Source organism: Phalangium opilio, unplaced genomic scaffold, assembly GCF_054372755.1.
Source record: "Phalangium opilio isolate 3A_F unplaced genomic scaffold, DU_Popi_V2 ptg000002l_1, whole genome shotgun sequence".
NCBI classification, from domain to species: Eukaryota; Metazoa; Arthropoda; class Arachnida; order Opiliones; family Phalangiidae; genus Phalangium; species Phalangium opilio.
Window position 1 is genome coordinate 14,726,355 of NW_028324144.1, and position 71,721 is coordinate 14,798,075.

General features: G+C 37.2%; 6 protein-coding genes across 6 annotated transcripts; 5 read left to right on the forward strand and 1 right to left on the reverse strand.

The window, feature by feature from the left end:
* Positions 1-17,535: 17,535 nt before the first annotated feature.
* Positions 17,536-18,135, forward strand: LOC149720133 (ATP-binding cassette sub-family C member 2-like). Its single transcript, XM_089865047.1, has 2 exons — positions 17,536-17,788; positions 17,881-18,135. Exons 1-2 carry the CDS (start codon positions 17,598-17,600, stop codon positions 18,059-18,061), a joined length of 372 nt encoding a protein of 123 aa, XP_089721173.1. The 5' UTR covers positions 17,536-17,597; the 3' UTR covers positions 18,062-18,135.
* Positions 18,136-18,948: 813 nt separating this feature from the next.
* LOC149720134 (ATP-binding cassette sub-family C member 1-like) lies at positions 18,949-24,538 on the forward strand. The gene is made up of 6 exons (XM_089864295.1): positions 18,949-18,962; positions 19,016-19,022; positions 19,076-19,082; positions 19,657-19,727; positions 23,108-23,877; positions 24,427-24,538. Exons 1-6 carry the CDS (start codon positions 18,949-18,951, stop codon positions 24,536-24,538), a joined length of 981 nt encoding a protein of 326 aa, XP_089720421.1.
* Positions 24,539-43,520: 18,982 nt separating this feature from the next.
* Positions 43,521-44,510, forward strand: LOC149720135 (uncharacterized). Its single transcript, XM_089864308.1, has one exon. It carries the CDS (start codon positions 43,521-43,523, stop codon positions 44,508-44,510), a length of 990 nt encoding a protein of 329 aa, XP_089720434.1.
* A 45-nt stretch (positions 44,511-44,555) lies between these two features.
* LOC149720136 (uncharacterized) lies at positions 44,556-45,697 on the forward strand. Its single transcript, XM_089864316.1, has 2 exons — positions 44,556-45,177; positions 45,261-45,697. The coding sequence occupies exons 1-2, from the start codon at positions 44,556-44,558 to the stop codon at positions 45,695-45,697; spliced, it is 1,059 nt and encodes a 352-aa protein (XP_089720442.1).
* A 4,577-nt stretch (positions 45,698-50,274) lies between these two features.
* On the reverse strand, positions 50,275-51,470 carry LOC149720137 (uncharacterized). The gene is made up of 3 exons (XM_089865049.1): positions 51,195-51,470; positions 50,965-51,136; positions 50,275-50,903 (listed from the first exon to the last, which is right to left on the reverse strand). Exons 1-3 carry the CDS (start codon positions 51,394-51,396, stop codon positions 50,468-50,470), a joined length of 810 nt encoding a protein of 269 aa, XP_089721175.1. The 5' UTR covers positions 51,397-51,470; the 3' UTR covers positions 50,275-50,467.
* A 14,351-nt stretch (positions 51,471-65,821) lies between these two features.
* On the forward strand, positions 65,822-66,450 carry LOC149720138 (uncharacterized). The gene is made up of 4 exons (XM_089865050.1): positions 65,822-65,935; positions 66,000-66,128; positions 66,197-66,226; positions 66,303-66,450. Exons 1-4 carry the CDS (start codon positions 65,892-65,894, stop codon positions 66,448-66,450), a joined length of 351 nt encoding a protein of 116 aa, XP_089721176.1. The 5' UTR covers positions 65,822-65,891.
* The last annotated feature ends 5,271 nt before the right edge of the window (positions 66,451-71,721 follow it).

Genomic DNA, 71,721 nt, shown 5'->3' on the forward strand with positions numbered 1-71,721 from the left:
GCTAGCGTACATATAAGTTGCAAATATGTGACAAGTCAACTGAAGCGAGGCATTCTTCATTACACCAATAAGTAAACTTTTATTGGACACGCTGTATTTACCTTAACTAAAACGTTTTGGTTGTTTATTACAAAACAATGGGAAACGTAACTTTTCGAAATATCTTTACATTTATACATTGCAGCTATACAGTACTGCATATTGTTTTAATATGTCTAAAAACGCTCCACGAAGTAATCAAATAATTTTGACCAGCAATATAATAAATAATATATGAAATCCCATTTATCCCCTTAAATTCGAAGCGAAAACCTTTCAAGCAATCGGTTTATGTTCGCATTGTTCATAGAAGCAAGTTAGGAACTGTGTTGAAGACCCAAATAATGTGTCCTATAGCCAATAAGCGGAAGCATTTTTTGTTCCCCCTTTTTATCCAAAAAGTAGAACCATGACTTCGTTTTTGACCTATTGACTGAAATGAACTTAACAATAGTTATTTTGTCACAAAATCCAAGAAATATTCCATAATTTTTAGGATGACCCAACATAATGCAACCCATTCTAAATAATTGAACTGCTATCTACTTTATTACGTTGCGTGAAACTTTGATATTAATTTGAAAAAGAAAACTGATAATGTTTTGTGTTGAATAGGAATCCGCAAAGATCTTTTGTGTAAAACCCTAATCACCGTGAATATTAATAAGTGAATACAAAAGGGACTAGCTGTTACCCGCGGCGTCGCTCGCGTGTAATAAGAACTTCCATCAAAATATATAATATTTAATCAAAATTCACTTGTAGTGCTTACTGTTCACACTACGCACACCGTCGGGTGTGTGAATTCCGTCGGTTTTTATCGTGCTTTAAGGTATGGCGTCGCTAGATAGTTTAATTTCATTGGCTAAGACACCGTCTTAAAGCCGAACATGACGTAAAAAAAAGAACACATGTTACGCCCAGCCGAACGGAACTTCCGTCGAGCTCGACATCAAAACAATTCGGTCAAACCCCTTTCTGCCGGATTTCCGTCGTGATTTCGGTCGAGTTGGAATCTAACTTAAGGCCGGCCCGTTAACGTACGTGTACCAATTTTATAGTGCATTGTAAGGGGTTCGATGAAAAGTGGCTGCCAGTGGCGTAACGACGTTTGCTGGGCCCGCCCGCAGCCCGTCAATAAGGGCCCCTTCTTATGTGTCGAGCTTTCAAAAAGTATGAAAGCATCACGAACGTTACTACATTTCCCTTTCATAATTTATAGCAATGCGCCTTATCGCCGCTCTCGATCAAGATTTCTCGCGCATACTATACTGCAATTCATGCTCTCAACTCTTTTAGGGAATTTTTAATACAAGAAATAGGATTCTCTTCGCTAAATTATAGCATTATATAGGACCAGATTAATCAAATTATAGGATTATACAGGACCAGATTAATAAATTATAGGATTATACAGGCACATATTAATCAAATTTAAGGATTATACAGGACCAGATTAATCAAAGTAAAGGATTATACAGGACCAGATTAATCAAATTAAAGGATTATACAGGACCAGATTAATCAAATTAAAGGATAATACAAGTCCAGATTAATGATATTATAGGAATATACAGGACCAGATTAATCAAATTATAGTATTATACAGGACCAGATTAATCAAATTACAGGATTATGCAGGACCAGATTTATCAAATTATAGGATTACACAGGACCAGATTAATCAAATTATAAGATTATACAGGACCAGATTAATCAAATTATACGATTATACAGGACCAGTTTAATCAAATTATAGGATAATACATGACCAGATTAATGATATTATAGGATAATACATGACCAGATTAATGATATTATAGGAATATACAAGACCAGATTAATCAAATTATAGTGTTATGCAGGACCAGATTAATCAAATTATAGGATTATGCAGGACCAGTTTAATCGAATTATAAGATTATACAGGACCAGATTAATAAAAGTATATGATTATACAGGACGAGATTAATCAAATTAAAGCATTATACAGGACAAGATTAGTGAAATTATAGGATTAAACAGGACTCATAAATGATTAGATTTAGAGTGTGCATAATTTTATTTTATTGAGAAGGTAAGACTCTTTAAAGAAGCGTTATATCGCACCTAGATCTAAACAAATACTGAAGGGCTCACACAGACATAGATTTAGATTTGCTTGAAACAGTGACTATTAATCAAATGAAATTGTAAGCAAAAAGAGACTTAAAAGTGTGACACTCTTTTAGGTAAACTTTAAATACAAGTAATAAGTAATATAAGGGGAATGGATTGGTTCTTCAATTCTGTTACTCAATTGTCTAGGGAATATTTACGGTAGGAAAAGTGTCAGCATTTAAGATACACAAAAGTCATAGAACTGGCAATAATCAATTTTAATTCAACACTTAAAAGAAACTAACTAACTTAACATAAAAATCATTACTTGAAACTATAGCTAAACATAAACACAAATGAAATACTTATTAAACCTAAACATAAACACAAATTAACTACTTCGCTAACTAAACATAAGAATCATATTACTGTGGGTTGGCTGGTAGCCATTAATTAATTTAATTTAGTACGGTACCGTATTTGTGGAGTCCGTTAGTTTTCGATGTCGTAACGGCGGCATTCGATCACTTCCATTAGCACACATTCGCGCACGTTTTCACGGTCCGCTTCTTCATTGCCGGGAACATCGGCTTGACCGTAAGGGTACCCGCTTTTTAAAATTAGTCTCTGAGTTTTGGCATGGTCGCGTGCTCCAAGAGTCGACTCTCTTCAGCTATAATTCTCGTACGGACTTATACACACACTTCTCTCCTTTGTTTGTCACCAAGGAGCTGGTCGTCGTTCACCTCTTTGCCGAAGAGGGTAGGGACGAATCGTTCACCTTTTTGGGTAGAGCCCATGGAAAGTTTTCTTGATATTGGGCTTTCAACCCTTGGAAAGTTTTAAGGATGTTGAACCCTCGGCTTTACTTTGCACGTGTTTCAAAGATTGTCGAAGGGAACCAGCGCATTGGGAAAACCAGCCATTGTAATTTATACATGCATTTTATTCGTAACCAAGACCTTTTGTTAGCCTATCCAAAAATATCTATTTTAAAGTTTAAAGGGATATTGAACGTACACTAAATTTAAAGGGGTACTGAACATATTGTTATAACAGTGACTGATAATGACTATATCAAGCTATTTTAAAGGGTCAGGTAGGAAGAGATGTTTTCAGAGATGACAGATTTTCAAAACTCTTTTTAATACTTGAACATATTTTAAAGGTATGTGCTACACAGAAAAAAAGTGTTTAGGTTTGCAACATCTGAACATGTTATAAAGTTAAACATTGTGTGAGGTAATATTTATTTCTTCAATGTTGATGTCTAATTACATCTTTGTTTCTCTATAAGGATCCTTAAAATGTGTTCCAAATAGAAACACTTCTTATTTTATCACGTTTAAGAGGTAAACACAGAATAATCTTAACACTAAGCTAATCATCAACGCTTACCAGGTGTTATTTAACGTAACATGTTTTTAATACGTTGGTATATAGCTTAAATTTTTTTAAATCTTTATTTTAAGAAGAATTATAATATTTTAGAAAAACAACTAAAAAGTGGAGGTATATTTTACCACAAGGTGAATAATCTAACACCTTGTGGCTATATTCATAATGTAAGTCACAATGGCTTTCATTTTATATTGAGAAAAGGACTTCCTTTACCCAAATTTTGAGCAAAATATATGTTTAAAGTGATGGTTCGACATGAAGAATAAATAAGCTTTCTTGGCTTTAATAATAGAACAACATTTCCAACAGGTCGGCTAGATTTGTTTAAATAGGTATATTCCCATTGCGCAGAATTCCATTAGACCGAATCCCACCAAAGTTTCTAATGAATTTAGCCCAACCGCGGGTGTTGGTATTTACAATTCAAACGACGCTATTTGTCGAATTAAGCGACCTCAAAAGTGCTAGCGTTTTCAATACATTCGTGCTGCCTTGGAAACGCCAATATTTGACAACTATGCAACAAGATGATAATAAAAAACGACCTCGGTAAGTTTTCAATACCGTGTCTTCTAAATACTGTATATAATATAACAGTATACAGAAAAAGTGAAAATTGGACTTAGGTTAAGCATTAAACAAAAACAATTTCGTCCAATAAAACTTTTTGTTCAAAACCAGGTTAGGTTAGTAATATTTTATAAGTCATTTAACATTGTTACGCCTTTTCCAAAATATTGATGTTTATCTTCATTGACTTCTCAAATAATATGCCTTTCCAAAAAGTTACTGTTCGGTTAGGTTTGGTTAGGACGTCTCTTCCTCTTTGGGGCGGTTATACACTTCAAGTACAGTAAAACGGCTGGCTTAAAGTATTTTCATAATGAATATAACATAAAAAAATAAATCAATATTAGCAATTGATGTTATTATTTCATATATTGCTGATTTATTACTATTTCGTTCAAGAATAATAATTTAGAAAATGTTTGGATCTAGTGTTCATTTTACGTAGGCCGTGAATTGTTTTAAGTTAATTTAATTTAAATTCGATCGGGAAAACCCGAAGTGAGGGTTTTCGGTGCAATCGTATTGTCCCATTCTACAGCATCGTAAATCCTCCGAAGTGAGAGTTTTTCAGTCGAATGGGGTTGGTTCGGTTGAATGGAACTCGGCACAATGTTACTAAAGTGTTTAAATTAAGCTAAGTTGAAGTTCAACGGATATTGTGTTTTCCCACGAGGAGCGGCACGGGTTTTTCGGAAAACAATGTATCTTATTTCGCAGCAATTATTTCAACCTATGTATTTAAAGCGACGCAGGTCGTAACACCATTCAAAATATTTCAAGATAAACCTGCAAATATCTTTAAAACTAAGCTTATAAACCCTTAAACATGATAGGAAGCTAAGCTTATAAACCTTTAGTCATGTTTAAAACCTAAACATATAATCCTGAAAACATGTTATACAACTAGGCATATAATCGTGTAAACACGTCTTGTTACTAAGCATTATAGCACAATAACATGACATATACCACCTTAAACATGTTTAAATACTAGATATGACAAGCGATCAACACATTTTGAACCTAAACATAAGGTGTTGCAAACCTAAACACCATTCTTATTTAAACATTAGTGTTTTTACACATGATAAAATATCTGTTGCATTTTCGTGTTTAGGCAAGTGTTTAGATTCTAAACACTTTTTTTTCTGTGTAAAATTCTCTTCAATCTGTGGGCTTAGATATTTAAATGAATGGTCAGAGGCGAAATTCAATTGTGCTATTTTGAGTTCAGCTCAGAATGCATAGTAATTGTCATCATTTCATATAAATACTTTGCGTTTAAATTCAATTATGTGAGAATTGAAGATAAAAAATTCCTTATAATAATATAATAATAATAAATTTATTTCCCATTTGAACATGGTGGCAGCCAAGTAAAGGAGAAACTCCCAATACAAGCTTGGCTACCAGTACAATCACAAAGACAAACATTATATTAAGTTATAAATTGAACTAAACAGTAATCAGCGAAATAAATCATTCGTCGCGTGAAAAAATATAGATATATATATACAGATAAAAAAGAAATAATTTAGCAAACATAGTTATAATAGATTATAGATATAATCAAACAATTAGAAACCTAACTGATTAAATAACTATAATTTGAACATTTAAAGGGGTAGATCTAAAATACCCCAAGAGCTCATGTTTAAAACTGGAAACCGACACAGACGTTTTAACACTCTCCGGCATACTATTCCACAGACGAGCTGCACGGTAAAAAAAGAGTTGTGCAAGGCATCACATCGTTCACCCATAATCACAAATGTTAAGACTTCATGCCGTTCGTTAATCGTCATATAATTTAGCAACGGTAGATTATACGCACAATTAATAGTTCTATAAAGGAATAGTAAACTTGAAATATCTCTAAGTTGATACATAGGTAGCAACTGCAAAGTGTTAAGACGGTCTGAGTAAGAAACCCTAGTCCTGGTATTGTACATTGGAATATCATAGTAACTCTGGCCAACTATAAAAGATGTAAAATATCTTAAAACTCTTTCAATACATGCAATGTCCTTTTTCAAATACGGCGCCCAAACCTCGCATGCGTACTGCAAGACTGGCGTGACTAAAGCTTTGAAAGTTATAACAGACGCCTTGGATTTACCAAAAGTTCTCATAATTAGTCCTGAGAGACGGCGAGATTTGGCGCAAATGGTGTTTATATGATAGTTAAACTTCAAGTCACTAGAAATGAACACGCCTAAGATTTTAGTGACTTGTACACGAGCTAAGATATCTTTCCTTATTTTATAGTCATAACTAAATGGATTTTTGCGCCTGCTTATTTCCATATAAGAACATTTCTGAGCATTAAGACGTAGGTGATTGACAGTACCCCATTCAATTATTGCATCTACATCCTTCTGTAATTCTAAGGCTTGGGGTAAATCATTCACAGGACGGGATAAATACGAATCGTCCGCATATTGCCACATCACTGTCCCCGAGCTAATTTTCGCCGAAAGGTCATAAAGATATAAATTAAAGAGTAGGGGTCCCAGCACGGAGCCCTGAGGAACACCAGACGTGACTGGTAGGTAACCAGAGGGCTGCCCCTGAAACAAGACTCTTTGCGAGCGAAGCGAGGTCCGCGATTTTTTAATCTCACCATTCTGATCAAATGAGATATCACTAATTCTTGCGTTTAAAACGTCATACAGCGGGGATCATAAATTATTTCTTTTGGAATCACTAAATTATAGGACTTTATTGGACGATTTGTGAAATTGTAGGGCACTTTATAAAATATGGGACAATCAGTCTTTAAGGAAAATTTCGAAAGGGCCCCCAAAAGCCATGGGCCCGCCCGCAGTTGCGGGCTCTGCTCCCCTGTAGTTACGCCACTGGTGGCTGCAATTACGTACTTTGAGCCACTTAATCTCTAGAACGAACTAAAGCAACAAGACGTGTACTGCCTGCAAATATAGTACTCATTTTATTTTTTCAAAGTGCGTTTTTTTTTCTAGTATTTTAAATAAAGAACTTGGGAAATTGCACCTTAAAACGTCCAAAGGAAATGTGTCGCTCCAAGAAGAGGCTAAACTCATGACTAAAGAGACTCTCAAAGAAGGCAATGTATGTATTTTTTGATTTCTTTAGAAATTTCCCATTTTCAAAATATTTGCTTTCGTTTTGGTTTCTGCTTTTCAAGATATCTTTTTCAGCATATAAAAAATATTTCAAAGCTTTTGAAAGAATATGGTGTTTAATCTGTGTAATAATAGTCAGCGGATATCCGATCTTTACTTTGGCGTCTGTGTATTGGTTGGCACTGTGGTGCGAGGACACGAAAGAAGACTTTAAAGCCAATCCTTATTTAGAGACAACCCGTATAGCAGTCTTAGTCGCTTTTGGTCTTAGCCAAGCCACTGCGTCATTTGTGGGCGTAATCATTACCTTTTCGTGCTGTCTACGAGCGGCAAAGTGTTTGCACGAGAAAATGCTAGTCACCGTATGTCGTTCTCCCATGTTGTTCTTCGACACGACCCCAGTTGGAAGGCTACTCAATCGCTTCTCTCAGGACATTGACACTCTCGACCAGCAATTACCATCAGCCTTAAGAAGAACCGTTATGTTATTGATAACTTTAGTACTTTTCACATAGACTAATGCAATTGTTTTACCGATATTCGTCATTCCCTTCATAACTGTTTTTGCTGGATACATATTGCTTCAGGTAGGATATGTATTTCTGTCTCTTGTTTAGAGAAATTTTTCAGTATTATGTCAACCTTTAATTTGAAGTTGTTATATACAAAGAAATCTTTTTGAGAGCGATATGGATTGCCTTTTTGTAGGGCTTAGCATAAAAAAAAGACAACATTATTAAATATGAAGGGTTGCGAAGATAAAATTAATCTAAGAGTCTATGCGTGCAACTTAAGCACAAAAATCCCTTCATTAAATAGGGCTGTTTTTCATAGAACTATAATAAAATGTTAGTACTTCTGAATGTGCGTTTGGGGGGAGGAACCAGCTGGCATATATGCCTCCCTCACTATGATATTTTAATACTACCGAAAGCCCTTAAGTTGGGGCTTTGAAGAAATTTTTTGCATTTGTTTGGGGGTCTCTACAGCCGCGTTTACACAATAGATTTTGAAACCGTTTTCAAGCCTTTTGGATAGGTTGGAATGTAAAATTTCGTTTTCAGTCATTGAGATCATTCAAACGGTTCAGAGTGAGGTGAAAGCTCATTAGTCAATGAAATTAATAGTTTTGTCTTCTAATAGAAAACAAGAGTTATGACCGCGCATTTAGAACGCCATAGTTCTAGGTCTTCCATTTCTCTGGGCTTATTCCCTGCTTTGTTTCTATATGACGAGAAAACGGTGTAGTAAACCTAGTTGTGAAATGTGAATATACCCTTTTAAAACGATATAACCCAGTCATCTGCCTTTTTTAATATCTTGTTTGGCCCATCCTCCTTTTACCCCAGACATCACTTGAGAAACTGCCCCAATTATCCCTTCAATGAGGGGTACGACTTCCTGGTGAAACTTATAATTCATGACATTCCAACTCGAAATATTCTTAAACCAAATGATAAAAAATGTAATAATGTCCTCTCCTGAAAAACAAATTCACGTATTACAAGAAGGGATTAAGAAAACGAAGCCTTATCAATCCGGAGAACTTATGTGAGCACAACAAAGCTTAAAAAGACCCTAAAAATTCGCGCAACTGCACAGCATAAAACCAACTTACACGAAAAATAGTCCCTATTAAACACCACTTTACCTTTCTCACGTTGTTTGCTACTATGAGAATTCTGGGAAACTATTTCTATAAAACCATTATATGCTTAATTAAAGGAAAGTTCTAGAAATTAACGAATGAATCAGATAGGTCAGCTCATCAGCGATTCCGTGAAACCGATAGTTCATGAAAACTTTAATCGAAAAGACTCTCTTAGGTGCTATAACCAAAAGCAGATTAGGCTTTACACATAAGTACGTAAGTCCAACTTTAACATAGTTTTCGCCAAGGGTTTTATTATATTCCCGAAGTTAAATCTAAGCAAACGAATAAAAAACCTTTTAACCAATCATAAGCCTCTAACCGTAGATAACCTCTTTAATGCCAGACCAATCGGCGACGGCTCCAGTACTATTTTTTGCATCGGACCTCGAGTCGACCTAACCAAGAAGCTCGTAAGGCAAATTTGCGGCATTGTTCGCTAGTCGTTATAAAATATTCAACGTTTTATAGCTCAAGTTTCGAAAATTTTCGAGTCATTCCAAAAGTCTTCAACAATGTATTATAAGATTTTTTTTTAATTTCAACCGAAAAATCGCTCTGCGAATAATATTAGGCTTGAGAACAACCCTAAGCCTTGGCTAGGTATAAGCGGCTGAGCGTGAGAGGCCCATCCCGAGCAAAAGATACCCAGATTGATAAGATCTTGGTGCCTTACTCACAAATATTTTTGGTATTGTGCATAGTTTTACCAAGAAGTGATATCCAGTTTATTAGGGAGAAGGTATAAGATGCCCGAGTATTCGCGCGCCATAGTCCCAGTCCCCCTTTCAAAATACAAGGGGGGACGTAAAAGGAGGCTAGGCTACTTCGCCTCTCCTCAGTCGGAAAATACGTCATTCGCGTCGCGCTGACGTGAGTTTTCAAGAACCAATGAGATGCTGGTTGTAATTTAGAGGCGGGGATGAACTCCGGACCTACGTTTGGACTGGAGATAAAGCTAGAAATGTGTAAATTTATACCTTCTCCCTAATAAACTAGATATCACTTCTTGGTTTTACCTAAAGAATATTTAGGTCTTTATAGTAGTTCTCAAATTGACCCAAAGAACACACCCTTTAATTTATGACATGCTTATCAGAAACACCCTGTATCTATTTAGACATGTAGAATTTGGATGTCAAGTTTTCGTTGCTGCTAAAAATTTTAAGAAAATCCAGGGTATTTTTTAAAATGGAAAAAACCAGTCTTATAAATTTTGTGTGTATTCTTTTAAAAAAAAAACGAATTAGTCCCTTTTCCGAAACAAAAATTCACTTATTATTTTTTGTTTATTAACACCGTCGATTGAACGGAATCTCTTTTGTAACTCGCTTCAACGTGTTTTTCTTTGTCACGGAAATACATTTCTCATAAACTGCCAATTAGTTATTCTTAAACGACGAAAAGAAAAGCCAACATCGAATTAAAATAATACTAGGTTTTTCCATTTCTTTCCGACTCTCAGCCTTGCTTGGTCACGTGGATTAGTTCTAGTTTTAGTTCCCGACTAGGAATTTAATATCCAATTTATTTAGCAAAACACTGCACTTCACACTCACAATAATAAACCCAGAAATCAAAAACAGACGAAGTTTAGCCTTTGTTCGAATTTCCCGCTACAATCTATCTTCTATGCATGAGCGTGCCATCTCAAATGACTCCGAAATATTTTAAAATTGAAAATAATTTGATGTTTCAGGGATAATTTTAAATTAGCACCTCCGATCAATCGTGTATCGCCCTGCCTTTTTGTTAACAAATTTCTCGTGGAAGTGAAAATAGAGTTTGATCTAGAAAAAAATAGAGATGTTAGGCCATCACGAGATACCAACGTGGGTGTTCTGATAAAAGGATGAAATTGACGAAAGGATTTTTTTCGTCGGGGTTTGTGTAATAACATTTGGGGGGTGACGAGCTAGGGTTTGAGAAGCCTTAGAGCTCCATAGGGAGGAGATAAACAACAAAATTTTGGAAAAGGTGTAAAATTATTTGGGAAGTAAATGAAGATAAACTACAAAATTTTGGAAAAGGTGTTATATTATTTGGGAAGTAAATGAAGATAAACAACAAAATTTTGGAAAAGGTGTAATATTATTTGGGAAGTAAATGCAGATAAACACAAAATTTTGGAAAAGGTGTAATATTATTTGGGAAGTAAATGAAGGCAAACAACAACTTTTTGGAAAAGGCGTAATATTATTTGGGAAGTAAATGAACTTAAGATAAACACAAAATTTTGGAAAAGGTGTAATATTATTTGGGAAGTAAATGAAGGCAAACAACAACTTTTTGGAAAAGGCGTAATATTATTTGGGAAGTAAATGAACTTAAGATAAACACAAAATTTTGGAAAAGGTGTAATATTATTTGGGAAGTAAATGAAGATAAACAACAACATTTTGAAAAGACGGTCGTGTCTACTAACAAACTCAATGGAGTGATTAACTTTTAGGTGCTCCTTAAATGGCAGAAATTTCTCGCAATTAAGATACGACGCCATACAATCTGAGACGATAATAGAGTTGTCAGCTATGTAACGCCTCATCTGGGACCATAGGACAACCCGCGATTTGTTTTTCACTTGAAAAATTAGTTTTTGCTTAGTTTCCCGACAAACCATCGTGAAAATCACGATGGTTTCTCCGGGTAACTGTCTCCCACGATTGTATTTGCGACGAGTTTTAAATGACTCGTCCACCTCCACGTGAAAACCCTCCCCGCCAAGCTTATTTTCGTGGTTTTCAAAATGCTACGAAACAATTACTTCGCATACTTCACGAAGCATGCTGTAATAAACCACTGCTGTATTTGGACTACAGTCCGTAGCTCTTACCGCGCATGTTACGGGAAGACGGTTTGCCCAACAAAAAACCAAAAAAAGGGAGTCGTTAATGCTCAAATTCTGACCACTAAACCAAGTATTGTCTAAAATTGACAAGCTTCCATTACACCCAATACGTTTCCTCTTTGATTTACTCTGTTTAGGGTCAGAAACGAGGGCATATGATGAACAGCGAAGTCTTAAACCCCACGGCCTAGAGTTATCAACCACAACACCCATGGAATGTCCGCAAGATGGACAAGAAACATTTTCAGGGCATTCGTTAACTAACCCAGTTACAAAAGCAAAAGTTTTCCCCATCCACTCATTTTCTTCATCGAAAAACGAACCCCAATTTTTCAGTTTGATTTTACTAAAAATAGTCAGCACAGATTGATTCCACAATCCCTTTCCAAAGCGATCCCTGGCTTTGACCTTTTCTTCATTCATTTTGTTATTGAAATATATAAGATATTTCCCGATGACACAAACCAAAGCGAGCTCTTAAAAGTCTGAATAAAGAATGACTAACCTTCTTGCCTAAACGCGTTTGAAAGCGCGCGCTATGGTCTACGCCTGCGCAGTGTGCACTGTTGCCTAAACACGTTTGAAAGCGCGCGCCATGGTTCACGCTTGCGTAGTGTGTACAACTCAATAGATGCAGGCCGCTCGACCAACGTAAGCCTAATTATTAAGAAAAAAAATTTAATTATTATTATTATTTTTTTTGAGACATTTTTTCCGGAAGTCCCCGAGGTCTGATATATACTGTAAAAATAGTTTCCGCTTGATACTCGGCGTTTTACGTCAGTTATGGCTGATTACCCACAAACTATAATCTTACCTGTAGGGTAGGACTAGAGAGCTGTACAAGTCTACTATTCTGAGAGAGCGGTAGCTCTCTTAGATATGACTTCATACTGCTCTTAATGTATAAGGAGGGTTTTTTGTTTGGATGTATTGCATTAACTGTTTTGAAAAAATTCCACAGAACTACAATTCTGGCCCACAATATGTGGTTAAAATTTCAAAGAGATCCATTGATTAGTTAATTTTATAAAAAATAAAGTTGCTAAGGGTGGTTTTCATTTCCATGAAATTTTTCACACCTTTTTATGAAAAACAGGAATTTTTCCCTTAGAAATAACATGGGAAATTTTAAGAAAAAAACATTCCGGTTACTCCGATTATAGAAAAACTATACGTTTGTTAGACTTGAAAACGGTTTTAAATGGAAGGTACAACACTTATCGTGGCGCTAAGCAATTTTCATTGACTATAATTAAGTCTAAGTATGTTTAAATTTAAATTTTCAAAACCATTCCAATCTGCGATATTTAAGCAGTGTAAAGAGTCAGTTTATGATGTTAGCACTTTTAAAGCTATTTGGTTCATATTTCGTGGTGGTTGAAAAACAAGGGGACCTAGCTTTGTGTGAGCTAACAAGTTAAGTTGGAAAAGATCCCCCTCACTAATAAATTATGTAACCAACTGCCTTTGGTACTTGTGGGAACTTGTAGGTACTTGTGGGTGCTTGTAGGTACTTGTGGGTGCTTGTAGGTACTTGTGGGTGCTTGTAGGTATTTATGGATGCTTGTAGGTACTTGTGGGTGCTTGTAGGTGCTTGTAGGTACTTGTTGGTGCTTGTAGGTACTTGTGGGTGCTTGTAGGTACTAGTTGGTGCTTGTAGGTACTTGTGGGTGCTTGTAGGTACTTGTGGGTGCTTGTAGGTACTTGTAGGTACTTGTGGGTGCTTGTAGGTACTTGTTGGTATTTGTGGGTGCTTGTGGGTACTTGTGGGTGCTTGTAGGTACTTGTGGGTGCTTGTAGGTACTTGTGGGTGCTTCTAGGTACTTGTGGGTGCTTCTAGGTACTTGTGGGTGCTTGTGGGTGCTTGTGGGTACTTGTGGGTGCTTGTAGGTACTTGTGGGTACTTGTGGGTGCTTGTACGTACTTGTGGGTGCTTGTAGGTACTTGTGGGTGCTTGTGGGTGCTTGTGGTTGCTTGTGGGTACTTGTGGATGCTTGTAGGTACTTGTGGGTGCTTGTAGGTGCTTGTGGGTGCTTGTGGGTGCTTGTGGGTGCTTGTGGGTGCTTGTGGGTGCTTGTGGGTGCTTGTGGGTAATTGTGGGTGCTTGTAGGTACTTGCCCCGAGTGCTTGTAGGTACTTGCCCCGAGTGCTTGTAGGTACTTGTGGGTACTTGTGGGTGCTTGTGGGTGCTTGTGGGTTCTTGTAGGTACTTGTCCCGGGTGCTTGTAGGTACTTGTCCCGGGTGCCTGTAGGTACTTGCTCCGGGTGCTTGTAGGTACTTGCTCCGAGTGCTTGTAGGTACTTGCTCCGGGTGCTTGTAGGTACTTGCTCCGGGTGCTTGTAGGTACTTGCTCCGGGTGCTTGTAGGTGCTTGTGAGTGCTTGTAGGTACTTGCCCCGGGTGCTTGTAGGTACTTTGCCTCCTCCATAGGATTAACATTACATTAAATTATGGAAGCTCGTAACTCTGGTTATATTAGAGATACGGGGATATCCTTTGATTATGTAATAGTCCTATTTGCCCCTTAGGATACTCCATATACGAGAAAAACCTGGAAAACTCAGGGAAGTATATGGGGAAAAGCCTGGAAATCTCAGGGAAATTTGTTTTCGAAAAGTTGTATGAACCTTGTTATGGAACATATCTTATAAACTTATGGTTTTAGTTATATAAAGTTTTACCAAGAAGCGATATCTAGTTTACTAGGGAGAAGGTATAAGATGCCTAAGTATTCGCGCGCCATAGTCCCAGTCCCACTTTCAAAATACAAGGGGGGGACGTAAAACGTAGTTTTCGTCATTCGCGTTTATGTGAGTTTTCTGGTCCGTGACCAAATAAGGATTTTTTAAACTGGACATTAGGCCAGCGACTTTCCTGACTTGGAATAAGTAAACTGGTCCGTGATCATTGACCAGAGCACGTCGTCTGCTAAACCAAAGAAGTGGATAGTTAAAATATTAGAATTTTAATGTGTGAAGACTGGTTACCCTTGAACTTTCTTAGTCTCGTGGACCACTGACCCCCCTCCGATTTAATTTTTGAACTGGACCAGGCAATTTTTAAACTGGTCATTTGCCCTGTGTCGCCGTCCTATTTCCCACGCTGGCGCGAGTTGCTTTGCGTGGCCGAGTGCGTGATGGAGTCGGCTATGCCTGGAGTCCCAACCTTGAAGGAGAGATAAATGGAGTGGAAACCCTCATACCTATGGCGTTGCCTGTGTACCCCTACCTACGGCACCATAGTCCTCCCAGCATCCTCAGTGGTTAGGTAGGGTCGTACTGGACGAAATTGTAAAAGGGCGCTCTCTCTATCTACAAAATAGAAGCTTGTTCTCATACAAATAAAATGGCGCTACGCAGCAGCACTTAGCAATCGCCTACCGAAGAGTAGGGGCGTGCGCGAGGTACATTGGGAGAGATACGGTGCCGCAGGTCGCCCATCATCATTTTCAATCCATCTCAACTCGCTTATCCCTGTCCCAACCCCCGCGACTTCCAACCACTAGCATAGCCCACTCAATCACGCTCTCTTTTCCCCGGCTACATATTTTGAAGATGGCACTTTTTAGGCGTATTAACCATCTTGGATCATCTTTGTGAACTTTTAGGGTAGCCGTGACTATATTTTGTTTAAGGTTTTAAGCTTAATATCAAACAGACGTTAGTTTTTGCTACATAAAAGTTTGAAATTGACAATCTCGGATAGTCTTTGTGAAGTTTTAAGGATATTCGAATTTCATATTGGCTTTATGACAATTTTGAGCTAAATGTTAAACGGACATAAATCAGCATTTTTAAAAATTTTGTAAAATTGTCAATTTGGTCCAATTTCTGGGGTAAAAAATTGTATTATGTTAATTACAATAAGAATACAAACTTTTATTGATTTACGTTTTTTTAAGTATCATTATAAATAAATGTCTGATTGAGCCAAATTTATGGTCACCTTTATATATGTTTCTGCTTAGTGCAGATTTTGAAAATGTAAAACAGTTTCTTAACATTCTTAATTAAAATGAAGACTGAAGGAACAGATATTAATCAAAAATGTCTTGATTAGAATCAAGACCTAAAAAGTATCGATAAGACTGAGGTTATCACTTGTCTGAAGGATCAGATATTAATTTTTCTTTTTAATTGAATCTTGAATGCATGCTGAAGAAAAAACAACGTTCCATTACCGTTTTCCGTTGAAATAAATAATTTTACTGGTAATCAATTTCAAAAATTTACTTATCTCGGCTTTTCGACCACAATTCCATTCCCCGAAAACATTTTATCATTACATTAATTACTTTTGGGAGATAACGTGTCAAAATAGCCTATAAAACAACAAAAAACTGTAATAGCGGTCTGTTTAGCCATGACAAGAACCTTTTAAAAGTTTCAAGCACTATATAACCCTTTCGAGACTAACAGGACCAGAGCAAACTATAGCTTAACCTGCTACTAGTACGACTAGGGAGAATTGATGTAAACTGGAGTTGAAATTTCATCATGTGCGACCTCGGCCTTGAAACTCTCCCATAGTCCCAGTGTGTGTAGAACATAATTTTTTCGCTGTTATCTGCCAAACAAATCTTTCATGGTTGTGACGTCTCCTCACTTGAATTTTTCATGATATATTAAGGTTTGAACGAACAAAATTCTAGATTACCAATTTCACTACCATGTCCCTCTGCTAACTTGAAGCAAACTTCTCTCTCTTTTTGCTGCTCATTACCGGTGCCATTCCCTTGACTTTCTGTTCGTTATAACTACTATCATGAGTTTATTTAATTCAAACCAAAATATAAAAAAATTGGATTTTTTCCTTTTGTGCTACTTAGAATTTACAAATGTTGTCCGTGCCATATCAAATAGTTTCTAACTATTGTAAGAAACTAGAGAGAGAAATTGGGCAGTAACACTGATCATGCCCTGAACTATGAGAAAGAACAATACGACGGTTGACTAAAGTACACTTGATATTACATCATTTTGCAAAACCGCGAGTAAAAATCTTACTGTCCCTATTGAATTTGGCGCCATTGGTTTTAGAATAATTAAAATGTTCCACTGCGAAGCGTGCCGGTCACGAATGGGGATGTAATGTCTTTAGGAACCTTTCAAAATGCAAAACCATACACGTACTCTCCCAAAAGTAATTAATGCAATGATAAAATGTTTTCGGGGAATGGAATTGTGGCCGAAAAGCCGAGATAAGTAAATTTTTGAAATTGATTACCAGTAAAATTATTTATTTCAATGGAAAACGGTAATGGAACGTCTTTTTTCTTAAGCATGCATTTAAGTTTCAATTAAAAAGAAAAATTAATATCTGATCCTTCAGACAAGTGATAACCTCAGACTTATCGATACTTTTAATCCTATGGAATAATTTTAACCCAGTTTTGAGGAAAATTTTAGATACAATCAGGATTCTGAACAGGAAATCTGAACTCGATAGAGTCGATAATGTAAATTTTAAAATCAATTTTAGCTTTTGTATAGCCGCGTCCGCTCACTTGCGAAGGTACCTTAATAACGGTGTTATTAATATGAGCTTCTATTTAGGAGTTAAACCTGAAGAAAAAAATTCAAAAGCGTGGTCAATTTTAGGGTTCCCTCAACTGGAAGACCCAAATTTTTTTTTCTGAAAGAGAACCACTAGGACTTTACATTTCCATTGCTATTTCCTTGTCCTTATTTTGTTCTAGGTCAAAGCATTTTTTGATTTAATATTCTAATATTGCACCAGTCTATCAAATGTTAATATTGTAGCTCAAAATTAAAAAAAAAGAAGAAATTGAAGAGTGTTCGTGCGCAAATGGCGGAAACTTCTTTATTATATTGTCTGTGCTGATATATGTACTTTTTGATGTCTTTTGCAGCGTTTCTTCATGTCGGGGAATCGTCAATTGAAGCGAATAACTAGCTTGAGAGATTCTTTCTTGTTTTCGCATGCAGGAGGATCGGTGGCTGGCAGCACTGTCATTAGAGCGTGCCACGCCGACGAGATCTTTGAAGGACACTTCTTGAAGCTAATCGACGAATGCACTGCTGCTAATTATATGATGAACATGGCAAAAAGGTATTCCTCGCACGGAATTTCAAAGTTGGATATTAACCACCCTTTTTGTTAATTTGCCACATAAAAAGCTGTTTTGGTTAATGACTTTCCAGATGGCTGTCAGTACGCTACAATATCTTGGGCAATTGCTTAATGTTTTGCATAGCACTTCTCGTTATTTTGAGCAAAGAATCAATGACAACCGATTTTGTTGGAATGGTCTTGTCCAATGCCGATGAGGTAAAGCTAAAAAAATTGCACCAATATCCTCCCGTCGGCCCGGCCACAGAATAGTTCCTTGTTTTTTAGCAATTGTTACAGAACGCTGTATTCAGAGAGAATTAGAGGAAACATCAGAAATTGCATTGAGCTTCAAGCTCGATTTCTTTTGAAGTCACTTCGTGCATATGGGGTCTTTTTCAACCTTAAATTTCCGTAAAAGATAAATTTTCAAGATAGATATTTAACGAAGTAAAAAAGCCAGCCAATGAAATTTTAAACAACAATATCATTCCTAAGGAAAGAAAAGGAAATCATTACTGTATAGTTACGCTCCAGCTACATTTGTTGCGACAATATCCTCCATCCCACTTAGCATTAAAACACATAATTAACTTAATATTTGAATTTCTAAGTTCACGGGCTACTAAGATTCCGGAAATTTTAATGAAACACGAACTATTCATTATTTAAAACAAAAAATATTGTAAAGATATTTACTAATATTGGTTTGAAGATTCCTACTTTTATATTTTGTAAATAAACTGTAAATAACGACCTTAAAGAAAACAACCTCGGTTCAAGGGGTTGGTTTAGAAAAATAATGTCAGGGAAAGTCTTTGAAAAGGTGAAATAATTTAGAGACCAGGACTAGTCGGAAGCTGACGTGCAACTTCGGGCTCGAGAGTGTCGATAGAGATGGGAAATCTCTGTCCATTTTAAAAACTCCACATAAACACATTCAGGTTTACTAAGTGATAATCCCCGCCAAATTATCAGGATAAATTAATGCTGAAATCTAACTCTAGTGCGCGTGTTCAGTAGTTAATGAATTAAAAGAATAAGTGCGCACCTTCGGGAATTTTCCGTTCTCTTACTCCGTGGACCAGGTCGCTTACAGTCAACATTCGAGATAAGTTAAAACGATATAAACTTAAAACAGCCAAATCCTTCTTTGTATTATGTTAGTCAATTTGTATGTTCTTTGTATTATGTTAGTCAATTTGTATGTTCTTTGTATTATGTTAGTCAATTTGTATGTTCTTTGTATTATGTTAGTCAATTTGTATGTTCTTTGTATTATGTTAGTCAATTTGTATGTTCATTAATTATTTTGTTTGATGCTGTTATGTATTGTTTTTTATGGGTTTTATTATAATCTATATCTATATAAATCAAAGTCCTGACTGACAGACTGACTGATAATCAACGCGCAGCCCAAACCGCGTGCCCTAGAAGGCTGAAAATTTGCAGGAACGGTACTCATAAGTAGTAGCAAAAGTTTATGATGCCTCTAAGTACACAAATATGGGTTACAACTGGGCATCTTCTGCAGGCTACTGTGACGTCAGAACTCGTATAGCGCTAAGATCCGAAGAGAGAAAATTTTGAAATTTCTGTCGCGGTGCAGCCACCAAGCGGTCGAGACGATCACTAAATTGGTCTCATGAAAAAAAAATCATCCAATGGAATAAAGGAGATTTTTCCGTTTCGTATACACACAGAATAAAAATGCTGTAAAATAAACACTATGGTAATGGCAATAGCGTATGCCATCAAGATGATGCTAATTTAATTGCACATCCTCCCTGTTTTTAATACCGTCAACAATACTGTTTTTCTAAACAGTGGAACTAACAGTTTTAAGTATTAATTGTTCGTGTATTCAGGGTCGTTCTTAGCTTTTAAAATAGCCGCTTCAGAGGTTGTTTTAAAGACAGTCTTAACCGTTGATTATATTGTAGGGGTCAATGAAAAACAAGCACTATATGCTGTTTTACTACCAATAAATTACAGTTTCATAAAATGTTTGCTGCTGTAAAACTAACAGCAAAATATGTGGTTTTAAACTCACTAAGCACTGTGGATTAAAAGATGGTTTGCTGTGAAAATAAAAACACATCATGCTGTTTCAAACCGCTTATAGTACACTAAAAAAATAGGGTTGCTGTAAAAATAACAGCTCTTAGAACAGTTTTAAATCCCGGAGCTTATTTTGATAAAGACGCTCTTTGTTGTTAAACTAAAAGCACTCAAACCTTTATTAAAAACATTAAGCTCTGTTGGTTAAGATGCAACTTGTCATTTATATAAGACGACTAGCTGTTTTTAACATACTGTCCATTAGGGCAGATTTATACTGGTTGCTGTTATACACTCTTAGAAAAAGCGGTGTGCTTTAACACCTTTAAAAGTAGTTTATATGGGTCCAAATTTGACACCATTACAGGTGTTCATTTACACCCCAGAAAGGGTTTAATAACACTTATTTGAGCAATTAGTGTCAAAGATAAGAATAAAATGGTGCAACAGAGGTTCAGTTTAACACCTTTTTAACTCTTATATCGAACTAAAAGTTAATTTTTACTCCCTTATGAGTGTTGTGCAATTCCTTAAAGGGTGCAGCATAACACCTTTCCGAGTTTAAATAACGCTTTCTTAGTGTCGCATGACACCTTCCTGAGTGGTTGATTTGTCAGCAAATGGTGCTATATGCTTAGCAAGGTTCAACCTTGAGAGAACAGTTCTAACAAGCAAGGGTAGTTCTCGCATTAATGTGAAACTACACAAAAAGTTGGCCACTTGATCAACTTAAAATTCAGCTTGAAACTGCTTGGTAAGTTGGTCATTTTCACCGACTTATTAACTTCTGAAAAAGGCAGAAAGTTATAAATTAGTATAAATGCATCGGGTATTAAATTGGTTTTGGAGGCCCTAATATCCCGGCAGTAGATACAGACGTATTCGTTAAATTTAATAATCTCTTTCCACGAAGAGTTTTTCGAGCACCAGAAACGCGTTTGACCTAATCTACTCTACCATATTTAAATAAAGAAAATCCATGGAAGTGCGAGAACTTGGAACAGTTTGACGCTAACGACGTTTTTGAAGCGGAAATTTCTGTAACTGTAACTAAAGTCGACGATTTAGAAGTTAGTGTATGGATTTTTTTGAAGGGGCTAACTTTGAAATTTGGGGGCGCTATAGCCCCATAAAAGGCCTAGCGACGCCACTCCAAGAGTGTCGCATAACGCTTTTAAGAATGTCGCCTAACACGTTTTGTACATTATCGGTCAATTTTAGAAATAAGTAGGTTGAAATTATAATGAAGAAGAGAAATTGCAAAGTTAAAAAATTGGTTTTAAAATTAGCAATTCACTGACTTTCCAAAATATTTTTATTTTCATATCGGTCCTTTCATAATAAACGCGGACCTTTTCCAAAAGGCTTAGCATGGTTAGGTAAGATTAGGTTATATTGCTTCAAGGTTTAAATTAAAGCGCTTCAAGGTTTAAAATAAAGTGCTTCAAGGTTTAAAGCAAAGTACTTAATGTTCAAATTATAGTATGCAAAACTTTAATTTACGCTGGATTATACAGTAAAATATACGTTATATTTATACTTAATAGTGTAACTATCTGTGTTTTTAATTATACACTGCTGTATTCTTCACGGCAGAATACGTTTTTCCCGGAAAACAGCAACGTTCTATTAATAATAACATATCTTACACTTCCGTTTGAGAAATAAAAATTAGCTGTTTTTTCCACAGTCGTTAACGTAAAAAAACAATGTTTTGCTGTATATTTAAAATTAAGGTAATGTAATTTCAAAAAGCAGCGACTACCTGTATATATTAAGGCTTGTTAGAGGTTTTTCTGGATAACAGCATTAAACAATCATAAACATGGTGAAAACTATTGTTTCTTTGACATTAATTTCTCAGTGTGTAGGCAGGCATTGGGGGGAACGAATTTTACTTAAGCAACCCCAAAATCCCTCTCTCTCGTGAGATAGAGGCGGTTTCAGTCCTGAAACATTCTAAAAGGGATAAAAGAAACGCTAAGCTAGGCGGTACAATTTTGTGTTGAAGTTGAGGTGATAAATGATACGGAGAGAGTATAGGGTTTCATTAAAGGGAGCCAGAAAAACACTATTGCCATAGGAGTAGCAGCCATTTCTCTACTTAGAGGCGTTATAAACTTATGGTAGTAGGTGCGTACTAAGAAAGATTTTTCCAATTGACCGCCATCTTAAAAAATGGCGCCCAGAAATGTAAAAAATCTTCTCTATGCAACAAAGTCCGCACGTTTCAACCGATTTCACAAATATTTAGTACACTAGTTTCCTTTAACCTATAGACTGGTCGAAAGGTCTTTCGGGTTCGATTTTTTGCCATCTTTTTAAAAGGCGTCCAGAAATTTACACGCCCTTCTGAAAAATAGTAAAAGAAATGTCCCTAGGGGCTGACGGGCAACGCTGAGTGCCTTCGCTCCTAGGGTGCCACAAAAATATTAGTCAGCAGTAAAATCTACCCATTCTTTATATCATTTGGTGGTAGTTCTTATTACACGCGAGCGACGCCGCGGGTAACAGCTAGTATCTATATAAATCAAAGTCCTGACTGACTGACAGACTGACTGACTGATAATCATCGCCCAGCCCAAACCGCTTGCCCTAGAAGACTGAAAATTTGCAGTAACGTTACTCATAAGTAGTAGGCGCGTACTAAGAAAGATTTTCCAATCCGCCGCCATCTTAAAAAATGGCGCCCAGAAATGTAAAACATTTTCTCTATGCAACAAAGTCCGCACGTTTCAACCGGTTTCAAAAATATTTAGTACACTGGTTTCCCTATAGATGGGCTGAATGGTCTTTTGGGTTCGATTATGGCGGCCAAAAACTTAAAAACCCTTCTTTATGGAATATGTCTGCGTGTAAAGTAATAAAAAATGTTCCCACGGGCTGACGGGCAACGCCGAGTGCCTTCGCTCCTAGGGTGCTACAAAAATATTAGTTATCAGTAAAATCTACCCAATCTTTATATCCTTTTGATGGAAATTCTTATTACACGCGAGCGACGCCGCGGGTAACGGCTAGTAACTATCTAAATTTTGAATCAGGAGTAAATTTAACGATTACTTTTAGACTGATCTCGACCTTTTTTTGTTTGTTCATTATCCCAGTGACGATACTTAAATAAACTATTTTCCCTAGACAACTAACTCTAATTTTACTAAATAACACCCCTTTATTTTTAAAGTGTCTCAATATTAAGAAAATAAGCAGACAATCACTCTTCTACGAACTTTCTAACAATTTAATAATTTTATCTCGCAGCTTCTACAAAATGCCAAATACTTTATCGTTGCATTTACGGGTTTAGAAACCAATATAGTCTCATTAGAAAGAATTGACGAATACTGTCACTTGGTGTCTGAAGCGGAGTGGAGTAAACCAGAGTGTCAACTGCCAACTGAGTGGCCTCAACTTGGACAAATCATATTCCGTGACTACAGTACCAAATATCGCGAAGGATTGGATTTGGTGTTAAAGGACATAAATATCAGAATCGAGGCCAGAGAGAAAGTGGGCGTTGTGGGAAGAACAGGTGCTGGAAAATCGTCGCTGACGCTCGCGCTCTTCCGTCTGATCGAGGCAGTACAGGGCCAGATCGTGATAGACGGAATAGAGGTGGATGGATTAGGCTTGTCTGATTTGCGATCGCGGCTGACCATCATCCCCCAAGAGCCCGTTCTGTTTTCGGGCACGCTCAGACTCAACCTGGATCCGTTCGGTCAACAAGACGACCAGCGACTGTGGGCTGCCCTGGAACACTCGCACCTGAAATCTTTCGTGACATCACTAGAGCATGGGCTAGACCATTACGTGGCTGAAGGAGGACAGAATCTGAGCGTCGGGCAGCGTCAGTTAGTATGCTTGGCTCGTGCCTTGTTAAGGAACACTAAGATCCTTATCTTGGACGAAGCGACTGCATCGGTTGATATGGACACCGACGAGCTTATTCAAGAGACCATCAGGACGGAATTCGCCAACTCCACCATCATCACCATAGCGCACAGAATTAAAACCATATTGGACTATGACAAGTTAGTATACCCACTATAGGTATTAACATAAGTTTATCATGCCTCTAAGTAGAGAAATGGCTGCTACTCGTATGGGAATAGTGGTTTGTCTAGTTCCCTTTAATGAAACCCTATACTCTCTCCGTATCATTTATCACCTCAACTTCAATACAAAATTTTACTGCCTAGCCTAGCGTTTCTTTTATCCTTTTTACAACGTTTCAGAACTGAAACCGCCTCTATCTCACGAGAGAGAGAGAGGGATTTGGAGTTAAATTCGTTCCCCCCCAATGCCTGCCTATACGGAACGTAAAAACCTCCTTTATTCCATTGGATAATTTTTTTCATGTGACCCATTTAGTAATCGTCTCGACCGCTTGGTGGCTGCACCGCGACAGAAATTTCTAAATTTTCTCTCTTCAGATCTTAGCGCTATACGAGTTCCGACGTCACAGTAGCCTGCGGAATATGCCCAATTGCAACCCATTTTGTGTACTTCGTGCATGATAAACTTTTGGTATTAACCATGCGGCAAAGTAATTACCTATTTTGTCTTTTAACTTTCAATAGAGTGATGGTTCTTGATCATGGTCAGATTGTAGAATTCGACTCGACGCAGGCTCTCTTGAATAATGATCAATCATTGTTCCATGCTTTGGCCAAAGATGCTAATCTTCCGTAGAAGCTTTAATTTGTTTTAACCTTGGAAATCAATGATGACTGATAATTACCGGTCTACCTGATAAACTGAATAAAAAAATTCTGAGAGAGCGGTAACTCTCTTATATAGGACTTCATACTGCCCTTAATGTATAAGGGTGGGTTTTTGATTGGATGTAAATTTTTTGTATTATGTTTACTGTTTTGAAAATATTCCACAGAATTACAATTCGGGCCCTTAATGTGTCGTTAAAATTTCAAATTATCCATCCATTAGTTTATTTTATGAAATATAAAGTTGCTAAGGGTGGTTTTCATTAATCACCCCTATTGATGAAAAACAGGGATTTTTCCCATAGAAATAACATGGGAAATGTTTTGAAAAAAAAAAAACAATCCGGTTACTCGGATTTTAGAAAAACTTTACGTTTGTTAGTTCTGGGAACGGTCTTAAATGAAAGGTACATTTCTCATTGCGCTAAGCGATTTTCATGGACAATAATTAAGTTTAAGTATTAATTTTGATAAAATTTAGAGCATAACTCGATTTTCAGTTTTTACAATGTAGTCGTGTTCTTTAGTACGTGCTTTTATCCGTTACCGCTATTTCGACATCTCCATCGTACTAATTAAAAAATGACAATTCTACCCAAATGATTAAAATTTTTAATTAGGTAATGCTTTGTGAAAGACCACGCTTAATAAGGAAGATATACACATATTCCTCACCAACGTAACATATTTTTTTACCTTGTAAACTATTAAGCAGTAGTCTAATCATGTTGACACTAGAAATGAATTAAATGCATAAGCGAGTGTAGTTTGAAAGTCAACCCGCCATATTTCTGATATTAGTTTACTTTTGTACTTATCAATTTTAACTTTCACTTGCTCGCCCGAGAAATTTACCCACATGATTTGGAAATAGGTTTTATCTTTGGTATATTGGTTTGAAATTTTTGTATTTAGGAAATGTATTTTCCATCTTTATTATTTGCCGTCAATCTATACCTTTAGAAAGTTTAAACATTTGTTCATATCCTCGGGGAAATTTGTAGAGGAAATTTCATTGCCATATTTTTTTATTTGCTGTCAGTTCATACTTTTAAGATCAAATATTCGTCCAGTTCCTCGGGATGTGATAGAATTTTATCAATCGGTGTACTTCTTAAAAATATAGCCCACCGACACATTTATTACACCTTATGAATTCTTACCTTTTAAAAACAAAATTCTTAAAGATATTCTTAAAGTGTTTGTATGTTCTTCTATAATCTTCAAATGGCGTGAATTTGAGTTACTGAAGTAGGAAATAGTGCTGAAAAGGCGTGAAATATTGTAGGATAGCGTGATTTTATTTCACTTTGACATCTATACCACACCGCGCTACTCTCAAAAAAAGGTGCTATGTACAATTTTTAACTCTACACACTCAACATATGGAGTGTGTTTTAACACATTTAAAAGTGGTTTTTAATGGTTCAAATTTGACACAGACCGAAACTAAAATTGGGAGGTCCCATTCGATAGAACTCCGCACCTTTGGTAAAGTGGTAAATAGCCTCAACAGACTGCACTTAAGGAAAGTGTTCATTGCTAATGTTTCTCCGATAATAACGGAGTTGCAAGGACATACATTTTCAAACGATTTCAAGGGTTATCTAAATATAAGGGAAAGGTGAAATAAGCCATAATCCATAAAATATCCTTAGCAATAATTGTGAAGTGATGCTTGAAAAAACCAATTTACGTTTAAATTAGAGTAAATAAACATGTTCCAGAAAATTGTTGAATAGTAATGGCTTTTTAATGAATGTTTTGTGTGTAGTTCAAATTTAAGTCAGCAGAATCAAGAAATTTAAGTGCAGGATAAATTTTGTTATTTTTACCTCTCCGAGTGACGTATGTCACGGAGAGGTATTACACCGGCCGTGTCTGTGTGTCTGTCTGTCTGTCTGCCAGACCCCACGTGACCGCGTTCGCAGTTTGCGTATCGGAGCAAACAAATACCCGATTTCCGGAACGCGTTCGCGGTTCACGGATATTTGGCCATTCATCTACCAACACCAGTCTTTAACTAACTGGCTTCTAAGGACCACAATCTGCTAGTCTTTGTCCATCCCACATGGACACTAGTCTGTACTTGCAAGCTTCCAAGCACAACCATCTTCTGTTCTTCGTCAATTCCACATTGATACCAGCTTCTATGCACCACCATCTTCAGGTCTTTGTCCATTCCACATGGACGCCAGTCAGTCCATTCTGGCTTCTTTTCCTTCGTCATCGTTTGGTTTCAAGATATACGCGGCGATCGGCTAGGGTTACGAGAAACGTCTAGCCTCCCAATGGCAGGGCTTCCACCATCGGTTCACGTGAATGCGTTTTTATCTATTATTATAATGGAAACGAATCGTATATATACCCCAAAATTTGAAGAAAGCGGGCAAGAGGGGTACCCTTCACTTTAAACGTCAATATTAGGAAAGTTTCGAAAGATAATAGGAACAACTTTATTTTAAACGATTTAACTATTTTTAAAGTTATTTACATCGATTAAAATAATTAATATCATTTATATTTAATTAATTATTTAAGATAAACTTATTTCTTTGAAGTGACACAAGTGAGAGTTTATATAGAACGAGTAATGAAGATTGCATCTGAATCGAAACACTACACGCATATCAAAGTTAATATAAAGCGAGTAGGATGATAAGATCTCTTACAAAACGATGACATTTGTTTTTTGCAGAATATTAAATGGAAATATTTTAAATAATTTTCGCCATTACGATTCTTTTAGTAGTTGTGTAGCTATAAAGCTCTGTTTCATCTCAATATTCCAAGAACATCTTTTGATATTAACATTTCAAATTTGGTGTTTACTTTTTAATTCATCTTTACTACATTTATATATAGTGTAAACGTAACTTTTAGCTTCTTTAAATAATAAGGATGTTAATACTTCATCTCTCCATACGTGTTGAAACGACTGGGTCTATGAGATAAGATAACCTAGATTTTAACCAGAATCGACCTTGTTTCAAGTCCTCTTATAGGAGGTCTTAACGGTTCAGAGTGAGCCGAAAGTTGAATACACATTTAAGTGATAGATATTAGGTCCTCATTAGAATTATTGAGAATACGCAGGAAATTATTAAACGCTTTAAACTTTACAAATGATCATGGATATATCTCGCCGATTAGAACTATGTATTTCCGGTTTGTCTCGTTGGCTGGCGGACCTGTGTTTGGAAAGTAAATTCGTCTCGGCTCGGAGAGGTTTATTTTGGTTTCCCAACTTGTTTGAGTTTTCTAAACTTTGAATTCCACCGTAACCCAACACTTTGGGCCGTTTACAAATAATGTGGGCGTCTTGAGCACTTAACAGTAAATTAACCTTGTTTATTTGAATTAAAAATAAATTCTATTGAATTAATATGGCGTAAAAATTGGAGAATTTTGACGTTTTAAAGGATTGTTGTACAATTTGCCATCGCCTTTGGGATTTACAAGCCATGCTCTAAGTGGAGACCAAAATGGCGCTGGGTCCAAAAACAGCACCATTAATATAGTTGAATGACACCTCTGAAAGCGTAAAATGACCCATTTTCAAACCTTTGCATCATAAAAATAATAACCTTGCTTGATTGAATTAAGAACAAGTTGTACTTCGAAACAGTTCATTAGATATTAAGCTTTAATGATGATTGAGACGAACGTGTATTCTCCGCAAAGAAGTTTAATGAAGACAACCGTTGATCTTTCCTTGGTTTGCACATTAAATCTTCATTATAAAAATAATTAAGGCAAACACCACCAGTCTATCAAGCAAAGACAGGACCGAAAATTTTCTATTTTTATTTTCTAAATTTTTTTGGTATATGCTAACCTAGCCTCCGTATCTTTTATTTTTAAAAGTGTTAATATTTTTACTTTGAGTTACATAACCTTAAATAATTTGACCCAACCAACCCTAGCCTAGGAAAAGGCGTCATATTACTGGGGAATAAACTTAATTTAAGCAAAGATATTTTGAAAAATACATCAAATTATTGCGGAAGTAGCTAATTGTAAGCAACAATATTTTGGAAAAGGCATCAAAATATTCTGCACTCTCAGAAAATGGAGTGTGTTTTATCATCTTTAAAAGTTGTTTTATGGGTCCAAATTTGACACTGTTTCAAGTGTTCATTTTCAGTCCTGAATGGATTTAATCATACTTATATGAAAATAAAAATAAAAATTGTGCAACCTTTTTAACTGTTATATCGGAATAAAAGTTAGTTTTTACTCTGTTAGGAGTGATGTGTTTTTACTCTGTTAGGAGTGATGTGAAATTCCTCAAAGGGCACGGCTAGCGCCTCTCCGAGTTTAAAGGGATAGAATCAAGGATTTCCGACTAGTACAAGATGAGGGCAGTTTTAGGTTAAAAAATGTGCCTAAAATTATGTGTGCCAAAAAAAAATCGAATTAAACCGTTTAAAATTAAGAAAAGTACGTTAGATATTTTGAAATTCAAACTAGCCGCGAATACCACCCAACTTGTTTTGTTACCCTAGTGACGTTGCTAACGTCCACTGATTCATTGGTTGTTTGGAAATAGGAGTATATAGGTAGCTCTAGATCACTGTATAGTAGCTTTTCTCCTTCACTGGGGAAGCGGCGCATATTCGAGAAGACATTTGTAAACATAATTCTGATTTATCATGTTTATTATCCTTTGTTTCCTTAACTCTTGGTTACGTTGTAGAGTTGGGATGATAGAGATTTGTCAAAATAGTTACGGGTAATGGCCAAAACACCTCATTTTTGCGCTATTTTGGCAAAGGCTTAGCTTCCATGAAAAATACTAATTTGGCGAAAATGCAAAATGCACAATAGTATGAAAACTACTTTTAGGTGTAAATCTACTATATTTCCGTGTGAGAGGAGGCTAGCGGGGTAATGTAGGTGGTTCGCTCGTGTTTTTGCCGAACGACTGTAGAGGGAGCAGTGATGGGAGCGGCGCCGAAAACTAATTCTTTTAAACATTAATTAAAAATAGTTAAGTTATTAAAACTATCAATATATATATATTTTTGAAAACGTAATTTTAGGTTCTATCTGATTTAAAAAAATGAAAGCTTTTCGTTTGTAGTCAAAAGATTGATTCTATCCCTTTAAATAAAACTTTTAATATGTCGCATAACACTTTTAAGAGTGTCGTATAACACTGTTAAGAGTGTCGTAAACCACCTTTAAGAGTGTCGTATACCATCTTTAAGAGTGTCGTATACCATCTTTAAGAGTGTCGCATACCACCTTTAAGAGTGTCGCATACCACCTTTAAGAGTGTCGCATACCACCTTTAAGAGTGTCGCATACCACCTTTAAAAGTGTCGCATACCACCTTTAAGAGTGTCGCATACCACCTTTAAGAGTGTCGCATACCACCTTTCAGAGTGTCGCATAACACTTTTAAGAGTGTCGCATAACACTGTTAAGAGTGTCGTAAACATCCTTTAAGCATGGATTTATAATAGAAGCTTACGCTTCCTGGATATTCCACTCGACTTAAAACGCGCACAACATTTATTCCTCATCTGAACTGGCGCGAGCTAGTACCAGCCTGGCAGGCGCGTTTGTGACGTAGAATTTGAGGCAAATTCAGAGGGGGGTGGAAGTTTTTCACGCGCTTGAGTTTTAACTTTTAATAGCGCGCGCGAAACAACTTTTAGAAAAGCGCGCGTGCACGCGCACCGAGAGAAAAAAGTTTGCCTCAATTTCTACGTCATCAGCCTCCCAGTCCCCACATATGACATAAATGTGTTTAAAATCAAAATGCCTTACTGAAGGCTACAGTGGAATATCCAGGAAGCGTAAACTTCTAATATAACTCCATGCTTAAAGAGTGTCGTATACCACCTTTAAGAGTGTCGCATACCAGCTTTCAGAGTGTCGCATAACACCTTTAATTGTCAAATAACACATTTAGCAGGGTTTAATAAAGGAACCGTAACGTTTGATTACCAATTTCTTACTTAATTATATTGGAGGGACCAAAATATTTTATTATTAATCAAAATTAATTTAAAGACTACTGCGTGTAATATATTTTAAAATAAGACTCGCGAAATTCTTCCGAGTTTTTATTGCGTAAATAAAGTTGTCTTATTTTAAAATCCAGTATCAAAACATTTTCTTTCGTGAATATCATCTTTAAAAAAATGTTGTTAGTTTTCATTTAATCTGAACAACTAAGCTTTTTCATTGATTTAATAATTAATAAATATAGAAAACCTTATTTAAGAAAGCCGCATTCTTATAATTTTACATTTTTAATTTCAAACGGTGTTTTAAAAGTTTTATTTTACACCGAATTTACACCTTAAATTGTCAGCAAAAACTCCAGCTAATAAAACTCTCTTTTGGGTGTTTTTACGGTGTAAAAAAGTGTTTTCTTAAATTACACCCTGGTAACACATTTTTAACACTTCCATTTTTTAGAGTGTATCTTTTATAATTTCAAAATCATGATTGCTTCTATTATCAGTTCACTGGTCTGATTTTATATTTAATATCATGTATATTTCCTCACCGACCACGACGCCGAATGTTAACATGACGCGTGAATTTCTTAATTCTAATTTCCCCAGCCACGCCATGGCATTTACCCTATAAATTTCCAACCCAGTCACAAAGTCAACATGGTGTCAAGGGGCCACTGCTTCCCCCGGGTTTTTCCCCGCCAAAAAAATAATCTGGCGCCAAGTTTGAGGACGCCATCTTGGTGTCAGGCGCCAACTTGGTGTCAGGCGTCAACTGGGTGTCACTGCCGCCCAAGTTTCTTTTCTGTACTACTGGAATCTCAAAACTCATAAGGGGGTGCAAAGTTGCAAAGGCATTGAAACGATCAGTGGTTAATGCCAAAGGCGTTAGTGAAATATCTCCCTCCTATGTATTTAAAACGTTTCATCACTAATTATTGAAAGAAGTTGACCAAGAACTAACTCGTATGGCTATAAGAATATGACAAAATTCAGATTCTAAAACGAAAGACTCCATGTCTTCCGAATCAAGTAGGCCCTAATTATTTCCATGAAAATTAAACCTTAAAATGACAAATACAAAAAAACCATGAAATTTCATTACAAGGAAGCTAAAGCCATGTTAAAATAATTTTAGTATCGAGAATGAATTCTTGGCTCAGAATATATTTGGAATTATACATTTCTTTGAAGCATTCCATTCCACGAATTTTTAACTTTCGCTCCCCAAAACTGATCAGGTTTCGGGATAACAGTAACGCTGAGAAAGATATCAACTGGGCTCATTATTTTAACTACATCGTAACGAATAGAAAATTTCAGTGAATAGCTCCTCGATGCGCTACCTTTAAGTGTGATATAATGATTACTATTAATCCTAACTTCAACTCATTTTCTTCTGTTATAATTATAACGGTGCGACACAAAATTTGAAACTTGAGTTAGTAGCCCCTCAATAACGCATACCTAAACCTTAATTGAAGTACAGAAAATCCAAGTGATTAGCCCCTCGTTTACCAGACTTAAAAAATAATTACCTGGGCCGTAATCCTTACGTTCATAAATTTACTTACGTTCAAATTGTAATACACTATATTAAATATATAAAGATACTATATACTTACTTTTGCTTTTAAAATCTTTTTCACTTTCTGGAGAAATGCACGTAAATTCTGGGATCGTGATAAACACCGCCTTAAGACTATTCAAAAAATATACCATCAGTATATACTTGCTTTTGCATTTAAAGTTAACCTCGATTTCCTTGAATGTTTAAATAGAGGAGCGGGATTCAATTCGTGAAATCCTTATTGTCGACGGGTGACAGAAATTTTAAAGGGAGAGTTTAAAGGGACTCTATAGAGGTCGGCGGACCGTTGGAAATATTTTTTGAAAACGTCGTTATTGACGTCACAATCCCGGGGGTGAGCAAAACGAAAGTCTTTCCTTCTAGCAAACGCAGCGGGGTCTCGGACTCTCGCGGGTCAGAACTGGGGAAACGCTGAAGCAGGGCGGATCACAACCAATCACAAGAGAGGGGAGGATGGGTCGGGTGAGTTTTTTTAAAAAAATAATTTCAACGGTACGTCGGCCTCTTTACAGTCCCTTTAACATTATAATAAGGCAATCCAATAATCGTTTCTTTCGCTTTAGATATATCGAAAAAACGTAAAAAACAATTCACATTCATTAACCTCACTTGTACAATCAAGTGAAATGCTTAAACTTACTATTACAATCCCCATTCATGTAAAAAGAGGAATGAAAAATATCACCTCACCACAATCCTCTTTCATTCACTGCCCGTCCCTTTTTTACACTATTACTACGAGAATGACAACAGGGCAGGTCAAACTAAGAGCCTCATCGTACTATGTGGCTAAAATTCAAAAAGCGAGAAAACCTTTCTGGGGTCCTACTAGTTTGCACACCTGGCGCCTGCAAACTGATTATGCAAACCTTGCACACTTTTCAAAAATTCTACTAGTTTGCGCACCTGGCACCAGCAAACTGATTTTGCAAACCTTGCACAACTTTCAAAACTCCTACTAGTTTGCACACCTGGCGCCTGCAAACTGATTACGCAAACCTTGCACACCTTTCAACAACACCCCACCCCACCCCATACTACTTTGCACAACTTTATAAGCAAACCTATTAAGCAAACCTTGCACACCATCATCCTTCTCCCCACTAGTTTGCACACCTGGCGTATGCAAACTAATTCCGCAAACCTTGCACACCTTTAAAGAACACACCCCCTTACCGCATACTACTTTGCACAACTTATAAGCAAACCTTGCACACATCCTCATTCTCACTACTTGTTTGCACACCTGTCACATTGCAAACCTTGCACACCATCCTCATTCTCACTACTTGTTTGCACACCTGTCACATTGCAAACCTTGCACACCGTTCAAGAACACGCCACCCTACCCCATATTGCTTTGCATAACTTAATATGCAAAACTTGCGCACGTTTCGAGAAGTCGTTACCCTACCCTACCCCATACAACTTTTCACAACCATATATGCAAACCTTGCACACCTTAATATTTTTCCGCAAACCCTGCTCATAATAGCACATATACTTTCAAAAAGCTCCCCTTTTAATTTTAAAACCACTTTCTAACCATTTTTCTTAAATTTTAAAAGGTTTGCACAGGTTTTTCGTCTTGCACACCTTTACGGTTTTCCGCAAACCCTGTTCAAAATAGCACATATACTTTTAAAAAGCTCCCCTTTTAATTTTAAAACCACTATCTAACCATTTTTCTTAAATTTTAAAAGGTTTGCACAGGTTTTTCGTCTTGCACACCTTTACGGTTTTCCGCAAACCCTGTTCAAAATAGCACATATACTTTTAAAAAGCTCCCCTTTTAATTTTAAAACCACTATCTAACCATTTTTCTTAAATTTTAAAAGGTTTGCACAGGTTTTTCGTCTTGCACACCATTACGGTTTTCCACAAACCCTGCTCAAAATAGCACATATACTTTCAAAAAGCTCCCCTTTTAGTTTTAAAACCACTATCTAGCCATTTTTCTTAAATTTTAAAAGGTTTACACAGGTTTTTCGTCTTGCACACCATTACGGTTTTCCGCAAACCCTGCTCAAAATTGCACATATACTTTAGAAAAGCACCCCTTTTAATTTTGAAACCATCTAACCATTTTTCTTAAATTTTAAAAGGTTTGCACAGGTTTTTCGTCTTGCACACCATTACGGTTTTCCGCAAACCCTGCTCAAAATAGCACATATACTTTAGAAAAGCTCCCCTTTTAATTTTAAAACTATCTATCCATTTTTCTTAAATTTTAAAAGGTTTGCACAGGTTTTTCGTCTTGCACACCTTTATGATTTTCCACAAACCCTGCTCAAAATAGCACATATCGAGTAAAAAGCTTCACTTTTAAATTTAAAACTAGTATTTAACCATTTTTCTTATTTAAAAGGTCTGCACAGGTTTTTTGGTCTTGCACCCCTTATGGTTTTCCGCAAACCCTGCTCAAAATAGCACATATCGAATAAACAGCTCACGTTATATTTTTTAAAAACTACTATCTAAGCATTTATTACAGTTTATCATGGTTTCACAGGTTTTTCGTCTTGCAGACGTTTCTCGTTTGCAACTTTACCTCATAGTACAACATATAGAATAGAAACATATTCATGTATTTTTAAACCTACCAACATTTTTACTTAAGTTTTAACATGGTTTGCACAAATTTCAACATATAGAATATAAAGCTTCCTTAAAACTACCATCTTACGACAATACTAAAGTTTTTAATGCATCCATGCAGGGAGCAAAAATCCTATTTTTGTGCTCACTGATCCTTACTACTGCACTGAGCTTCCACCGATTTAAAGGTTTTTAGCGGGGATAGTTGGACCGATTTATTACTAATTAAAGTTTATGTGCGTCGACATAGAAATTTGTTTACTTTTTTAAGTCTGACAAATTTTTCAATGCTTTAACGTTTTCCGTTTGCGAAAGATGCTGGTCAATATTTTTCAGTTTTACAAAACGTTTTGTCGATTACGGTAAAGTGCTTTTAATACCACATAGATCGTGTTCAAATGTGTCTTTCATGTGGGCATGCGACCAGTGGCGCCGCCAGGGGCTAGGCTGGGTAGGCTACAGCCTACCCGTAAATTTCAGAGGGGCCCCGAAATTAATATGCAAAACTTGCGCACGTTTCGAGAAGTCGTTACCCTACCCTACCCCATACAACTTTTCACAACCATATATGCAAACCTTGCACACCTTAATATTTTTCCGCAAACCCTGCTCATAATAGCACATATACTTTCAAAAAGCTCCCCTTTTAATTTTAAAACCACTTTCTAACCATTTTTCTTAAATTTTAAAAGGTTTGCACAGGTTTTTCGTCTTGCACACCTTTACGGTTTTCCGCAAACCCTGTTCAAAATAGCATATATACTTTTGAAAAGCTCCCCTTTTAATTTTAAAACCATCTAACCATTTTTCTTAGTTTTTAAAAGGTTTGCACAGTTTTTTCTTCTTGCACACCTTTATGGTTTTCCGCAAACCATGCTCAAAATAGCACATATCGAATAAAAAGCTCCCATTTTAATTTTAAAACTACTATCTAACCATTTATTACTGTTTATCATGGTTTCACAGGTTTTTCGTCTTGCAGACGTTTTTTTAGCTCCAAATACAACATATAGAGTAAAAACATATTCATGTATTTCTAAACCTACCAACATTTTTTACTTAAGTTTTAACATGGTTTGCACAAATTACAACATATAGAATATAAAGCTTCCTTAAAACTACCATCTTACGACAATACTAAAGTTTTAATATGGTTTGCACGGCTCTTTCGTCTTGCACACCTTTCAATAAGAGCCGAATAAGAGCTTTTACCATTTTGCAATTACTTCGACGTACTTTACACAACCTTTTCGTCTTGCAGATGTTTTAATATGCCGTGAGAAGTTTCGTAGTCAAATCTGTAATCGTGTAGCAACTTTCAATTTTGATTAAAAAAATTTCCTATAGAACGGTCCAATAATACATTTTACGATGAACTTCATCGTTATTTGTTTAATTCCGTATGGTGTAAAACTGGATTTTAAATAATGTATGAAAGAACTAATTAAACTAATCCACATCAAAATTTTGAAAAGGTTGGAACGGAGCCTCCGAGATGATCTAGGCCCGTGCATGTCGATTTTTATGTGGGGAAATATCCGGCTTCATAGAGGAAAGATCTTTACCATATATGTGTACTAGGTGGCGCTTTTATTACCGTTGCGACCCTGGTCTTCCATAAATTATCGTTGATATTTTAGGGAAAAGTATAAAAATTTTGAGAAAGAGAAGGATTTCACCCTTAAATTAACGTTATTGTTTTAAGGGATATTTTTTTATTAATCTATTGGTTCGATTGTATGGACAACAAAATTAATTATGAGATTTTAACATTGTGGTTTTTTAGTAAAAAAACTTCTTGCTAATTCACGGTTTTAATATACTGTAAGAGGAATTTTTTTACTCCTTGGAAACCTTTAATTTTTGAACATTAACTTTTTTATTCTTTACTTCTTTGAGATGATTGTTTAAAAAACGTCTTTGGAAATTTTTAAAAAGAGTTTTTTACTATCCGCGACCTCGACTTCACCGCTATACGTCTATGCCTTGACCTAATATTGTAACAGTCGACAGGGTCACGAGGCTGAACTTATTTTTTATTTTACGGTACTAAAAGTGCCACCAAGCGAGAAAACACGGCGAACTAAATTAGTTACAAAAATATTCTCCCTCTTCTTAAGCTCTGAAACATACTTTCAAATACACAAATAGGCATAGGCTATTTCCTATTTATTAGTGCGATAGACAATTTTATTAGATCCAACCTTTTCAAAATTTTGATGATGATCAGTTTGATAAGTTCCTTCATACATTGTTTCGAATCCAGTTTTACACCATACGGAATTTAACACATAAAGTTGAAGTTCGTCGTAAAATGTACTGGACAATTATATTAATCAAAATTGAAAGTTTATACACGATTGCAGGTTTGACTACGAAAATTCTCCCGGCATATTAAAACATGTGCAAGACGAGAAGGTTGTGTAAAGTACGTCGAAGTAACTGCAAAATGGTAAAAGCTCTTATTCGGCTCTTATTGAAAGGTGTGCAAGACGAAAGAGCCGTGCAAACCATATTAAAACTTTAGTATTGTCGTAAGATGGTAGTTTTAAGGAAGCTTTATATTCTATATGTTGAAATTTGTGCAAACCATGTTAAAACTTAAGTAAAAATGTTGGTAGGTTTAAAAATACATGAATATGTTTCTATTCTATATGTTGTACTATGAGGTAAAGTTGCAAACGAGAAACGTCTGCAAGACGAAAAACCTGTGAAACCATGATAAACTGTAATAAATGCTTAGATAGTAGTTTTTAAAAAATATAACGTGAGCTGTTTATTCGATATGTGCTATTTTGAGCAGGGTTTGCGGAAAACCATAAGGGGTGCAAGACCAAAAAACCTGTGCAGACCTTTTAAATAAGAAAAATGGTTAAATACTAGTTTTAAATTTAAAAGTGAAGCTTTTTACTCGATATGTGCTATTTTGAGCAGGGTTTGTGGAAAATCATAAAGGTGTGCAAGACGAAAAACCTGTGCAAACCTTTTAAAATTTAAGAAAAATGGATAGATAGTTTTAAAATTAAAAGGGGAGCTTTTCTAAAGTATATGTGCTATTTTGAGCAGGGTTTGCGGAAAACCGTAATGGTGTGCAAGACGAAAAACCTGTGCAAACCTTTTAAAATTTAAGAAAAATGGTTAGATGGTTTCAAAATTAAAAGGGGTGCTTTTCTAAAGTATATGTGCAATTTTGAGCAGGGTTTGCGGAAAACCGTAATGGTGTGCAAGACGAAAAACCTGTGTAAACCTTTTAAAATTTAAGAAAAATGGCTAGATAGTGGTTTTAAAACTAAAAGGGGAGCTTTTTGAAAGTATATGTGCTATTTTGAGCAGGGTTTGTGGAAAACCGTAATGGTGTGCAAGACGAAAAACCTGTGCAAACCTTTTAAAATTTAAGAAAAATGGTTAGATAGTGGTTTTAAAATTAAAAGGGGAGCTTTTTAAAAGTATATGTGCTATTTTGAACAGGGTTTGCGGAAAACCGTAAAGGTGTGCAAGACGAAAAACCTGTGCAAACCTTTTAAAATTTAAGAAAAATGGTTAGATAGTGGTTTTAAAATTAAAAGGGGAGCTTTTTAAAAGTATATGTGCTATTTTGAACAGGGTTTGCGGAAAACCGTAAAGGTGTGCAAGACGAAAAACCTGTGCAAACCTTTTAAAATTTAAGAAAAATGGTTAGAAAGTGGTTTTAAAATTAAAAGGGGAGCTTTTTGAAAGTATATGTGCTATTATGAGCAGGGTTTGCGGAAAAATATTAAGGTGTGCAAGGTTTGCATATATGGTTGTGAAAAGTTGTATGGGGTAGGGTAGGGTAACGACTTCTCGAAACGTGCGCAAGTTTTGCATATTAAGTTATGCAAAGCAATATGGGGTAGGGTGGCGTGTTCTTGAACGGTGTGCAAGGTTTGCAATGTGACAGGTGTGCAAACAAGTAGTGAGAATGAGGATGGTGTGCAAGGTTTGCAATGTGACAGGTGTGCAAACAAGTAGTGAGAATGAGGATGTGTGCAAGGTTTGCTTATAAGTTGTGCAAAGTAGTATGCGGTAAGGGGGGTGTGTTCTTTAAAGGTGTGCAAGGTTTGCGGAATTAGTTTGCATACGCCAGGTGTGCAAACTAGTGGGGAGAAGGATGATGGTGTGCAAGGTTTGCTTAATAGGTTTGCTTATAAAGTTGTGCAAAGTAGTATGGGGTGGGGTGGGGTGTTGTTGAAAGGTGTGCAAGGTTTGCGTAATCAGTTTGCAGGCGCCAGGTGTGCAAACTAGTAGGAGTTTTGAAAGTTGTGCAAGGTTTGCAAAATCAGTTTGCTGGTGCCAGGTGTGCAAACTAGTAGAATTTTTGAAAAGTGTGCAAGGTTTGCATAATCAGTTTGCAGGCGCCAGGTGTGCAAACTAGTAGGACCCCCTTTCGGGTCAGTCAAAACCTTTTAACACGAAAGTGTTAACCCATTTTGTAGAATATTGTAAAAATCAGATCCCAAAGGTTCATCATCCTTGGCAAACTTTGTCTAAAGTAAATTGCCTTGCAGGCCTAGATCAAAATATTGTAATAATGGTATTTTTATATTATGGGAACCTAATTTCGGGGCCCCTCTGAAATTTACGGGTAGGCTGTAGCCTACCCAGCCTAGCCCCTGGCGGCGCCACTGGTCGCATGCCCACATGAAAGACACATTTGAACACGATCTATGTGGTATTAAAAGCACTTTACCGTAATCGACAAAACGTTTTGTAAAACTGAAAAATATTGACCAGCATCTTTCGCAAACGGAAAACGTTAAAGCATTGAAAAATTTGTCAGACTTAAAAAAGTAAACAAATTTCTATGTCGACGCACATAAACTTTAATTAGTAATAAATCGGTCCAACTATCCCCGCTAAAAACCTTTAAATCGGTGGAAGCTCAGTGCAGTAGTAAGGATCAGTGAGCACAAAAATAGGATTTTTGCTCCCTGCATGGATGCATTAAAAATATTCTAGCATGATGAAGGCTATTTTGATCATTTAAATTCATATTAATTTCTTTTTCAACACAAGCGTTTAAAAATTGCGCGAAATACCTATAGGCCGCCAATTTTTTTTAAAATCGGAAAAAAAAAGTGGAGTAGTGGGCTTCTACTATTATATTCACAACCCAACACTATGTATAGAGCAACTTGTTTCCTTCCGAGCTCTTCTCTCAAACCTTTCCTCATCGGCAACCACTTACTTCCTTTTGCTTGCCCCGCTTATAAAAAATTTCTTTCGCGCCAAAATCATTCCTCTGGTTTAGTTCACAAATTCGCCGCTGCGTTCCGCATATACCCTATTACCTTCAGTACTGGGAGACAATGCTGATGCACAGCGATGTTATATCGTCCAGTACTTCTATGGAGCTGTAATATGATCCACTTCTGACCCAATGTTATTACTAAACCTCCCGTTCTGTTCTCATTTTACCGTGAAACTTACGTACTCTCCGTGCCGTCCAAGGTGCACAAAAAATCCGCTGCGGAAAAATTCAAGATCGTCGAAGTTTCATACCCAATGTTAATTTTCCCATAGGGTATCATACCCCACGTTATCTCTATGGCAAATTCATACCCATCCCGTTCTCTCATTTATATACTACCAGGAGTTCATAATAACCCGAAGTACGAAACTGGTTAAAAAGCTCGTAACAACAAAGTTTCGCCGTAAAGCTCAGCGGATTCATACACCGCTTAACTCACAAAGAAATAGTTACCACATTTTTTGGCGCCCACGCGAATTAACTTACACACTTCCGCTTTAGCACTCTTTTTATCTTGTGATTTTGGGAGTGAAAATGGTTCACGTCTGCTTCTGTCGGAACGGTGTAAATTAAGCCTTGGCTAAGAAGTTGGCTTTTAGTCGGGGTTTCTAGTTTTCTACAAAACATTTAAACGATCGTCAATGATGTTTTGTTGTGATATGTGTGAGTGAGAATTCCGTGGTTAAATTAAAACGGTTTGGACAAATTTATTCCCTGTATCTTTAATATAAGAATTGCAACGTGTTTCTACGTCCACCATATCGCCATTTTTCTTTTCGACTGAGATCCCAGCCAAAGGAAGTTTTGGAACGAAAACCAAGGAGCATAGATACCACTACGATATACTGTAAGGTTGTATGTCCATAAACCCGCTAATCCTTTCTATGCGCAACGACAGAATCTTGTTGATCGCGATTTTAACCATTAGCTCTATGGCCAGTTATTATGAACTCCTGATACTACTGATAGCGCCGCGGTAGTGATGCCTCTGTAAAATGGCAAAAGCTGTAGAATGGCTTAGAACCACTTATCGTTTAACAGCTCCACTACTAGTAAGGGGTGTTAAAACTTTAGCTTTTAAGATTTGGGGTTTTGGGGTAGGGATTTTTATTTTTGTATTTGTAAGTATTTGTAAAGAGAAAGGGGAGTTCCCATCTCGTCAACCATCAGTGGCGGCGCCAGGATATTCTTTGGTGTAGGCTAAAGGTTTTTCACAAATATGGGCCCCCTTAATTATTGTTAAGAAAATTTTAGAATTCATTGTTTAAATTGTTTGTTAGTATTTATTATCGTAACTCAAAGCCGGTCTGTGCTTTTTTTGTAAGCTTCAAAACATTTTCCATAAAGCTTAGTTAAAGGGGCACACTTTATAGGTTTCGACATTGATAGACAAATACCATAGTCTAAACGATCATGATATTCAGATTTCAAAAATGTGCGAAAGAAACGAAACCATATCAATCCGAAAGGGGATCCGACTCATCCTAGCTAATGCTAGTGGCGAATAAACAGTTGCATTAGAGAGTTTAAGCTGAAACTACGCATACTCTATATTTAGCAGTCCTTAAGGCCCGTTTTCCATCAAGCTTTTCAAGAAAGTTTTGCTTCAAAAACTGAAGCATAACACTATAGCGAAATCAGAACCCGTTTTCAAACGCGCTTTTTTGGGCACTTTTCAATCAGATTCGCGTGAAATAATCGAAAAGCTGATATTCTACATGGGTAGATATTTGCTTTCCCTTTTATCCTAAAAAGCGCTGACCAGGTAGTCAAGTGGTTACGTTATTTCTCTCGACCAATAGAGTAGTGGCACTCCATGTTAATTTCTCATAGAGCGTAACATAGCCAAGGTATGCAGATGCCATTACTCTATAGATCATCAATATTTTCTAGCGTCATATTTATTGCGATTTTTTTTTCGACAGCCGCGGGTTTTAATAACAATAATAGTAATAATAACAGTAGCTTTATTTCATGGATATTCCTATCAGTTTACAACTGGTTTACTTAGGAGTCCGGTTTAAGTTAAAAATGTTAATTAAAATTAAACAATATCTTTGACATATTCCAGGATCTTTGTTTTAAAAACAGATATTGAATTAATTCTTTTCATGTCGTGTGGGATAGAGTTCCATAATTTTATTCCCCTGCCTTTTACGGAATAGATGAATTTGGATTTTGAAACATAGTCTTTATGTACTCGGGATACTTATTGTTAATAACCTTTTGCATAAAAATAGCTAAATGCAATGTATGGAGTTGGTTAAGTGTTAATCTCACTCGCATTTAATTACATTCAACTACACAACAGTCGTCCTGACTTCGTATCAAAATTAATGTTAAATCTGACACCGCCCCCCATTTGTCACGGACCGTCACAAATTTCGAAACCCCCTCCCCCAATAAGAATGTGACGTAGTTTATTTACGATCCCTTAGACATGTTTATTTTCACGTGAAATGTTTCACATCCTTTTTGTCAGTAGAAACAATGGGCTTTAATACTTTCCCTTCTCAACGAAAGTGGGGCCAAAATATACTACATTAAAATTCAGGGCGTCGCTGGGCCCCTAACAGCGTTTATGGGCCCCCAAATTGAAACGAAAAGTAGGCTGTAGCCTGTGTCGCCTACCCCTGGCGCCGCCACTGTCAACCATCGAATTCAGATGGTAATGATAACAAGGTGGAAAATTTTACGGAAGGTTCGAGAGGTTGCGGAACTCTGCTTCTCTATGGAAAATCACTTTTCTTTTTTTTGTAAAGCCTGGGTGGCCAAAGGATTAAAAAGAGTAACCCAGGCTCAGTTGAAACCACACTTGTTCTGTATTCTTTGAAGAGAGCGGTCGCTGTATCGCAGCGAAATAAAATGTTACTGTTAAACCGAGTTCTCAATTTATTCTAAATACGATACCAACGGCATTATAACCAAGCTTAAGTTTTTCAGTCGGCTTAAGCGATGTGGTAGTTTTCTTACCTGCTCTCCCAACAAATAAGAGTTAATTATGCTTGTAAATTGATCAACTACCGTGTAAATTTTACCTCCAACAGCAGGGAAAAACCCAGCAAGATCAATTCTCACCATTTCAGATGTTGGTAGTTAATTTTCAACCGTTTTATTTTCTTTATAGCCAAGGCTTAGCACTTTACCACCAGTTTTCAGTTTTAGATTAGGATAAACATGGCACGCACTTAATATAATTTCCTTTAAAAGATCAATATCACCTTTGGACATCGTGTTGAGATATTTATTCACGTATCGGCGATCATTTTTAATATTCAGTTTTGAGTTGACGCAGTTTGGTAAACCTGACCGAAAATTGTATCCCTCATACAATTTTGTTAAACTGGTCGTCTGCTGTTCGAACTTCCAGGTGTCTCAATTTTGATTGGCTACCGCGATGACGTTAAACGCGTTTGTAATAGAAAGGTCCCTCCCATCCCTGAATAACATGATAGAAAGGCTAATGATACACATATATATTCATGTTAATGAATAAATTCATGGTAATACTGAGGTCATGCAACGGTTTAAAAGGGAGACAGAGTTTAAAGAGGGACGATACTGCGTCAAACTTCCTTGGCGGGTGGAAAAGGCAGCACTCCCAGACAACCTAGCGGTAGCAACGCGTAGGATGAAATTACTGATCAAGCAATTTAAGAAAGACCCGTCATTCTACATGGAATACAAAAGAGTATTAGACGAGCAAATAGAGCTAGGCATTGTTGAGCGTACAGTAGGGGATGCCGAAACTGAGTCAGGTGTATATTATATGCCCCACCAAGCGGTCAGACGAGAAAATCATGCGACAACAAAGCTTCGCGTGGTTTTTGACGCATCCTCACATGCCAAAGGAGCTCCTTCTTTGAACGATTGTCTAAGTAGTGGACCTAATTTGAATCCAGATCTTTTACTACTGCTCCTCATATTTAGAATGCATACAATAGGAATAATAGCGGATATTGAGAAGGCATTCCTTCAGGTTTCTTTGGCCGATGAAGACCGAGACTCGGTGCGGTTCTTATGGGTCATAACAAATGAATTGGGAGAAATTAATGAGGATAAATTCATAACACTAAGGATGACCCGTATACCATTTGGGCTGACTTCTAGTACCTTTCTTTTGGGAGGAACAATAAAATGTCATTTAGAAAATTGTGCCAGTTCGAATGAACAGGCTGTGGGGGTGCTGAATAACGACACATACGTCGATGACGTAGTTAGGGGATCAGACACTGTAGAAAATGCCTACGAATTATCAAAGACAATAGCGGTAATAATTCAGGATGCTAGCATGAGGTTACGCAAATGGCTAACTAATTCAGCTGAACTAAGGAAAAAATGGGAAGATGAAGGCGGAGAGGATTCGAATGGCAAGACCATATTTGAGACACAAGCGGTAACAGGCGATAGCAAAGTTATGGGGCTAATTTGGGAGCCTATTAAGGATGAATTCTCATATGATTTAAGTAGCTTGACCGACAATTTAGGAGACATTAAAGAAACATAGAGATGTGTTTTGAGTTTGAGTCTGGTAGCAAAAGTCTATGACCCCATGGGCATTCTTTCACCATTCACCATAAAAGCTAAATTTATTCTCCAAGAACTGTGGAAATTGCAGCTGGCTTGGGATGACCTTCTCCCGGCGGAGCTAGGGTCACAGTTTAGAAAATGGGTGGATGAGTTAGCATTAATTAAAGAAGCTTCCATCAAGAGGTGTTACTTTGAAGACCCCAAGGACAATATCGAGAACATGCAGCTTCATTGTTTCTGCGATGCAAGCACAAAGGCATTTGCAGCTGTGGTTTATTTACGCTACACGACAAAAAAGGGAAAGGTAAAAGTTGCATTAATCGTAGCTAAAACGAGGGTAGCCCCATTAAAAAAGTTAACCCTACCACGTCTAGAACTTATGGGATGCGTGTTAGGTAGCAAATTAGTGAAGTTTGTAAAGGGTATATTTGGGACAGACGTCAGCGTAACAATGTGGACGGATTCAACTATCGCGCTGCATTGGGTTAGGGGACGATCAGATAGTTGGAAACCCTTCGTATCTAATAGGGTAGCGGAGATCAGACAAGTATTAGACTCCGCCAATTGGCGCCACTGCCCTGGCGACCAAAATCCGGCAGACGGACCCACTCGCGCTATGAAAGCGGAAGAGTTAATGCCTGGCAGTATTTGGCAGCAGGGACCAGCATGGTTAGAAGAGGAAGAATGGAATTGGCCCTCAGACATAAATTTATCTAACATTCATTAGCGGGTGTGGATGAAGAAAGGCGAAAAATAGTTTTGGCGGTTAAATGCGATGATAGGCCTAACATCAACATCCACAATGTGATAGATTTAAGCAAATACAACTCAATAAACAAGGTACTTAGGGTCATAATACGGCTAGCAGACAGAGCAAAAGGCCTTATTCAGGAGTCGGAGGTGTTAGAGCCTAGTGAATTACTGAAAGCGGAGGTAATTTGGATAAAGCACACTCAAGAGCTAGACTACAGTGAGGAAATAGAGGATTTAAAATCTGGGGAAAAAATTAATTACGCTTCAAAATTAGCTAGTTTAAGGCCTATCTTGGATCAAGACGGCATTTTGCGGGTAGGGAGTAGGCTTTCGCAATCAGAAATGACCCTGGCAGAAAAACACCCAATGATCATATCAAAGGGACAGAGGTTGGCTACCTTGCTCATGTAGAGAAGCCACGAAGAAGTATTTCATTCGGGAGTGCAAAGCACTATAGCACAAGTACGTGAGAAATATTGGGTGACCTCTAGTAGACAATTGGCCAAATCGGTAATAAAGAGCTGTTTGGTATGTAAGAGATTTAATGCAAACGCGGGAGAGGCTGTCACTGCACCTTTGCCTCAGCCTCGGATCGAAGAGTCACCCCCCTTCTCTGTCATTGGGATAGATTTTGCTGGCCCGGTTTTTGTAAAAGTGGAAAACAAGATGAAAAAGGCATACATATGTCTTTCCACGTGCGCGGTGACACGTGCCATACATTTAGAAATGGTTTCTTCTCTGATCACGGATGAATTTTTATTAGCGTTTAGAAGATTCATTTCTCGTAGGGGAATTCCTCACTTGATTTATACAGATAACGCTAAAACATTTAAGCGAGCGGATTTAGATCTGAAACAAATTTGGAGTAAGCTAAAAAGCGACGAGATAAGAACATTTTTTGGGACAAAAGATATCGAATGGAGATACATAACCGAAAGAGCTGCTTGGCATGGGGGTTTTTGGGAGCGCCTAGTGCGTTCAACAAAAACAGCTCTGAACAAGTTGGGAAAACCAAAATTTTACCTCTCCGTGTCGAGAAAATTATATAAACTTAAGTATCCAATGAAAACGTCGACCTTTTTGCCCTCATCCTTTCCCGCGCTTTGCGCTTCCGCATTTCATCCTTACTCTCAACATTATCTTCCTCCATTTTACATACAAAAATCAAATACTCACAAAAAGAAGCGGCAAAAACCTGCTGGCTCTTTGCAACCACTTAATTTGATTTAATATCCAATTTCCAACAACAATAATATACCGGTAGTTTAATTGACAACCGACTAGCATCGAAATTGTCATTAAGAATGGCTCCAACGGATAAAAAAAGGGCAACTTTCAACTAGGTGGGCGTTATCTCATTAGATTTGAAAAATATCATTTGTCTTTTTTACCAATGCCTAACCGTTTGGATTTTTTTAAAGCAATCTTAGCACCAAGAAATATTTTTTGATACAAAATAAATGTTTTATATTCTTATTAAGAATAAAACAAGAGGATAAAAAAGGTCTGTCCTCACGTAATTTTCTAAGCTTTTATCATGATTACTCTATACAACAGTAACAAGGAGTATAAACCCATTAGCGGAAGCAGTATTTTTTTCCGAAACAATCTCGCTTATGTTTATCCTCTCTAGACTTTGCTAAAAACGTATTACTCCTACGTAAAATATTAATAGACAGGCAAGGATACATACCATTAAAGAAGGAGCGCAATATTATCCATATTTTCATTTCATATACAGAGAAAAGAAATTATTATGTTTCTGAGAGGAGCTTCCCATTTTTGTTGTTGTTTTGAAAAATATATCGCAATGCACGGGCCTTGATAGATATTGGAGGTAATGAATGAAATATATCACAATGCACGCGCCTTGATAGATATAGGAGGCAATGAATGAAATATATCACAATGCACGGGCCTTGATAGATATAGGAGGCAATGAAGGAAATATATCGCATGCACGGGCCTTGGTAGATATAGGAGGCAATGATAATCTCTCTCTTTGCACGAGAGGTTTATCTTTAATATTTAAATAAATATAATTATTTTTAATTATTTTAATCTTCAATAATTAACACTAATAATAGTTAAATCGTTTAAAATAAAGTTATACCTATTATCATCTCAAAACTTTGCTAATATTGACGTTTAAAGTGAAGGGTACCCCTCTTGCCCGCTTTCTTCAAATTTTGGGGTATATATACGATTCGTTTCCATTATAATAGTAAGGAAAAAGCGCAATTGCGAAAACCTTTGGTGGCGATCCCACCTTAGGGAGGCTAGACGTTTCTCGTAACTCTAGCTGATCGCCGCGTATATCCTAAAACCAAACGATGATAATGGAGTAGAAGTCAATGATACAGATTGGTGTCTATGTGAAATAGACGGCAGACCAGTGGATGGTGGTGTTAGAAGCCAGTGTATGTGCAGACTGGTGTCAATGTGGGATTGACAAAGAACAGAAGATGGTGGTGATTGGAAGCCAGTATGTACAGACTGGTGTCCAAGTCGAATGGACGAAGACCAAAAAGATGGTGGTGATTAGAAGCCAGTAAGAACAGACTGGTGTCCAAGTGGAATGGACAAAGACCAGAAGATGGTGGTTTGAGAACTCAAGTAAAGGAGCCATTTCCGTGACTGTGAAAGCAGTTCGGAAATGGCGAACACGTTTGCTCCGATACGCAAACTGCGAACGCGGTCACGTGGGTGTAACAACAGACAGACACACACACAGACACGGCCGTTACAGAACCTCTCCTGGACTACGTCACACGGAGAGGTAAAAAGGTATTGGGTCACGCGACTCTATTTTACACTGAATTGGAGACGCTGCTGACAGAAGTTGAGGCTGTAATAAATTCTAGGCCAATAACGTACGTTTATAGCGACGCGGGTGAACCATCCCCTCTTTGTCCAGCACACTTTCTGACTGGTCAAAGATTGACATGTCTGCCTCCTCAAAATAAAGGAAACGTAAAAATATCAAATGATAAGAAGGAATTTTCAAAAAGATTGAAGTACAGATTAGCATTGTCAGAGCGATTGTGGAAGAGATGGAAAACAGAATATCTGTTAAGGTGGGTTTCCAAACGCGCTTGAAAGGCAAAAAGATTGAGCTTGAGACGTTCCAAAAATCGCGCGATATAGTCTCCTACACAGCGCACGACAAATACTTTAGCGCCAGCGTAAGCCCAAGCCTACACCCGTTTCCAAACTCGCGCGATTTGGAGGTCACATGACTAGCGTCAAGAAGGATTCTGCGCTAAAACAAAATGGCGATCCTAAATGGAAGAAAACGGCGTTTGCTCTTAAAAAGACAATTTTTGCTAATACAGCTATATTACCAACTAATTTCAAACAAAAAACGAAGCTATACGCGTAGACGCTGGTGGGTGCATCCAATTTGGAGAAATAGGAAAACTGAAGGATACTTTGAGACACTGGTAAGCCTCATTTACATTAGGCCTTTGCATTATAACAGCATATACAAGTGTGTTGCCCATTTAAAATTTATGATACTTTGTTGGAATTAAGTTGAAATGCATGAGGAGGAATGATGAGACCAAGTTCAAAAATTTTACAAGAATGAATCCTAGTCTATTCGACAAACTTTTGAAAATGGTCGAGAAGAAATTGGAAAAGTATCCTCCTGGACGCTCACCAATTTCACCGGGAGAAAGATTAGCATTAACATTAAGGTTATTATTCTTATTTATTTACTATTAATATGAATAGAATTACGACAATGAACCCTTTTCCGTGCTATTTACAGATTCCTAGCATCTGGAGCTAGTTTGGTCAGTATGACATATGCATTCCGCCTTGGGAAAACCACCGCTCATAGAATCATCAAGGAGACTTGTGCAGCAATTTGGGAAGCTTTGCAACCAATATACTTGCCGGTATAGGGAACACCTAAACCATACTTCAAAACAAAATAATGAGCGTTTGGTTTTAGGTACCAAATGAAAACACATGGATTAAAATTGCTTATGAATATGAAACTCTGTGGGACTTCCCAATGTGTTGCGGTGCTGTAGACGGCAAGCACGTTATGATACAACAACCGGGGAAAAGTGGAACTCTTTACTATAATTATAAAGTACTACATGTATATTTAAAATTACTAAAATTTACTGAAAATATTCATAACTTATATTTCACAGGGTTATAATTCTATAGTACTTATGGCCGTTGTCGATGCCAAATACCGTTTTGTTGTTGTTGATATTGGGGGATATGGCTCTCATTCCGATGGAGGCATATTTAAATCCTCAGCATTTGGACAAGCTGTTCAGAATCAGGAAGCTGGATTTCCCAAACCACGTAGAGCTCCAAACAGCGACATAATTCTGCCGCATGTTCTCCTTGGGGACGAGGCATTCCAGCTTCTACCTAATTTTATGAGACCCTATCCTGGCAATGAATTAGATTCTGCTAAACGAATATTTAACTATCGTTTAAGTCGAGCCAGGTAACTAAATATATGAAACCACAGATGTTTACAAAAAAAAATATAATATATCCTTTTCAGGAGGTGCAGTGAGAATGCATTCGGAATTTTAGCGGCCAGATGGAGAATTTTTCGAAACCCAATTTTGTTGAAACCATCAAATATAGACGCAGTTGTGAAAGCATGTGTTATATTGCACAATTATTTACTAATTGAGGAAGATAAAGAAAATACTAAACTGTATTGCCCTGCCGGGTTCAGTGACCGTAAAGATGTTGTGAAAAACATCCAAGATGGAAAATGGCGAGAGATCCTAGCGTACCTCCCAGCAAATGGACTAAACAATTTGGATGCCACAACCGCGAGAAATTTCAGTTCAGATGCCGGTGATATCCGAAAAGCCTTCACTCACTACTTTTCTAGTGAAAGCGGAGAAGTGCCATGGCAATGGGGCTTACCGGGAATTCGGCGATAAATAAGCCAAGGAAATGTTTTACAAAAATATGTTTTTCTTTATTAAAATAAAATATCTAGGTAGAATCAGATGAATATTTGTACATTAATTGGATAACTTCCATTTCACATTTTAATTTCAAATTATCTGGAATTGCTTGGTGTAATCTCACCACGTATTCCCCAAACCTCTCGGACGAGGTTTCTGGTTTGGCTAATTCCCTTTAAAAATATGATAAAATAATTAATTTTAAATATCTACCTACACCTAAGCGCTAGAAAACACACTTGTTTGTAGCATCTATTGCTTCTAGTATTGAGGATGTTGGATCATTTTTCATCTTTTTATTTCTTGACGTGATATTTTTTGAAGGTTCTTTTCGTTTGAACGTGGTTTTGGCCAAGGTTTCTGGTTCTTTTTGTTTATTTTTAATTGGTTTTTCTACATCACTGTCAACCTCTTCCATAATTTCGTCCGTAAACGTAAATGGCTGTCCAGTGAATAAGTATTCTTTGTCTTTTGAAGTTGATGCATCACTAGCACCCGTGGCAGATTGTCCAGTGAATGAGCATTCTTTTTCTTTTGAAGTTGACGCATCACTCGCACCAATGGCATCGTCTTTTTCATTCGAAACTATCATTTCTCCACTTGACGTGGATGAAGGTGCACTACTATCTTTATTAAGTGCCGAAGGAAAATTTGAACTAGTTCTGAAATATACATATCTTGAAATTATCATTTTATACGTAAACAAAGTCGCTTTGAACATACTCTCGCCTCGTGAACACATCTTTCAAAAAAAGTAATTGCTTGAAAAATGTCCATTGTATAGAATCAAATACAGTGTCATCAACTTCTTGCCCACTTTTGGAATATGTGACTGCATTGTAATTTGTTCGAAAAGAGTCCACTAGACTTTTCCATAAAGATTTACACTTGTCCTCTATGTTAAAATTAGTTTAATTGCAAAATACATAAAATAGAATTAAAATTCCAATTACTTGATAAACCCATTTCAGAAGCGATTTCTTCCCAATAGCATTCCACGATATCTTTTTTCCTGTGTTCTTCAATCCTTCTATCCCAAATTGCTGGCTTATCATGCACTAAATTAATTAGTGTTTCTTTCATCACAACTGTTTCTCTTCTTTTCTCGCCGGCTTGCTTTTTAATCAATTCTTTTAACTCGCGTTGAGTCGGCATCTTTGTTTTCTAAATATTTTTCAATTTGAAGTTTTGATGTAGACTTGTAGACTGACAGAGACTCAATAAAAAGGGCCTTTGCGAACTTGGCGATATATTAGGAATTCCTCACCCCTCATTGGCCAATACGTCTATGACGTCAAGCTTGAACTATTCGGCTCGCGTAAATATCTAAATTCCGTTGATATGAGCTTGGCGCGCTTTTCAAGCCCACGCGGGCTACTTTTCAATCGCAAGCTACCTAAAAAGCGAGTTTGGAAATGGGACTGACCCGGAGCTTGAGCGAAAACTTGAAAATTTCAAGCTTGCGCTCAATCTTTTCGCCTTTCAAGCGCGTTTGGAAACCCACCTTTAGAGTTAAGATCCGCTCATCACAGTAAATTGGTAAAAGAAAATTCAAAAATTGAGGTAGGGCAAGTAGTTTTGTTCCACGAGGACAAGATTCCAAAACACATGTGGAAACTTGGAATCATAACTGAGGTCGTGAAAGGTAGAGATGATCTAATAAGATCTGGTTTTGCTAAAATGGATAATGGAAAAACCGTTAAGCGACCGATTCAGTTATTATATTTGCCTGAATTAAAATGATCTTGCTAAAGTTAAAAGGAACAAGACGGCCCAAGGGCTCGTAATAGTAGCCATATCGTACGAGTGAATAGCCCCTCTATACCCTACCCTAATGAGTGGATAACCCCTCTATACGACACCCTAATGAGTGAATAGCGCTATCTTTTTCAATGCTTAAATGATTTACCGTGCATAAAATCAGAGTGAATATCCCCTCGATTCCCTACTCTAAACAGTGATTAAATTATAACCGTATAAATTTACTTATGCTGTAATTCTAATATTCCGGCGAATCGAAGAACAGATAGTTTTTAGTGATAATCCCCTCGATGAGTTTACAACATAGACTTATGCCGATGCACACTTATCGCATCTTATAAATTTCTAACAAGGACTTATGCCCAGAAACTTTTGAAAGAGAAAGTTTAGTTATAGTGATTACGCATTTTAGTGATTATCCCCTCGAATTACCTTTAGCAATGCTAAAATGATCAAACGCGTAACGCTCATTTAACACTATGTTAGCTCTATCTAAACCCACATTTGAATTAACCGCCAAAACGTTCCAGTCAAACATAACATAGATGACGATAGCTACCGAACGAGAACGAAAAACGGGGAAAAACGTTATCTATTTAATTAGCACATACATAAAAAGAAAATAAATATAAAAACCAAAAAAATACAAATTTATAAGTATCCGACTCCACAGATAAAAATTCAAAAGTTTCCGACCCCACAGATTAAGAGGTACCCCACCCCACATCACCCCGACATTTTAGAGATAAGAATAAATAATAAAAAACTCGAAGTTTCTCTCAAGTCTCTATGGTTCATTGGTAGAGTGGCTGTTTACTACGCCAGCGACCCGGGTTCGATTCCCGGGTCTGACCCGAAAAAATTTTAATTAAAATTAAATCTCTAACCGAGCCCAGTAACCTCTATGGGTGGGTTGTGGTAATATAAAGTTCCTTTTAAGCTAAAATCTGACGATAACAAAGCGACAACCCCGGCCACTACTACTACTACTACTACTACTACTACGGACGGCTCGGGTCAAACTAAGAGCCTATCGTATACTACGATATGGCTAAAAAAGCTGGTCGCAATTTTGGCGGGGAGTGTTGAAACTTTAGCTTTTAAGTTTTGGGGTAGGGATTTTTATTTTTGTATTTGTAAGTATTTGTAAAGAGAAAGGGGAGTTCCCATCTCGTCAACCATCGAATTCAGATGGCAATGATAACAAGGTGGAAAATTTTACGGAAGGTTCGAGAGGTCGCGGAACTCTGCTTCTCTATGGAAAATCACTTTTCTTTTTTTTTGTAAAGCCTGGGTGGCCAAAGGATTAAAAAGAGTAACCCAGGCTCAGTTGAAACCACACTTGTTCTGTATTCTTTGAAGAGAGCGGTCGCTGTATCGCAGCGAAATAAAATGTTACTGTTAAACGGAGTTCTCAATTTATTCTAAATACGATACCAACGGCATTATAACCGAAGCTTAAGTTTTTCGGTCGGCTTAAGCGATGTGGTAGTTTCCTTACCTGCTCTCCCAACAAATAAGAGCTTTCGCTTTCCTTACCTGCTCTCCCAACAAATAAGAGCTTTCGCAACAAGGGGATTGGCTTCAAAACGAGCTAGGATGTCCACTTCTCTATCATCACCACCGTCTATACGATCTCATTTACATTCACGGTCTTGCACGACGAAACTACCGAAATCACTAAGGTTGACGCTAATGTCGGTAAAGGTACTTCACCCCGGATTTCGACGGTGTGGAAAGCGTTCGGCATAAAGCACTCCCGCTTTTCGAACGTTAAAGCTACTTTGACCACAATAAACATCATGACCTGCTCAAACCGGGAATCATTGTACACTCAATGTTGAGGTATTGCTGGTCCCTTTAGAGATACAAGAACTGTAGCGTAGCGGCTTAACTCGTAATAAAGTAGTTAGTCCCGTGTCTTAGAAATATGCCAGCCTATTCCATCTGGTTACGTCATCATTACTGGAGACACAAACGTCATGAGTTTAGTGCTTGCAAATGTATTGCAAGACGTCATGGACAGTCGTCTTGAAGAGTGCCTCCACCACGATGGTAGACACATAGATAATTTTCGTTGAGGTGTTTACCAAACTGATTAGAGGTTGTAATTTGAGGCCTAAGTTTTAAGGGTAATCGTAGGACTGTTTTAAAGCATTTTGTTTCATTGAGGCATATTCCCCAATTTTCATTTGCATACAATAAAATCTGAAATTCAAAGCGAATTTATTTACAACCAGTATTTGAGGTTTATAATTTAATATTGTGACGTCATTCGTTGGCTGTAATGGGGGTTGTCCTTATTTAACCTAGTAAATTATTTACAAATAGACCCATTAATCACCTATGTACAGTAATGCAATGGTTTCCTGAACCCCAGGAGGAAGAACTACATTGAAACCAAAATAAAATATAAGTAAGGTTGGTCATTCTTGTAAGATTATCAAAATAATAATACCAAACGTCAAAACACCTCGAACTGAAACGGTTAAAAATATTCTCGCTTCAAGGTAGGCACGGGTATAGACAGATTTCGTAGGTTCCGATTTTGTTTTCCCAATTTGTTATATTATGAAAAACCAACCGTCTCTACACGACAATCTTCATTTGTCATTAAACCCCTGGGGCGTAACAACAGAAACACAAACAGATACGTCGGGAACCGAACCTCTGTGACTTAAGCCACAAGGATAGTTATATATATATATATAAAACTACTAGTAATCCTATAGCTACTTAAACCACGCTCTAGCGAAATTGGAGCCAATACCATTTTTTATAGAGATCTTAGAGTGTAGAGTTTTCTATACGCCCCCTTTTTTATAGAATTAAATATAGGACGACAATCACGGCATTTCCCCACACCCGCTTTTAAAAAGCAACTGAAGAGGCGAAAATATGATGGCTCTACTTAAATTAGTGTTTTTAGCTATATTAATTTTATTTAATAAAGGTAAGTGACTATACTTTTTTCTGAAGGCGGATAATAAAGCTGATGGACACTTTTCAAAGTGTTTAAGTTTCAATAGGTCGTCTTATGGTGCGTTATAATTGAATTTATTCAAAATATTAGACCAGTAACAACTTGTTCTACTATATTAGGGATTTTAGGTTATTTTAAGGATTTATGATAAGAATTTTCATTTTTTTGACAATGGAATATACATTTATCAATGTAATTGCTAAACTTATAATGGTTGTTTCTTTACAACGCATCGATTAAAACTACTTGTTGAAACATTAAAATATTGCGTTAATGGAAAATGAACTACATCCGGTGCTCACCTTCGTTTGCCTTGAGGTTCCAAATTAGAAGGTTATTACTAATGGAAATATCACGGCAAACATGCACACGGAAATATAGATATCGTACTAGTATTATAGAGAATATGCAGCCAGTATAGGCCAATTCAAGATGGCGGCCACTCAAGGGGGGAGGAGTCGAGTTTTCCCGATCTCCTCTTTTTACCTGTCAATATTTGATCGATTGCTTGTGTAGGCTTGAAGTATTATAAGCTTATAACAAAAGATGGCTTGATAGGAAAAAGACCACAATATAAAGTAAAAAAGTTATTTTATTTTCTTTAAAAGTATAGGTTCTAATATTAAAGATATTTTTTCAATTTTCATTTTAAAATGTATTTGATTTATTCTAAAATAATTCCTTCTATCTTCGTAAGGAAGAAGATAAATTTTAATATTATTTTTAAATCTTACGTATGTCATTAAGCCTTTCTTTGATATACAGAGCGTTAAGTTGTTTTCTAACGTAGAGTTCCAAAACTAATCTTTCGAGATCTTTAGTTTTGACTTTAAAGGTATGATAAGTTTCTTCCGTGTTTTCTTGAGGTTTTTCAGGCGTTTTTTCTTCAGTCTTGACTTTTATATTTTTAGTGTACGTTTCTGTCTCATCAATGGTAAAGGGTATGTTTTTAGTAGGCCTACCTCGGATAAAATTACATTTAGGGAAATGTTTTAAATGTTCTTCGTAAGGGTTATCGGACGGTTTCCATGCTAGCAAAATCCCATTGCATTCGAAACATTGTACTAGATCATCAGTATGTAACGAATAAAAACCCGCTCTGCTTAAAGCTTTTTTATAGTTTTCATCTTGAGGCCAGGAGTAAAAAGAGTGATATCTTTGCAGCTCGGAGTTCATGATGCTGAATGAATATGATGATAGAATTATCTGAGTTATATCCCCCCTAAATTTACTACCCCCCCTTTTTTTTACCTTCCCCCTCAAATTCCTTAATATATGAAATAAAAGAAAACAGTATTAAAAAAAAGGTGACACATTTATTTTTTAAAAATACAAAAGAGATTACAAAGAGCATTTGTTAACAAAAGGATTAAGTTAATCTTTACGGGCGCGCTTCAACATGTTTGTAACAATGACGTCATTTTTCAACCGATCTCGTCCAAACTGCTTCATGAATGATTTGTGGCTCTTTCTTTTTGTTCTTTGTATTATATACATAATACAATAAAGTCCGCATGTCGAACTTGACAAGTTTTGAAGTCTTCTTTTGTTAAAGGACCATTTTCTTGAATTTCTTTTAACAAATTCTTTAATCGAGGGGAGAAAGTTCCCTAAAGCCAAGGAGTCAAAATAATAACCCCTTCTGTTTCCATCAAAGTAAGCGCATACCCAGTGGGACCCGTCTTTATAGTGATTGTCTAAATTTATTATAATAGATGAAGGAAACTTGTCAATTTTTTCGGGTAATAAATCACTTGGGTAAACACCTAGGAAATGTGGTGTGAATCGTAGAAAGCGTGTTATCTGATCGGCGTTCATTATTTGTTTAACAAACGATTGACACGTTTCTATTTTTATCAATTTGTAACAATGCCTGGAATTCGGCTAATACGATACAACTAAGAGTAGTGGGTGTGGGTTTTTCAAATCCCAATTCTAATCTTAATTGTCCTTGCTTCGTGGGACTCCAATGATCTGAATGACTCGCGTAACCATCAGGTGTTAAGTCTAAACAGTAAATGGCGTAACCCGAGGCAAAGTCGTCCATAGAGATATTGTTCCCCTTGTCATTGTAGTGGCAGTTTGACCCCGAAAATAAAGTGTAATAGCTTCGGACAAATTGCTTTTTACTGTAGTTGGGTCTTAAGGCTCTGGATGGGTATTGTTCGGAATTGATGAATGCTGCTAGATGATTGACATTCCAATGTCCAAAGTCGAAAGGGTTACTATCCAATTTTCCATTGTAAGCAGTATGCTTTACAATAGCAACTGTAATCCTTGAGGGCTGGGTACCCAGGTAGATGTTTCCGATTGATGTGTTTAAGATATTAGGCGAGATTGTAAATATTTTAGTTTCCGTTCTAGTGTAACTATATTGGGCTGGTTTAATACTTAAGGCTTGTTCATGAGCAATTAGAATTTTAGGGGCTAATTGTAACTTTAAGACGTATAATACGGCTTCCACGATGACGGGCTTATAACCAGTGCCAGCCGCGGGAAGTTTACCCATAAGACAAAAATTAGGTTTGCTTCTGTGTAATTTTAATTTCATAGAAACGCCGTTTATCAGATATCGAGGGATATTAAACAGGTCTACGTAAAGGCTGGAATACATTTCAATTTCCTCGGATAAGGCTGTGAGTTTCTGTCGTTTAACAAAACCCATATTTGCTGTAAGCGAATCCATGCTTCCACTTGTATCTTTGTAAAACAAAGAAGCCCCCAAATGAGATTCTTTAGCCGCCGGACCGTATGACGTCAGAGCCGAAAGCAAAGCCGTGTACGCGTAGTTACTAGCAGCGGGTGTTGTTGCGCAATCACCCAGCTCCAAATCGACACGCTCAAATTGACTGTGTTGGAAATTATTTACGGGTCCAACCTCGTCAGTGGCTGTTAAAGCGGTTCCATCTTCATTTACAATTTTAGTTCTGGTGTACAGCATTGTTAAAGCTGTATCCACGTATTCGCTGCCGCTAGACGTTACTTCAAATTCAATAGGTTGGTCCCCTTTCAAGGAAGTCAAAGGTTGATACGGAACCCATTTGGAATTTTCGATGGCCGTTTGAAGGGGAGGGGTGGCGAAAATATCGAAACCAGTACTGCAAGCTTCGGTCATTTTTTAGGGAGAGAAAATATCGCGAACCGTTTTGAACGAAAGTTTACGTTTATCTGATTTAAATTTGTTTGTGTTGCTTTGTTTTATAGATTTCTTTCTCTTTGGTATTTTTTTCTTTTTAGCTAGTCTTTTCTTTTGTTTGGCACCCCCTCTACCGTATTGTTGTTGTACATCATCCAGCGTTTCGGTGAACCTTCTTTTAGCGGAAGTTTTCAGATCCTTTCCAGCGGCGACATCGTTTATAATCTCTGAAGATGTGCCCAGAAGCTGTTTACCAAGGAACTTTGCCCCTTTAATTTTTTCAATTTTCATTTTAAAATGTATTTGATTTATTCTAAAATAATTCCTTCTATCTTCGTAAGGAAGAAGATAAATTTTAATATTATTTTTAAATCTTACGTATGTCATTAAGCCTTTCTTTGATATACAGAGCGTTAAGTTGTTTTCTAACGTAGAGTTCCAAAACTAATCTTTCGAGATCTTTAGTTTTGACTTTAAAGGTATGATAAGTTTCTTCCGTGTTTTCTTGAGGTTTTTCAGGCGTTTTTTCTTCAGTCTTGACTTTTATATTTTTAGTGTACGTTTCTGTCTCATCAATGGTAAAGGGTATGTTTTTAGTAGGCCTACCTCGGATAAAATTACATTTAGGGAAATGTTTTAAATGTTCTTCGTAAGGGTTATCGGACGGTTTCCATGCTAGCAAAATCCCATTGCATTCGAAACATTGTACTAGATCATCAGTATGTAACGAATAAAAACCCGCTCTGCTTAAAGCTTTTTTATAGTTTTCATCTTGAGGCCAGGAGTAAAAAGAGTGATATCTTTGCAGCTCGGAGTTCATGATGCTGAATGAATATGATGATAGAATTATCTGAGTTATATCCCCCCTAAATTTACTACCCCCCCCCCTTTTTTTTACCTTCCCCCTCAAATTCCTTAATATATGAAATAAAAGAAAACAGTATTAAAAAAAAGGTGACACATTTATTTTTTAAAAATACAAAAGAGATTACAAAGAGCATTTGTTAACAAAAGGATTAAGTTAATCTTTACGGGCGCGCTTCAACATGTTTGTAACAATGACGTCATTTTTCAACCGATCTCGTCCAAACTGCTTCATGAATGATTTGTGGCTCTTTCTTTTTGTTCTTTGTATTATATACATAATACAATAAAGTCCGCATGTCGAACTTGACAAGTTTTGAAGTCTTCTTTTGTTAAAGGACCATTTTCTTGAATTTCTTTTAACAAATTCTTTAATCGAGGGGAGAAAGTTCCCTAAAGCCAAGGAGTCAAAATAATAACCCCTTCTGTTTCCATCAAAGTAAGCGCATACCCAGTGGGACCCGTCTTTATAGTGATTGTCTAAATTTATTATAATAGATGAAGGAAACTTGTCAATTTTTTCGGGTAATAAATCACTTGGGTAAACACCTAGGAAATGTGGTGTGAATCGTAGAAAGCGTGTTATCTGATCGGCGTTCATTATTTGTTTAACAAACGATTGACACGTTTCTATTTTTATCAATTTGTAACAATGCCTGGAATTCGGCTAATACGATACAACTAAGAGTAGTGGGTGTGGGTTTTTCAAATCCCAATTCTAATCTTAATTGTCCTTGCTTCGTGGGACTCCAATGATCTGAATGACTCGCGTAACCATCAGGTGTTAAGTCTAAACAGTAAATGGCGTAACCCGAGGCAAAGTCGTCCATAGAGATATTGTTCCCCTTGTCATTGTAGTGGCAGTTTGACCCCGAAAATAAAGTGTAATAGCTTCGGACAAATTGCTTTTTACTGTAGTTGGGTCTTAAGGCTCTGGATGGGTATTGTTCGGAATTGATGAATGCTGCTAGATGATTGACATTCCAATGTCCAAAGTCGAAAGGGTTACTATCCAATTTTCCATTGTAAGCAGTATGCTTTACAATAGCAACTGTAATCCTTGAGGGCTGGGTACCCAGGTAGATGTTTCCGATTGATGTGTTTAAGATATTAGGCGAGATTGTAAATATTTTAGTTTCCGTTCTAGTGTAACTATATTGGGCTGGTTTAATACTTAAGGCTTGTTCATGAGCAATTAGAATTTTAGGGGCTAATTGTAACTTTAAGACGCATAATACGGCTTCCACGATGACGGGCTTATAACCAGTGCCAGCCGCGGGAAGTTTACCCATAAGACAAAAATTAGGTTTGCTTCTGTGTAATTTTAATTTCATAGAAACGCCGTTTATCAGATATCGAGGGATATTAAACAGGTCTACGTAAAGGCTGGAATACATTTCAATTTCCTCGGATAAGGCTGTGAGTTTCTGTCGTTTAACAAAACCCATATTTGCTGTAAGCGAATCCATGCTTCCACTTGTATCTTTGTAAAACAAAGAAGCCCCCAAATGAGATTCTTTAGCCGCCGGACCGTATGACGTCAGAGCCGAAAGCAAAGCCGTGTACGCGTAGTTACTAGCAGCGGGTGTTGTTGCGCAATCACCCAGCTCCAAATCGACACGCTCAAATTGACTGTGCTGGAAATTATTTACGGGTCCAACCTCGTCAGTGGCTGTTAAAGCGGTTCCATCTTCATTTACAATTTTAGTTCTGGTGTACAGCATTGTTAAAGCTGTATCCACGTATTCGCTGCCGCTAGACGTTACTTCAAATTCAATAGGTTGGTCCCCTTTCAAGGAAGTCAAAGGTTGATACGGAACCCATTTGGAATTTTCGATGGCCGTTTGAAGGGGAGGGGTGGCGAAAATATCGAAACCAGTACTGCAAGCTTCGGTCATTTTTTAGGGAGAGAAAATATCGCGAACCGTTTTGAACGAAAGTTTACGTTTATCTGATTTAAATTTGTTTGTGTTGCTTTGTTTTATAGATTTCTTTCTCTTTGGTATTTTTTTCTTTTTAGCTAGTCTTTTCTTTTGTTTGGCACCCCCTCTACCGTATTGTTGTTGTACATCATCCAGCGTTTCGGTGAACCTTCTTTTAGCGGAAGTTTTCAGATCCTTTCCAGCGGCGACATCGTTTATAATCTCTGAAGATGTGCCCAGAAGCTGTTTACCAAGGAACTTTGCCCCTTTAATTAAGAAAGGTGATACGTATCTTCCGAAAGATTTCAAGAAGGACCCTATGCCGTGACCGTGTTGTCCTTGTTTGCCGACGTAAAAACTCAGACTACCACCTGACATCGCTTGCTGGGTATAATAATCCGTGTAGACACATCTTTTGTTATCTAACGCGTTTGACTTGCGCATCTTAAATGAACTTTACAGTGCAACAGTCCAAACTGAAATAAAGCCGGTTCACCCATGTGATCCTTTATATAAATGCCAACCTCGCTAATATAATGTTTTGACAAAGGGACGTAATGGGGTGAGACAAAAGTAAGGCACACGGCATCCCCGTGTTTCTTGTCTTCGATGGGGATAATACGTAAGAGGGGGGCGTGGATGTTACCGACAATTTCCCCTTCTACCAGGTCGCAATAAATATATAATTGAGATGGTACGTGGTAGTTTAGCCTGGCTGGTCTATCGCTCACACCTTGTATATTGAGATGGTCTTTGTACCCCAAGATGTCGGCTAATGATTTGTGGGTCTTGAAGATAATTTTTGTATCACCAGTGGCATCGGTTTTTAGTTTTACATGTCCCGTCGTTTCATTAATATGAAATAAAGAAGCTGTTTTTTCGCATACTTTGGAAGTATTGATAGTTTCCACAACGTGGTTTAGTGATTTGTAATGACCAGCCGGTATATTATGCAGTTGATAGATTTCGTATCTGGTCAGTTTTGTATCTTTTCGTTCGACCTGGTATGTTAAGTCGCATGACTTGGGGTTTTTAGGTTTTTTAAAGTTGTCATCATCCAATGAATCTTCAGGTGTTTTTCTCTTATTGGTTTTGTATATTACATTGTAGAAGCTGTTTGTATATATTATCTCTACTAACGAAATTTCCCATTGTCCTTGTAAATTAATAGGATCCGGTAGTTTAGTGATGTAACTACCCATAGTGTTATTAGGGTAGATATCCATACTAGCGTCGCTAGGTAGCGTTAAATAGAATTCAGATTTTCTGGACATTTTCGGCTGTTACCCAAGAGTTCTGTGATTTAGGTAAACCGATAAACGATACAAAATATTCTAATTTCCCTTTACGTTTACGTTTCTTGAGTATGGAGTCTATCTTAAACAGTTTGGGCTCCACTGTTCGAATGAGCTGATCCGAGTAAAACAACCCGCTTATATGCTTGTCGTCCAAATCTTTCAGACGATATAACACTGGTTTTCTGAAACTCAGAATAGAGGAAATGACAAATACTTCCGTCGAGAAATTATGTTCATAACCTTTAGAAAATTCTGGTTTAAGCTTACTTATTCTTACAAAATCACCAACACGAAATTTGACATCTTTTTTAGTAGGCTTTTTACTCAATTCAGGCTTGTAAATGTTTTTGTAGACTTCCAGAACGTTAGATGGGGAAACATTATCGGGTGCCATTTTTATTACTGAGTGATAAGAGGCATTGTAGCCTTTAACTATGTCTGGCAAATGATCTATATATCTATGAGAATTGAAATGAGTCAACATTTTGAATATTCGATGTTTTAAAGTTTTAATTAATCTTTCTACAAAAGGACAGTGGAATTTTTCTGACGTCATAGAACCGTATTTGATTTTATTTTTCTTTAGAAGTTTTTGGGTACTTGAATTAATAAATTATTTTCCTAAATCGGACCAGATGGCTTTAGGTTTGCTTTGTTCGATGATTATTTCGAGAGCTTTCGTAGCTTCGGCAGCGTGTTTTCTTTTCATGGGTACCACAAAAGCTTTTCGGGAAAAGCAATCAATGCCTACCATAAGGTATCTGTAGTTATCGTTGTGCTTGGCGATTGACCCCAAGTCAGCTAGATCAACTTCGACTCTATCCGAGATGTTAAATACAGGGATTTTACGTCTTTTGAATTTATTTCTAGCAGTTTTATGTAGTGTGTAAACGTCAGTGGCTTCAAGAAAGGCTTTGACATCGCTTCTCGAAATGTCAAGATGTTGAACCGCCTTGTACAAGGGGGCTAAACCCGTGAACCCTGACCTGTGTTTGCTGTTGAGATAAGTGTCCTTTAAGATTTCCTCTTTTTGGAGCTGCGATAGACCTCCCATACTGTACCCTTGGTATTAAAAGGTTGTTTCTTTAATATTAAGGGGCTGGCTTTATTGTCAAAAGTTAATCTCTTCTTCGCTCTTAAATACGATCGTGGTCGAAGCCTATTTTTTAAGGGTACAGAGCTGGGCGATGTCTTGATTGATGAGGGCTGTGCTGAGAGAGTCTTTGATTTACTTTTAGGAGGTAGAAAGTTTTGAACAAAAGGTTCAAATTCTGTCCATCCCGTAGGGGGAATCCCCATAAGCGAACGAGTTACCCCGTACTTGTTGAAGAGCATAGGTTGTATAGTAAAATATACTAGTTGAACTATATCAGAATCAGGGATCTTAAGGTCATTCACATAAAGAACCCCCGCATCATCCCAACGTATACTATGGGAGTTACTTGTCAAATGATCAAATATCTTTTTCGCTGCTCCCCTATATTTCAGTGGAAACATATTAATCCAGGTGTCGTGTTTATTCGATAGGCGGGGTTTCAAGATGCCTTGGTATCGTTTCAAGGCTTCTTCGTAAAAAACCCATTTGGTTCTTCCATCTAAAGTGGGATTTGAGATAATTAGATTCATCTCTTTATCCAACTCTGATAACACTGCATTGTTTTTTGAAATATCATTGTTTGTTGTAGTTATTAATTGCTGTTGTGGTAGTGTTGGTGGTTTTGGGCTTTGTTGTTGCTGTTGTTCCAAAGGCACTAAGGCCATTTTATTAGCGTAAACTAACTGTTTATTCATTTTGCAAATAATCCGCCTAAAAGGCTCGAAATTACTGGAAAAAGGACGCTAAAAAAACCACTTCCGGTTTGTTTAGATAAAATAGCTCTTTTGTCTTTCCAATGTGTATTTTTGCAAGCAATTTTACGAATATGTTTCTTATGCTTACACAGTTTATTATAAACGTCTGGTTTCAAATTGATGGCGCCTTGTAAGGCGTTATGACAACACTCGCTAATTGAATCAATAATTTCTCTATTAGAATTTTTAAGAATAGCTAATCTTTGTGGTTTTTTTAATTGCCCCAAAGCGGCTATTAAATTGATATTTTTAGCAGCTAAACTTTTTTTCTTTTTATTCCCCGATGTTTTCTTGACCTTTCTCTTTGGCGACATCGTAAAGAATGATTGAATTTAGGAAATGTTAATTAATTATATAGTTTTCTTCTTGGGAGTATAGATGACTATTTGTTCTCCCGGTAAAATATTTGTTCTAAACCTTAAATCGGAATGACATTTTTGGGTTAAATCGCAAAGTAAATACCCGTGCGGTTTTTCTGTCGCGTCCAAATAACATTCTACTATAAATTTAGAGTTGTTGGGTGCTAATTGTTTAGAAAGGGCCACTAATTGCATAAGATCTCTTACTGTTTTCATAAGAATCATGTAATGAGCGTTTAAGGAAGCTGTTCTCAAGTTTTTTTCAAATATATTTTGTAAAAGGGTAATTACGAATAATTTCCTATGATGCGATTGTTTAGTAAATATTTCTGATAAAATATTATTTTTATTTTCTAACATGAGATCATCTAATACGATTAATGTTGTTTGAGTACCATCGTATATAGTGACGTCGGGTAAACCTTGACGCAAAATTACACCCATTTCTTTTAATTCATCGTAACCATTCTGATATATACTATAATGCCAAACAACTAAATCAACTTTAGGTTGAAACATTTTATCTTTGTTTTCTATTATCCTTTTACATAAAACTGTTTTGCCTGATCCTGAAGGACCAAAAATAATTAAGTTTCCAGGTGTAGTGAATGGTATCATGACTAATACTTGAATGAAACTAATTTGTAATTATCATTCATACTTAAACACGATTAATTAAAACGCGCGCGCGTGGTTCGCGACCCCCCCCCCACCCCCCTAAACGCGGTCGGAGGCGCCCCCAAACGGCTCGCGGGGAAGCGCGGGTAGGCCAACACCACAAACGCGTTGACATCATCTTGCCTTTCACTATGGTATCTTCTATAAGCCTTTAACATGATCTGTCACTATACGAGATGGTAAATACCAAAGAAGCTTGACAACTAAAGAAATGCTGAGGGGAATTTTTCAAAATCTCCTTAAAAGGAGAGATACTTGAAGAAACTTTTTTTTGTCCAATGACATGGCTTCGGACCAATTTGCCCGCGAAAATTTTTACCCTTGTACATGCTAACCATCTTGGAGTCACTTGTTTGATCTCGAACACGCCCTGACCATAGCAAAAGGTATAAAAGGTCTAGGTTCAGACCCCAAAGACATCACTTTCTTTCGAATCAGCTATGGACCACCAACAACCAATGGATCTTTCTTCAACTAGGTAAGAAAAAAACTTTTTAAAAACTTAGTTTTTTAAAGAGAGAAGACCTAAAAAATCTCTCTCTATAGTTATGTGTACGGGGTAGACACCCCGTACTCTCCCTGTGAATATTCCGACTCGTCGGAGTCGTCCCTTTCCGGGACCCCAGATGCCCCTCAACGCCGGCCGCACTGCGTTGTGGGGCCACAACGGCGCCCGCCAACCCCATCACCGCCGCCGCCCATGCCACCAACCCCACCGACTAGCCCACCCCGCCACCGACGCCCGAACCTCAACACTATTATCAACCTCTCCCGGCCATATACTATCCATGGCAAGCCATGCCTCGGCCGGGAGAGGCTGACTTAAATGTCAATAGTGACTTGTAAGTGATACCTTTTATCTTTGGGGTAATATAACGCGAAATTATAATTTCTATTTATTCGTAGCCTCGTTTACCAAGTCCAACTGTACCTGGTGGTACTTTCGGAGGTCATTGGGGATGCTGATTATTTAAATGACCTGCTGAACCAAGTTCGGCAGGTCATTTATAATCATTCGATTTTTATCCCTGATGAGTAAGTATTTTTAAAAGGTTTTTATTCCGTAAAAAATTTTAAACCAAATTTTATAATTTTTGTTACAGCCTCCTGGCCTTTAACTGCCGAGGGTTCCGGTAAGCTAAATACATTTCTTATACATAATATTAACAAGTAATAACTAATTTTACTCTCTCTCTCTCTCTTCCTTAGTGTAACCCTCGAGCTAGGGCAGTTGGCATTGTACCGCCGGGTACGTTTTTTGGAGGTGCCGGCGCCTGCTGCACTAGTGTTCGAGAACTGGGATGACGTACTATTCCATGGGTTCTCGGCACTAGTGCAGATCCTCATCCGGCCGTGAAGCGGCGGGGGGGGGTAGAGCGGGGGTGTAAAAAAAAATGTAAAAAAAAATCTTATTTTTTTTGTAAATTTTTTTAAAAAAAAATTTGTAAATTTTTTAAAAAAAAATAAATTCTGATTTGACTTTATATACTTCTCTTTATTTAAATTAAGCTTATATTTTTACCTTCAAAGTTTAGTTTTTCTAAACTTTAATTTCATAGGCTTAAACAGTAGAAGATATGCTTAGTATTAGCTATATAAAATGGAACAGTTTTTAGTTCAATTCAATTTATTTTAAACATAAAACTTATAAAATTAAATACAAATAAAATTAAAAATGAGTTAGTAAATGCATGCGGGTTTTTAAATAAGTTATTTGACCAGAAATTACAGAAAATAAATTATAATTATAAAAATAATTTTCAAGATTTTCTTCTTGTAGAACATTGTTGAATTTCGTCACGACCTGGTATGACGTTATAAAGTTGGTGAAATATCCCACCACAGCGTCGAATTTTTCAGGTTGGTCATCTAAGCAAGATATATGATCGGGGTCCCCGTATAAATTGTCATAAATATCATTATAAATTTCTATAATGATATCCGCCATGTGTGTAAACACAATTGCATGGTTATTTATCTTGACGAGATGCTCCTTTACAGCTCCTGAAACGCGGTTCAATGCCGCTGTTTCCATACTGGTCAAAACAATAGAGTCCTCCTTTATTAAGTCTTTAATATGGCATGTGTTATGGTACGCCACAACTGTTGTCTTTTCATTGGGGGTATCGTTTAAAACGATTTCGAAATTGTTGGCTTCATGGGCGGCAGTCCAGCCCGCTAAAACGGGTAAGCGCGGCATCAGCTTTTCCCAGGTTTCCGTAGAAATGGCAAAGCTTTTTACAGATTGTTTCCGGCAGAGACGAACCTCAGGATCCAGGGTTCCGTTTACAAAACCAGTTGTTAAGAACAACTCTTTAGATATATGGAATCTGCCGTTAATTTTACGTTCGTTAGTTACACCTATCTTCCTTTTGGGAGCTTCTTGATTTTCCATCTCGCAGGTTTAGGATCTTCTCGAATAATGATGCTCTACTCAATTGAATCAGGGGTTTTTATACAAAATTTCTTACGTAGCTATTGCGAAATATCTATTGTCCTTAACTGTTCCATTGTTAGACTGTAGGCGTATTTTTATGTCAAAGTTCTGAAACCATAGATTAAGGAATTCCAGCACCCCCAAAATCAATAAAATAAATAATACAATAAGTAATTTTTGGGGATTAATCTCCAAGATCTGACGAATTCTCGACATCCTTTGTGTACTTGACTCCATAACGACTTACGAGTAAATAAATTATACAATAGTAAACTTGACCTATTTATCTATTAATAGACCTGTCAATATTTGATTGATCGAAGAAATATTTTCTTAACAATACATCTTCACGTAATGTCGTAAAAACCCCGCTAATGGAATGACGCATCATCTCTTTTGTTACAATCCTTTTGTTGAATTTAAAAATCTAGCCTTTTGTTACCATCTGCCACCTGGATGTCAATCTTATGTCACCTATTGTTGATTGACTAACAATATTAGACGTGTTTAAACACGTCCGGAAGGTCAACGTACCATTGACCAATAGAAGCTTAGGTAACCCTCCACCCCCCTCCCCCTGCTAATAAGCCTAGAGAAATTTAGTATAAAATAACGCGAGAAAAAATCAGAATATCGCATTCGTACTTTAGATCTCGTAACATCAAGATGGATCCTGAATCACTTCGCTGGAATTTGGATGAATTAGCCGTAAATAGGCCCTGGCCCCTAACTTCATTATACAAGTTTTATTTTTTCCTATGTGCCAATTTACACATCGACCCTGCTAATGTACCATCAACTTTACCCACTTTTATTATAAATGGGGGTTTAAATATAATTCAGACATTCCTTGATGTCATTGAATACATGAGAACCGTCCCTAGAACACCTGAAGACTGCCATACAATAGACGAATTGGATCACCTAAGTAACTTAATTCCTAGACCACTAAATATTTCTTACGCCGATCGCATAGAAAGACGCAGGAATGAATTACTACCCACTAACCAGGAAGAATCCTTAATCAACGATTTCAACAGTCCACAATACGATATAGAGATGGCGGCATATTTGAATCAGGAATGTCAACAAAACGACCCCTTCGAGTACCTGTCTCTAAACTTCTCCGACTATCTACCCAGCGAACAAGAATCTCTTGTGGATTCAGAAGACGACAATATGTATGATCAGTGGGGCGGCGGCGGCCCCCCTTCACCCATTCAAGATGTCCCTCATTGCGAAATCTTAGAACAGAGCGAAAAATTCTATGACCAATTTAATATGTATGGTAGAGAATTAGTTCTAAACATCACAGACGACCCCGTAGACAGTATAAGTAGTATTACAGAGCACATATTAAATGAGTACAGAGCAACAGATTATGTCCAAATAACACTGAGAAGCCTCGGTGTAAATTGTAGGTCTGAATTAGAGTTGTCGTTTAAAAGACTAGACCAAGTAGACGCCTCTATTCTCTTTGACCAACTAGCCGATCTACTTTATGACGACGAAATTGAACATTTTTTTCAAGGTCCCGTAAAAATTATTTTCCATATAGTGAGAATTCCTGAAGGATACGGTCGATCTAATCGCCGTCAACTTAAACCCTTCAATATTTTCTCTAAAGATAGGCGTGGAATACGTCGGATTATGAGTACCGATAATCTGTGCTTAGCTCGAAGTCTCTGTGTGGCTATTTCTCATCGTGACTACATGAACAACAAAAACAACGAAGAGTTAAAAGCTCATTACATCGCCGTAGCCAGGTCAGCTCCTCACAACAAAATGCAAAAAACAGCGGCTTTAGAGCTATGTCGTAAGGCAGGTGTCGCTTTATCTGAATGTGGGACCCCCGACTCATTCCAGAAATTTAAACTATATTTATCGGGTTACTCCATCTTTGTCTATAAATTCGAAAATAGGGTACCCTTTTAATATTAGGCGAAAATGACCCTACAGACACCAGACCACGACTCTTTCTACTTAACGATAATAATCACTACAACGTAATTACCAATTTAAAGCCTCTTTTTAGTCACGAGTACTTTTGCGAGAAGTGTCTTACCCCCTACTGGCGTATTCAATCTCATAAATGCAACGATTGGTGTTTCAAATGTATGCGTCCGACTGTCTGTCATGGACGTGAAAAAACATGTGGGTCATGTTTGCGAAAATTCTGGGGCGACGACTGTTATAACAGCCACTTGATTCCAACTGGTAACAAAAAACCTCTTTGTGAGAGGCTCTACCTTTGTAAAAAATGTTTTAAAACAATTGATTTCGCAAACCGCAAGACTAACCATACTTGTGGAGAAATATTTTGTCAAGTATGTGGAAAGCATCAACCCAGCGATCATTTATGCTACATTCAAGTGATTAAGGATAAAAACACCAACGTTATCCCCTCGAAAAAACCTCGTCGTAATATACCTGAACTAATGTATGTTTTCTTTGATGTGGAATGTATACAGACAAAAATATGTCAAGAGAAGCTGGGGGCTTATGAACATCAAGCCATCTTATGCGTCAGTATCTCCGTTTGCGAAGACTGCATTGAGGAAAAATCCCTAGATTTTAATTGCATCAAATGCAATCAATTTGGACCTCGTAAACAACGTTTCTCAGGAGGCAAACCCATAGCTGCGTTCCTAGATTATTTAGTCAGTTTATTCGATGTGAAAAAAGTTATCGTATTATCCCATTTTGGTAGCAATTACGACAACCAGCTATTAATTAGGGAAATAATTAATAGGGACGAGAAATTTGTCCCCGAAACTCTGAAAATTAACGGTACGCGCATTTTAGAGATGAAGCTCTCTAATCTATTATTCCTCGACTCCTACAACTTTATCCCTGTAGCTTTATCTAAGTTCCCTGCCACTTTCGGGCTCCCTAATGCTGCCAAAGGTTACTTTCCCCATTTTCTTTTCAACGTAGTGGATCATGAGTTCGATATAGACAGACAGGAGGAGACAAACTACGTGTTAGAAAATACTTTACCCCCCACAGAGGCTTACGGGTGCCAGTATTTCACAAGGAAAAACTTGGACACCTTTATGAAATGGTATACCTCAGAAGGCAGTAAAGAGAAAGGGTTCAACTTCTTAGAAGTGCTGTATTATTATTGCGAGAACGACACTCTACTCCTATTTTTAGGGTGTTTAACGTTTCGGTCCCTCCTACTTAAAGTTACAAGCATAGACCCTTTTAATTGCGGCTCAGTTACTCTCCCTGGCGTTTGTTCCTATGTGTATCGAAAAAATTATCTTAAATCAAACACCATTAGCATCATCCCAACAAACTATTACAGACTTGGCGAGAACCAGTCTTTAGGCGCCATTGAATGGCTTGAATGGACTTCGCATGACAGAAATATACCCATTCAATCCTCTTTTAGGGGTAAAGAGGTTAAAATCCAAACCCTAAAGGTAGATGGCTATTGTCCAGTCAACAAAGAAGTGTTCGAATATATGGGCTGCTATTATCATGGATGTAAAATACACTTTCCCATCAATAGAAACAAGATGTTACATGGTGACCCTACTGAAACGTTAAACACAAGATACACGAGAACTGAGAAAAAAATTTGCCAACTAGAGGCCCTCGGATATACAGTTAATGTCAAATGGGAATGCGAGTGGCAACAAGACAGAACAAATAACCCCGATATTAATGAATTTTTAAAACGTAACGACATCCGCGTTAAAACATCCAAAAGGTTAAACCCTCGCGACGCCTTCTTCGGTGGACGTTGCTGTGCTAACAAGCTATACCATAAAACAACGGGGACCGAGAAAATGCACTACGTGGATTTCACTAGCTTATACCCTTTCGTGAACAAAACGGGAAAGATTCCTATCGGACACCCGAAAATTATTCTAGATAATTTCCCCGACATCTTCTCTTTCGATGGACTCCTCAAATGCGACGTGCTTCCGGCTCAAAACCTGATCCATCCGGTTTTGCCTGCGAGGATAAATGGGAAGTTAACATTCCCCCTATGCTACACCTGTTGTAAAACTCAATTTCAAGGTGACTGCACACACACACCTGATCAAAGAGAACTGCGGGGTACCTGGGTAACAGATGAGTTGAGGTACGCCGTAGAGAGGGGATACACAATCACTAGAATGTATGAAGCCTGGGCATACAAAGTAACCCAATATGATCCCGAGACCAAACAAGGCGGGC

What these genes read in the sequence shown, in the direction of transcription:
- LOC149720135 (XM_089864308.1), top strand. Translation starts at nt 43,521, where the DNA reads ATGCAACGGTTTAAAAGGGAGACAGAGTTTAAAGAGGGACGATACTGC.
- LOC149720134 (XM_089864295.1), top strand. An exon ending in TCTTAACCGTTGATTATATT is followed by an intron (nt 19,728 to 23,107) that starts GTAGGGGTCAAT and finishes TTTATCTCGCAG; the next exon opens with CTTCTACAAAATGCCAAATA. An exon ending in ACCATATTGGACTATGACAA is followed by an intron (nt 23,878 to 24,426) that starts GTTAGTATACCC and finishes AACTTTCAATAG; the next exon opens with AGTGATGGTTCTTGATCATG.
- LOC149720133 (XM_089865047.1), top strand. Translation starts at nt 17,598, where the DNA reads ATGTCGGGGAATCGTCAATTGAAGCGAATAACTAGCTTGAGAGATTCT. An exon ending in ATGATGAACATGGCAAAAAG is followed by an intron (nt 17,789 to 17,880) that starts GTATTCCTCGCA and finishes ATGACTTTCCAG; the next exon opens with ATGGCTGTCAGTACGCTACA.
- LOC149720138 (XM_089865050.1), top strand. Translation starts at nt 65,892, where the DNA reads ATGCCTCGGCCGGGAGAGGCTGACTTAAATGTCAATAGTGACTT. An exon ending in TTAAATGTCAATAGTGACTT is followed by an intron (nt 65,936 to 65,999) that starts GTAAGTGATACC and finishes ATTTATTCGTAG; the next exon opens with CCTCGTTTACCAAGTCCAAC. An exon ending in TTTAACTGCCGAGGGTTCCG is followed by an intron (nt 66,227 to 66,302) that starts GTAAGCTAAATA and finishes TCTCTTCCTTAG; the next exon opens with TGTAACCCTCGAGCTAGGGC.
- LOC149720137 (XM_089865049.1), bottom strand. Translation starts at nt 51,396, where the DNA reads ATGCCGACTCAACGCGAGTTAAAAGAATTGATTAAAAAGCAAGCCGGC. An exon ending in TTCTGAAATGGGTTTATCAA is followed by an intron (nt 51,137 to 51,194) that starts GTAATTGGAATT and finishes ATTTTAACATAG; the next exon opens with AGGACAAGTGTAAATCTTTA. An exon ending in GATGTGTTCACGAGGCGAGA is followed by an intron (nt 50,904 to 50,964) that starts GTATGTTCAAAG and finishes TGTATATTTCAG; the next exon opens with AACTAGTTCAAATTTTCCTT.
- LOC149720136 (XM_089864316.1), top strand. Translation starts at nt 44,556, where the DNA reads ATGGGCATTCTTTCACCATTCACCATAAAAGCTAAATTTATTCTCCAA. An exon ending in GGAAGAGTTAATGCCTGGCA is followed by an intron (nt 45,178 to 45,260) that starts GTATTTGGCAGC and finishes AACATTCATTAG; the next exon opens with CGGGTGTGGATGAAGAAAGG.